The 60,948-nt window shown below is 34.4% G+C and overlaps 1 protein-coding gene and 2 long non-coding RNA genes across 3 annotated transcripts; 1 reads left to right on the top strand and 2 right to left on the bottom strand.

Annotated features, from left to right (window-relative positions):
* Positions 1–12,341: 12,341 nt before the first annotated feature.
* On the bottom strand, positions 12,342–12,664 carry LOC126887792 (uncharacterized). Its single transcript, XR_007699204.1, has 2 exons — positions 12,585–12,664; positions 12,342–12,486 (listed from the first exon to the last, which is right to left on the bottom strand). It is a non-coding gene; the product is annotated as an uncharacterized LOC126887792 (long non-coding RNA).
* A 2,362-nt stretch (positions 12,665–15,026) lies between these two features.
* On the bottom strand, positions 15,027–15,403 carry LOC126887791 (uncharacterized). Its single transcript, XR_007699203.1, has 2 exons — positions 15,264–15,403; positions 15,027–15,165 (listed from the first exon to the last, which is right to left on the bottom strand). It is a non-coding gene; the product is annotated as an uncharacterized LOC126887791 (long non-coding RNA).
* Positions 15,404–19,410: 4,007 nt separating this feature from the next.
* On the top strand, positions 19,411–38,601 carry LOC114335462 (gastrula zinc finger protein XlCGF57.1-like). The gene is made up of 2 exons (XM_028285705.2): positions 19,411–19,726; positions 32,307–38,601. The coding sequence occupies exons 1-2, from the start codon at positions 19,504–19,506 to the stop codon at positions 33,638–33,640; spliced, it is 1,557 nt and encodes a 518-aa protein (XP_028141506.2). The 5' UTR covers positions 19,411–19,503; the 3' UTR covers positions 33,641–38,601.
* Positions 38,602–60,948: the final 22,347 nt, after the last annotated feature.

Raw genomic sequence — 60,948 nt, 5'->3', positions numbered from 1 at the left:
TACTCAGGATTTAACGTGGAAGAATGACGACGCAAAAATGTAAATCGTCGTATTCTGTTCTGATTTGCTAAACATTGTGTCATGCAAAACCACAGGGCTTAGCATTGGTTAATATTTGTCATCTGAAATCACGGTATCTCATTTTTGATTGGCTGGACTAACGTTTTGTGATATTTTGGGAGAAATGGTGCTTTTCAGGGTTGTTCTTGTTTCTGTAATTGGTTGCGTGATTCGTCAATTATTTCGTCATGCAAAGGACAATATTTGCTTGATTGGTTGGTCGGATCATGGTGTGTGAGCTGAAGGAAAGGTGGTATGTTTTCTAGGGTAGGAGCGATGAGGAGGTAGCTAAGATGAACATTATCGATTAGCTAACGGGTGAGAGAGGTCGAACTTCTGATGATGTAGTGTCCAGCGATGTCTTCAAAAAACACTGGGAGAGTTTGCATTTAGGTGCAAATATGGAGATTGTGAATTTGGCTGCAGAGTTTGATGTCGGCAGTCAACGACCTTTATTTTCGTCTAGAGGACACCCCCTGTTCCTTTTGGAACACATTTCATATTAATCATTTAAGCAGTTCTTATTAATAACCATGGTGAATGAAGTCGTGTATTTACGTCACAACAAGTTACTTAAGTTATTAAAACCAGTAAAGCATTGCTGAACTTTTCAAACTAAATACTTTTGTAAATTCGAAAATGTACCACATCAGTATTGTATTTTTGGTGGTAGTAAAGTGAAAAGTGCTACGACCGTATACCTGGACTTTGCGTTGGAAGCTGCAGGACATTAAAGCGGAGACACAAAGGTACCTAATTAATGTTGTATTTATTTGTATTTGTGGACAATACCTCTTAAATGTAAAACCAGAAAGAGGTCAACTTTAACTTCTTTTTTTATAATTTTTTGTTTAATAAATGGTATTAATTTTAAATAATGTTGGCTTGTAAATAATTATCCATCCCCCTTCTCTCTGGTCAAGTGAGTAAGAAACAACCAGGTAGGTTTTATGTATCTTTTTTCTTTATATACTTTATATTTATCTTGAAAAGATTATTTTTATTTAGTTGCCTTTTAATTTGTTGTTTGTTTTATCTAAAGAGTTTTTCTTTGTCTTCCCTTTTAAAACTAAAAGATCAAAGTGGCGCCCTTTTGGCTTAATATTGATTCATTGTTTATTTAATCCTTTTGTCCATTGTGTACTAATTTAGCTCTAGTAGCTATTTTCCTTTTTTTAATTTTTTTTGTCTATTATTCATATATTTCCCAGCTAATAAGAAACTATAAAGAACCACCCCACACCTCTAACCGATTCTGAGCAACGGAGCCTTCGTTCATCCCATATGTGTTGACAACTTCTTCTCCTTTCCATTTTATTGCCACATAATCACAAACAAAGCGAAGGTTGATTAGAGTTTGTTTGGGTAACCTCGCAAGTAAGTAACGATACTCACGTACCGTTTACTTTCAAAGTCCAAAATAAAGAAAGTAAAATAGAGAATTATTAAGATTACTATTATAGTAGCAGTCGTGCGAGATAAGTGTCTGAACGACTACCCCGCGAAACAACATCTTCTTAACCTTACGTTTATGGATGTTGTAAACTTTAAATAACAGTATAGTTTAGGTTTAGAGTCAGTGTTTTCCTAAGTTCCGATAGTTGGCTCCTTTTCTGTCCCTTAAGGACCCAACACGACACTAACAGAAAAGTTTAGTTCATCATCGGCCTCCACGTCATATTGAATTTTTCTTTTTCTCTTTCTTATTTCTTTATATGTTTTATTTGGGCACAATTTTTTGGCTTCCTTGCGGTAAAGTAATAGGTCTGGATCCCGCGTATGAAAAAATAGTTGATTAATAGCAAGCTGAAAATTTGTTAATAGCTTAAGAGTGTCTAGTCGGACAAACTTTGATATATGGGAACACTGGAACAGGGGAAGTTTTAATTGTGGAACAGGTTAAAAATTTGGAACGGTCAGACCACGAAAACGGCACATGTATTTTGTCCGACAGAACAGACTTAAACTCTTCGAACAGAGATTAAACTCTTATGCAAAAATCCAACTGCTGTTTATCACCAAATGGGCGTTTTAATGAGTGGAACATGTAGAATATGTCAACTGCCAGGAATTATGACAGGTGATAAATAGCAGTCTGATTTTTGCATGAGAGTTTAATCTCTGTTCGAAGAGTTTAAGTCTGTTCTGTCGGACAAAATAAATGTGTCGTTTTCGTGGTGTGACCGTTCCAAATTTTTAACCTGTTCCACAATTAAAACTGCCCCTGTTCCAGTGTCCCCATATATCAAAGTTTATCCGACTAGAGACCCTTAAGCTATTAACAAATTTTCAGCTTGCTATTACTCAACTTTTTTTTTCATACGCGGGATCCAGACCTATAATTTGAAAGAGCTTCATACTCTTTAATGACAGAACCCAGATCCATAATTTTTATATACAAATATTTTTTGTACAGTATTCTTGCCGCTCTCTCAAAATGTGCCGCCCTAGGCAACTGCCTATATTGCCTAATGGATAAAGCTGCCCTGAGTGGTGCTATCAATCTGACAACGACGGAAACTTGTTATCGGTCGTCATTTTAACATTCTCAATTCGTTTTACCTCGATTCCACTATTTGATGAAAAGTTGTTGTGTTTAGAATTGTTTGACTCTATTTTTTTTGATACTTTGTACTTTTAAGTGCGTTTTTTTCTACATTATACTGCCTATATATATAAAAATATAATTCCGGTGACTATTACATTTAATTAGGCAGTCATTAACGAATATTCTCATGTGTAGACTACCTAATTTGACTTTCACATTTAGGCAGCAGCCATTTTTGTTTTGAAAAAGGTCTGAGTTTGACAAAACGGGACACTTATAAGTTGGATAAAATGGGATACAGTTTCTTATGTCCCGTTTTATCTACCTATTTATTTTTTGGCCTATTAATTTTTTAAATAGAGATATGTAGCGTTTTCTCATACCGCAGAGAAGAATAACATATTTTTATGTGACTTTTGTTCTGATATACGTACCTAGTCCTAAATAAAAGGTCTTATTTCCCATTTTCCCATAAAACATAAAAAACGCCTATTTTTAAGTTTCTGACTACTGAAGATATTATTTTTCAAAAGTAAATTTTAGTATACAGTTTAATGTCTACTTAATTTAGACGTAAATTAAGTTTTAGATAATTTTATACAAAAAATTTAATATTATAAACCTATCCCGTTTTATTCAACCGTTGTTGGATAAAACGGGATGTGTAGGACTTTAATAAATATTTTTTTACTATTTTCCAGTTATTAAAAATAGCTAAAGATATGTTTTTTGTGTGCTGCAATAAATGTTTTACATATAAAAATAATATTATGATAATTTCTTTAACATATTTTCCGCAGTAAAAGTAAACAAGAATGGTATCCCGTTTTGTCCAACTCTCCCCTAAGTAGCTCTAACATTTCTGAAGACAACGGTACCTGTTTCAAGTTTTATTCTAATCCTGATAAAAATTATAAACTGTTCAAAGGAAAAGGTGCGGATTTGTGCATTGCAAAGTTTAATCGCAAAAGTTGTGTGACGAACTTTAAAATTTAGCTTCCTAATCACGTTTATGTTAAAGTAGAGAGTACTACAATAGAAGTTTTGTGGTAAGTTTTAGATCAAAATGTTTTATAGAAAAAAAATAGTGCAACTTTTAATGTCGACATTAGAAATCCCCAACGTGATTAATAAGATAAATTATAAATTTTGCCTATCAACTTTTGCGATTAAACTTTGCAATTCACGAATCTGCACCTTGTACTTTAAAAAATTCATAACTTTTACTAAAATAAGACTAAAATCTTAAAACAGACACCGTTTTCTTCAAAAAAGTGAGCAACATATAGTGTACAAACCTTAGAAAAAAATATTAAAATCGACCAGAGTTGTAGCTAGTTAAACGCAAAAAAACGTGATTTCACTTTTTATTTTTATGGTAAAATTGCGATTTCGACAATATTCCCCCACCTAAAATTTAAAATAAATTTCATTTTCGTTTTCAACACCATCAGAAACATAATCTAAGACCAAAATTAGCTATTCACCACCCATGGTCAGTATCTCGAAAAATACCCGTTATATTGGGGATTTTTAATGGCGATAATAAAAGTTGCACTATTTTTTTTTCTATAAAACATTTCGATCTAAAACTTTTCAAAAAATTTCTTTGTACTCTATACTTTAACATACTTCGTCGCTCAACTTTTGCGATTGAACTTTGCAATTCAGAAATCTGCACGTTTCACTTAAAAAAATTCATAACTTTTAGTAGAATAAGACTGAAAACTTGAGGTAAATACCATTCTCTTAAGAAAGGTGATAAATATATACTGTAAAAATTTCAGAACAAAATATTAAAAGGGAACAGAGTTGTACCGAGGTAAACGTAAAAAAACGTGATTTTTTTTATTTTTAGGTTAAAATTGCGATTTTGACAATGTTCCCCCACATAAAATTCAAAATAAACTTCATTTTCGTTTTCAGCATCCTCGAAAATATAAAGTATGAATAAAATTAGCCCTTCGGCCCTCCGTGGTCAGTACCTGGTGATTTTAGGGGTACCTATCTCCCGCTCGCCTATAATGGGGGTCTTTAAATTTTTAAATTCGGTTCAGTAAGTACTTTATTTAATTTATTAAAAAACAATACATTTTAAATTTTTTATTTTTATCTAGTTACTTATCTTCCTTCCACATTCCGAAGCAATTGCGGAGTGATTTGTATGCATTCGTTTACGTAAATCTTCTAAAGATACGGGTAGCGTTCTATAGATTTTACTTTTTAGGTGTCCCCACAAAAAATCCAGGGGATACAAATCTGGTGACCGAGGAGACCATGCGACGCTACCTCTCCTCCCAATCCAATTCCGTGGAAAATGTTGGTCTAAATATTGACGAACAAGTAAAGCATAATGCGGAGGAATACCAACCTGTAGAGAATCCAAATGATTTTCATCATATTGTTCATCACATTATCTTCGTATATTATTTGTAAATACATTTCAGCAGTCAAATTGCCAGGTATAAAAGGCCGCCGGTGTGCCTGAAAGCAGTGGCGCACCTAGAATTTTCCTTTGGGAGGGGGTAGGGTTTGGCTTGGGTACAGAAATTTTTTTGCATAGTTGTTTGAAGACAAGTTACATTTTCCTACTATCCTTTATATGCCCTGCGGAGGGGTTTTAACCCCAAAACCCCCCTGGGTGCGCCACTGCTTGAAAGTGATTTTAGGTGGCGAATTGTGCGTAATAAGACATTAACGCATTAGGTAACCCCTGTTGAGCTGCCCCCACTTGCAAAAATTAAAAAACAAATAGCGCTGATTTATGAGCTTTATTCATATTCCGCAAATTAAAATTTTTTAACTCGTTACACTGGGCAGGAATTTAATATTTTAGAGGGGGGTTGAGTCAGCCCCCCCACTACTTAAAAATAGGGATATTGAATCGATCTTTGCGGCAGAATTACGAGCTATTTATGAGCTTTCGAAGTGATATAGTTTCGATTTTTGAGCTCATCCCCTTCACTCTCAAACAACCCTTTAATTGATTCAACTTGAGACAAAAATGCTGAGAAAAATTAAAACATATCGTATCGCGGATATAATTCGTATAGCGTATATATTCTAAGAATAAACTCTTAAATCACGTGCATTTCGATTATTGAGCTACCTACAACCCCTTCGCAAGAAAACCACCCCATCTTCCCGGCTTAAGAGAGAGTTTAATTTAAAATGAATTAAATTAATAATTTGGCGACTACATATCGTTTAACAATTTATGAGCTCGCAAAATACGCGCATTTATATCATTCAATTGCAATTTTCATTTGTATAGTGCAGTCACTGAAGGTAAAAATCAACTACTATAGGTACCTTCGATTTCGGTGAACCTCCATCGATTTTCACGAAAATTGGTGAGTGGTTAGAAGATACCTCAAGTAACAAAGGTAACATAGTGCCACCTTGCGTTTTTACCCTGAGGGTGGATACCACCCCCTCTCGGGGATGAAAATTATTTTATTAAAAATAACTCGACAAATCGATAGAGGGACAAATTATAAGCAAAATATGTTATATAAAGGTATTGAAATAAATCAACACTTTTTGAGTTATTATCTAAAGATCAAAGATTTTAATTTTTCGTGAAAAAATGCATGTTTTAAAGCGGTTTCTCGTAAATAGTTCAAAAACTGCATGGTAAAGGACTAAGGAGGGTAAGAGAACAGTACGCACTTAGTTTATTTTGGGTTGTAACTTGGGGGAAGAAAGAGATAATAAACAATACCATATTTGTTGAATATCGATCTTTATTTATTACGTAACAATAAAATCATATTTTATTATGTTAAACAAAAAAACATCCCCGTAAAAAATATTTTGAAAAAGTGTCATTTGCGTACTCTTGAGCTCTAGGGAGGCTGAAAGTACGAATGAGTTAAGGTAAAAGTACGTACTAGCTAAGAGTCTTACAATGGTCGCAAACGAAAGGTCCGCTTCCTTCATACGCTGAACAGGCCTCATGCCACCATTCTGCACATATTCAACTTTGAATCCAATTGTCATTAAATGACTGTCCACATCTTGGGCACTTAACAGTCTCTTCTGATTCTCGGTTTGAGCTGGTAGACAGTGGCGTAGCTGAAGATTGTGGGCCCCCCGCGACAATTTTTGTGGGCACCCGTATTCATGGGCGCCCACCATGGGGCAGGGGGGCCTAGATTTTCGGGTGCTGTAAACTATATATGGTTATCCAAAGTATACAAAATATAATGTGCAACATTTTCACGTCCGGTCCCCCCTGAAAATTTTTATATGGGCGCCCGTGCCCGTATTATAAACATAACGACAACTAATAACAGTATAACTACTAAAATGTGTGTAAATGACAATAGTCGGAGAGATAGAAGCGGATTTTGTGCGTGATAGGTAATATGGAAAAACTATACGGGAATATGTTGAATTAGTTTGTACATGACTTTCACCAACGGCCGGAAACTAGAGTTGGGGCCGAGGGTAGTTTTAAGGGGTCAAAGTCACGGATTTTATTATTTTTTTTATGACGCTCATGATCGAGATAGTGCACCAAAATTTGGGAATAAGTAGGTCATGACGTAACTAAGTAAAATCTCTAGGGGCGGAGCGCTGCGTGGCCGACAAAGGGGTGGGGTAGGGGTGAATATAAAAAATATAAAGGGCTTTTTGCGACGTTCGTGATTGAGATAGTGGACCAAAATTTGGGAATAAGTAGATCATGCCATTGCTAAGTAAAATCCCCAGAGCCGGAAACCAGAGTTGGGAATGAGGGTAGTTATAAGAGGTTAAAGTCGCCGTTTTTATTATTTTTTTTTTGTGACGCTCATGATCGAGAGTGTGCACCAAAATTTGGGAATAAGTAGGTCATGACGTAACTAAGTAAAATCTCCAGGGGTGGCACGCTGCGTGGCCGACAAAGGGGTGGGGCAGGGGTGAATACAAAAAATATAAGGGGTTTTTTGCGACGTTCGTGATTGAGAGAGTGCACCAAAATTTAGGAATAAGTAGAACATGATATAACTAAATAAAATCCTCAGAGCCGGAAACCAGAGTTGGGCATGAGGGTAGTTATAAGGGGTCAAAATCGCCGTTTTTATTATTTTTTTTGTGACGCTTATGATCGAGATAGTGCACCAAAATTTGGGAATAAGTAGGTCATGAGGTAACTAAGTACAATCTCCAGGGGTGGAACTCTGAGTGGCCGATAAAAGGGTGGGGGTAGGTGTGAATATAAAAAATATAAGGGGTTTTTTGCAACGTGCTAGATTGAGATAGTGCACCAAAATTTGGGAATAAGTAGACTATGACTTAGCTAAGTAAAATCCCCAGAGCCGGAAACCAGAGTTGGGGCTGAGGGTAGTTTTAAGGGGTCAAAGTCGCAGTGTGTATTATTATTTTTGTGACCCGGCACATTTGTCCCCCCCGCAGCGTTCCGCCCCTGTAGATATTACTTAGTAATGTCATGGTCTACTTATTCGTCACAACTTATTCGGTAGTTACGTCATAACCTACTTACTCCCAAATTTTGGTGCACTATCTCAATCACGAACGTCGCAAAAAACCCCTTACATTTTTTTATATTCACCCCTGCCCCACCCCTTTGTCGGCCACGCAGCGTTCCACTCCTGGAGATTTTACTTAGTTACGTCATGACCTATTTATTCCCAAATTTTGGCGCGTTATCTCGATCATGAGCGTCACAAAAAAAATAATAATAAAAAACGGAACTTTGACCCCTTATAACTACCTTCGTTCCCGACTCTGGTTTCCGGCTCTGGGGATTTTAATTATGTATGTGGTGGTCTACTTATACCCAAATTTTGGTGCACTATCTCAATCACGAACGTCGCAAAAAACCCCTTATATTTTTTATATTCACCCCTACCCCCACCCCTTTGTCGGCCACGCAACGTTGAGCCCCTAGAGATTCTACTTAGGTACGTCATGACCTACTTATTCCCAAATTTTGGTGAACTATCTCGATCATGAGCGTCATTAAAAAAATAATAAATTCCGCGACTTTGACCCCTTATAACTACCCTCGGCCCCAACTCTGGTTTCCGGCCGTTGGTGAAAGTCATGTACACAACTAATTCAACATATCCCCGTATAGTTTTTCCATATTACTTAACACGCACACAATCCGCTCCCAACTCTTAGACTACAATGTTTGGCCTTTATTTAATAAGTCTTCATCAGTTATAGTATAGTATAGTTGATCCAAAAGATGGCATAACCCAGACATCCAAAGTGAAAGTTATCCTTTAACACCAAATTGTTCTATATGGTCCACACAATGTCCAGAAAAAAGTCACACCATTTTGAGCGTCGGGTGTGGGGGGGAGAGGGGGAGAAATCGGTAAATTCGTAGTTTTTTAAGTTTTTCGCCAATATTTCTAAAACTCTGCGGTTTAGCATGAACAACCTTGTATACAAAATTGTTCTACATTAAATTTGAAATAAAAAAGGCCCTATGCCCTATGCATAGTCTTTCTAAAATGAATGGTTAAAAAGTTACGGAGGTAGTATAGTATAACTGGTCCAAAAAAAGGCCTAACCCAAACATCCAAAGTAAAAGTTTTCCTCCAACACCAAAATGTTCTATATGGTCCACATATTGTTCAGTAAAAAGTTACACCATTTTGAGCGTCCGGTTTGGGAGGGAGATGGGAGAGAAGCCGGTAAATTAGTAGTTTTTTTAAGTTTTTCGTCAATATTTCTAAAACTATGCTTTAGCGTAAACAATGTTATATATGAAAATGTTCTACATGAAATTTAAAACAAAAAATGTTATACAGTGCTAGTCAAAAGTCCGTACCCCCCCTCTTATCTTTTGAACGGTTTTACCTATAATAGTAAAATTTGGATGGAGGAAATTAACTGACGTAAGCTTCTTAACTAGTTATGACAGGTGACGTAATAGTGACAGATGACGTTACAGAGCCACTGTGACCGATAATTTTAAATGGGACCTTATGGCAAGTGATACCTCGTTTGAAAGGTATTCAAAATACCTACTCAGCCATACTAATTTTTTTGTGTTTTAGTTGATTTTGATTTTGGTAAATAAATTAAATAAATATAATATTGTAGCTTCGCATTTAATTAATAAAAATTCAAATGTACGCCTATGGTTTTTTTGTCAAAAAAGTTGACGTTTTTCGATTCTCTAGTAGTTTTTACGTCAACGTCAACCTTTTTGACAAGTAATCATAGGCGGAATTTTGAATTTTGAATTAATTAAATGAAACTACAATTTTATATTTATTTCATTAATTCGTCAAAATTAGCTTAAACTTAAACAATATTAGTATGACTGAATAGGTATTTTCAATACCTTTCAAACGAGGTGTCACTTGCCATAAGGTCCCATTTAAAATTATCTGTCACAGTGGCGCTGTAGTCATCTGTCACTATTACGTCACCTGTCATGACTAGTTAAGAAGCTTACGTCAGTTTATTTCCTATCTCCAAATTTCACTATTATAGGTATAACCGTTCAAAAGATACGAGGGGGGGTACGGACTTTTGACTAGCACTGTATACATAATTGTTATAAAATCTACCGTTCCAGAGTTACGGAGGGTGAAAAGTCGAGGTTTTCGACACTTTTTATATTTTTTGGGCAATATTTATGATATAACTATATCAAAAACCCAGACATCCAAAGTGAAAGTTATCCTCCAACACCAAATTGTTCTATATGGTCCACATAATGTTCAGAAAAAGTCACACCATTTTGAGCGTCGGGTTTGGGGGGGAGAGGGGAGAGAAATCGGTAAGAATAAAAAGTATCGAAAATTTCCACTTTTCACCCTCCGTAACTCTAGAACCGTTGATTTTATAACAGTTATGTATAGAACCTTTTTTGTTTTAAATTTTATGTCCAACATTTTTCTATAGAACATTCCTTACGGTAAAGCATCGTTTTAAAAATATTGACGAAAAACGTAAAAAAACTACTAATTTACCGATTTCTCCCCCATCTCCCCCCCAAACCGGATCAAAATGGTGTAACTTTTTACTGAACAATATGTGCACCATATAGAACAATTTGGTGTTGAAGAAAAACTTTTACTTTGGATGTCTGGGTTAGGCCTTTTTTTGGACCAATTATACTATACTACCTCCGTAACTTTGGAACCGTTCACTTTAGAAGGATTATGCATAGGGCCTTTTTTATTTCAAATTTAATGTTGAACAATTTTGTGTAGAAGGGTGTTCATGCTAAACCGCTTAGTTTTGGAAATATTGACGAAAAACGTAAAAAACTACGAATTTGCAGATTTCTCCCCCCTCTCCCCCAAACCCGACGCTCAAAAAGGTGTGACTTTTTTCTGAACATTATGTGGACCATATAGAACAATTTGGTGTTGGAGGATAACTTTCACTTTGGATGTCTGGGTTTGGGTCTAACCAGGGTCGCGCCAAGGCTTTCAAGCGCCCTGGGGCAAGTAATTTTAGGCGCCCCTTTCCTCCTTCCTTTGTAAGTAGTTTTTTGTAGCTTAGTGAATCGTTATACGGTATACCTACAAACTAATTTTTATGTGTTAGGAAAGTATCATCATCATCATCTAACCGTTATCGTCCACTGCTGAACATAGGCCTCCTCTAAGTTTCTCCATGTCTCCCAATCTTGAGCTACCAGCTATCCAGTTCCCGGCAGTTCTCTTTACATCGTCACCCCAGCGCGTTGGTGGTCGATCTCTGCTTCGTTTATCCGTTTGTTCTCCGGCGGTCGCTATTCCAATAATCTTCTAGTCTAGCTGTTGTTCGGTGTTCTTGCCACATGACCTGCACATCTCCATTAATTTCTTCTTTGCTACATGTTCTAATACGTCTTTGGATTTTTGTCCTTTGCCTGATATTATTTGGGTGATTCTTAGCATGGCCCTCTGGGTAACCCTTATTTTCTGCTCTTAGATTTTAACAGCAGTAAAGTAATATTATACTGATGTTATTATGAATACTATAAATATTTACAAAAAACAACGATTACATTATCAGAGAACAAATAAATATATAATTATTATTATTATAAAAAACCAATACAGAAGTAAAAACTTCGAGATGTATTCTGGTATAAAATCGTTTATTTAAAACTATAAAATGTCATGGATTGCAAAACGTTTTCGTTCTAAACAGAACATCTTCAGTGCCTAGAATGAAGTATTTCCACGTTAGTTTAAAGCAAAAGGTTAAAACTGTGACTGTTAAAATGAAAAATGTGGGAATACTTACATCCTGCCGAGTATTTTGAAACTAGCACACTGTAAATAGTGTTAACATCATCGTATATGGTTTACATAATGTAATATATTAAAATGTTATGACTACAAGTCGATGTTGATAGATAAAGTGGAACACATGCTAAAAGGGTGCCATGGTTCCCTGCTCGAAGATGCTAGGTACTTGCCAATTCAATGGGCACAGACCAACTCATAGAAAAAAGTGTTGTGCATAGAAAAAAGTGTTGTGTGATTTGGTAGAATGCGATCTTACTCTTTAAAAAACATGTCACGTATTTCAGCGCCATCTCAGCATCTGGTTAAATGGAAGGATACTACAAATCTGGCCTCCACATAAGTGGTCTGTAGCTTCGACATGATAGGTGTGAAATTTTAAACGCTCTTGTTGTTGATTGGATAGGAAGCATGCCATAATTTAGCCTCCATGCTAGGTACATAGCCTAGCCTCCATACGGTACTTCCAATATTTAATATTTTATTCAATTGGACAATAAAGGTAAAACACAAACAACTTTTGTTTCTTACTTATTTATTTATAAAATAATGTGACATTTTACATAGAAATATGAGTATTTAATTTGGATTAAATATATGTTTACTTGTTGAACTTTTCCACCGTCTGCACCTGCACACAACAGCTGATCGGAGCCATTAGACCTAACAACAAAACGCGAAATAAAGTGTGTATTTTAAAACTGTTGGATAAACAGTACCTACAATCAGAAAATCTCTACCTTACAATCAGAAAAACTTACCTTTAAAAAGGTACTCGATTACAAAATATCAAAAAAACACGACTGAATATCAGCTTTTCATGGTGACACAAACCACCACAATACATTTGTACTGTGCAAACCACAAACACATCACATAACCGACCATATAAAATAACAACGACAACGAACGAACGAACACGAACACAGATTCACAGATAGCGCAAGATTTGTCAAAAGTCATGTTCCACCAATCACAATGCCGACATCAGCGCCTCTGACAAAATGGAAGGAAAATAAATACGATTACATGTTTTTTATTAGAGGTCGCGGGGCATGGTGTTGTGTGATTTGGTAATAGAATGCGATCTTACTCTTTAAAAAACATGTCACGTCTGGTTAAATGGAAGGATACTACAAATCAGCAGCGGGATTACGAACACTTGATGCGAGATCGCAAAACGAACCGTAGGCAAACTCGATGCGAATACGCATCGAAGCCAAAAAGTGATTACGAACTGGGTTCGAGTAGACTGTCAGAAAATCATCGGCAATTTTCGTATTTTTGAACCTACGGGATAATATTTCGAACAAATGGAATGATGTGCACGTTATATGTCATGCCCCGGAATCTCATATGGAAAAATTGGGGAATTTCCCCCACCACTTCCACACCGCTCAGCTAAATAAAGAGAAACGACAGCCTTTCTCGCTCACGAAGACTTTAACCAATCATTTATGTTAAAACACCATACCTGAATGTCACAAATAAAATAATCAAACGAGGCTTAACTCGATTGTCAATTCTTCAAAAGTAATGACAGCTAGAGTTAGTGCAAGTACAAATAATTTTCTATTAGTTTACAGTTTTTATTGTATTATCTGTAACGATTTATTCTTAGTAATTTCAATTTCAGTTGGTTCCTTATCCTTCGTTTATAAAGTGTAGTGTGTAGTTTTGTTTTAGTTGCGAAAGAACTTTGGTGTTGTGTTAATAAAAAAAATAAACATGATTTATTATTGTTGTGTACAAATCATAAAAAAGTTAGAAAATGCATAGGTAAATGGTAAATAGTAATTAGTTTATAACTGTTTTATCTGAAACAACGAATAAATACACGTACATATATTTAGAAAAAAATTGTCTAACTTTTTTATATCCCTTTTCCTTACTAAATTTGACAGCAAAAATAACATATTTTGCAACTTGAGAATTCCGAATAATTTATGAGTATTACTTAGATATTATTTAAATAAAATACTTTAACAAGCTTAGTAAGTTTTGGTATTTTATTTTAATAATATAGGTGAGATTATTTCTTGTAAAATATAAAGATATTTTAATTAGTAACGAAATTGCCCGCAAGAGGCGCTAAACGGATAAAATTAATGCTTGTCCATTTGAATTTCCCGCCAAATGGTGATTAGTTAACACATCGCTCGCAAATGGCGTAAGGAACCAAATTTTTACAGTGAGTTGCCTATCTATCTGGTAATACTATATTATTTATCTATGGTTATATGTCAAGGAATTTCTCTCATTAACCTCAATCATTATTACAATAGAATATAAAATAAAGTTTTTATTACATATTTAATTGTTATAAACGTTTATTTTATATTCTAAGGATGATACAGTGAACGTGTACCTAGATATATAAATATATAATTTTCGAACTTGAGTAGAATTTGAGATTAATTATGATTTTTTACCGTTAAAGATTAAATGGCCAGGGAAAGATGGGAGACGTTATATAAAAATATTACTAAAGGTCGTAATGGTCACTGCTAACTACCTATTCACTTCATCGAATTCTGTCTCAGAGCTTTCCTTCGCATATTTTTAAAATAGGAATAAGTATTAAGTATTAGAGAACTTCTGTCCGTGTAATGAGTGTAATAACACCTCACTGGGAGATTTAAACAATATATTTTTTTAATGTTAAAAACATGAGAATTATTATCAAAACCGTGTATAATCTAAATATCGTTTGATTAACGATTTACATTATTTTTCAATTGAAAAAATCAAAGTATGAAGTAAGTATGTTATGTAATTATGTATTCACTTTTCTTAATTTTTATACTTGGACCGGCAAGAGAGAAAGCGTTATAGGAGATCAGCGATCTATCAGAGAGAGATAGATAGTTCGAGTTGGCAACTCGACAGGGTCGTAGGTATCGAGCAGTGCCTTCGAGTTGACTCGCATCGACAACGTAGGGAAAGAGGTTTTGTAATCACTCCCTACGGTAAACATGGCGGATACGATGCGTATCGAGTGTACGTAATCCGGGCCCACTGGCCTCCACATAAGTGGTCTGTAGCTTCAACATGATAGGTGTGAAATTTTAAACGTTCTTGTTGTTGATTGGATAGGAAGGGTGCCATAATCTAGCCTCCATGCTAGGTACATAGCCTCCATACGGCACTTCCAATATTTAATATTTTATTCAAGTGGACAATAAAGGTAAAACAAAAACAACTTTTGTTTCTTACTTATTTATTTATAAAATAATGTGACATTTTACATAGAAATATGAGTATTTAATTTGGATTAAATAAATGTTTACTTGTTGAACTTTTCCACCGTCTGCACACAACAGCTGAACGGAGCCATTAGACCTAACAACAAAACGCGAAATAAAGTGTGTATTTTAAAACTGTTGGATGGACAGTACCTACAGTCAGAAAATCTCTACCTTACAATCAGAAAAACTTACCTTTAAAAAGGTACTCGATTACAAAATATCAAAAAACACGACTGAATATCAGCTTTTTATGGTGACACAAACACATCACATCACATAACCGACCATATAAAACATAGAAAAAAAGTGTTGTGTGATTTGGTAGAATGCGATCTTACCCTTCAAAAAATATGTCACGTATTTCAGCACCTGGAAAATTGGAAGGATACTACAAATCTGGCCTCCACATAAGTGGTCTGTAGCTTCGACATGATAGGTGTGAAATTTTAAACGTTCTTGCTGTTGATTGGATAGGAAGGGTAGCGTTATCTAGCCTAGCCTCCACGCTAGGTACACCATAGTCTCCATACGGTACTTCCAATATTTAATATTATTTTATTTAAGTGGACAATAAAGGTAAAACACAAACAACTTTTGTTTCTTAATTATTTATTTATACAATAATGTGACATTTTACATAGAAATATGAGTATTTAATTTCGATTAAATATATGTTTACTTGTTGAATTTATCGGCTGCACACAACAGCTGATCGGCCATTAGACCCAACAACAAAACGCGAAATAAAATGTGTATTTTAAAACTGTTGGATAAACAGTACCTACAATCAGAAAAACTTACCTTTAAAAAGGTACTCGGAAATAACAAAAATATCAAACAACACGACTGAATATCAGCTTTTTATGGTGACACAAACACCAAACACATCACATATCCGACCATATAAAATAAGTGAACGACAACGAACGAACGAACACGAACACAGATTACAGCTTCACAGAGAGCGCAGGATTTGTCAAAAGTCATGTTCCACCAATCACAATGCCGACATCAGCGCCTCTGACTAAACGGAAGGAAAATAAATACGATTACATGTTTTTTATTAGAGTTAGCGGGGCATGATATAAAATAACTGAACGACAACGAACGAACGAACACGAACATTGAACACAGATTCACAGATAGCGCAGGATTTGTCAAAAGTCATGTTCCACCAATCATAATGCCGACATCAGCGCCTCTGACAAAATGGAAGGAAAATAAATACGATTACATGTTTTTTATTAGAGTGCGCGGGGCATGGACCCACGGTTCTTAGACATTAGTAATAATAATAAAGTCTAATAACCGTGGCATGGACCAACTGAGAAATTTGGAAGTGGATATACAATTTGACAAGGGTGACATGACATGACAAGATAAAGCCAATTTTTGGTTAAAGTTTCATTTGATTTTGGATTTTTTAATAAAATGCAAAGGTTTGTCTGCAAAAATAATTTAAATTATTTGAATAATAAAATCTACTGTAAAGTTTAAATTAGCAACTCTCTATTCCAGAATAACTTATAGATTCATTAAATTTAATGCAGATATATTTCATGGTTTAAGTTGTGACGTCATCGGATGTGAAATGACGAGATGAAAGTTGAGTTTTGTTGAAACAAGGAAATACACTACATAATAAAAGATAATTAGACTTGCGTGTAAAAACAAAGCTAAACAAACCAAAAAAACCAGAATTTAAGAGTATTTTTATGTGATGTACTGTTGGTTGCCTAACAAGGCAAGCAGGCAACAGGTTGAAGGTAAACGGTAGAATATTGCGAGAAAACAGTATATGTATATACAAAAGGTGGCTATTTATTGTGTTAAATTTATTATTATACTATTGCAATGAATAATTATGTCTGTTAAAAGTTGGAAAATAATTGTTAACAAAATTAAATAACTAAAGATTACTGTTAGTGAGGTAGATATATGTGTGAAGGATATGATTGTATATAATATTGTGGAATGAATAAAAGTATGTAATAATATAATAAAATTAAACTATGTGACATAAAGTCTAATTCATCTTTATGTAGTTTTGGAAGGACTGAATGAATTGGAAGTAATGTATCTTGATAGTCTACCAACGTAGATTAGTGAATAAAATAATTAGAATGAGAGCTACCAATATAGGTCAAATTGTGGGTTGGTGTCAGTATGTAAAGAAGAATCTAAATTGAATAAGTATATGAAATACAGAAGTATGAGATTGATTTCTATTGGTGATAGTGGAGTGAACAGACTGAACTAAATGAAATATATTTAAGTGCAGAACTTTATGAACGTATGTGATTGCCACTGAAATCAAACAAATGTAAAATGTGAAAAAATTATTTTAAATTGGGATAAATGGATATTGGAAGTTGCCTGATATGAATGGAAATGAAAAGATAGATGAAAAAAAGAGAATAGTGAATGCATTAAAACTTAAATGTTGTAGTCTGAAAGAAGTTTGACTGAATGGGTCGTAATGGATGTAGGTGTGCAGTATCCTATTGTTAAGTAAAGTCTAAGAATCTAAAAAGAAAGAAGTGACAGAATGTTACTAAGTAAGGAAAGTGATATATATGACAGACCAGAGTGATTGGCTGTATGGTGTTTTTTATTGTAAACGGAGATGAGAGAAAATGAGTAAGTAACATAACAGGCAACAGGATAAAATGAGTGTAAAGAACATTCCAAAGAGACAATAAACCAGACAGATTTAAGGATTAATAATAATAAGAGCCATTTAAATAAATTATGAAAGAAATGGTGAGATGAGATATAGAGGACCTGAAAAAGACAGAGACACGGGGTCAAACCAGAAATGACTAGGAATGGAGAAATGCGTTTTCTATGCTGTGGCTAGGATCTGCAATCAACTTGTGCGTTCGGTGTTCATAATCCTTGGAGCTGTGCGGAAATATATTGGCTTGATTACACGTAACGAGTAACGAGTACAGTGGCGAGACAGCAAACTGTTTACTATTTAGGCCGAGAGAGTGGTGAGGGCGAGAGTTGGTTTATACGTATTTGGCCATTTTTGAATTTGGAGGCGAGTCAGTTCAGTTTCGATTCACAAAAACAAGGAGTAGTGTAGGTACTTATGGATCGTAAAGGCCGCGTCTCACCATCAAATAATTTGATCAAACAGTTTGAGCAAACTTGACGTACTTGAGGAAGTACGTCAAAGTGACGTCACAATTGCAGTTTTTTTGAAATTCTAAAAATCTGTGCTCTCACTATCAGTCTAGTTTGATCAAATTTTTTGTATTGAGTTGTCTAACTTGTTTGTACTTTATTGAAAATTAAAATTTTTCATTATTATCCACAATGAACACTCAGGATGTGACGTCACTAACTGTCACTTTCAGTTTGCTCAAACCAATTTGATCAAATTATTTGATGGTGGGACGCGGTCTTAAAGCTAACATGAAAAATATATCAAGCGACTTGACTTATACCACTACTTATACAAGAATTGACGGATATATCATGAGAAGGAGATAAGCTTCTTTGGACTATAGACTAGAGACAATGGATTTTAAGAAGACCAAATCTCGCTGCTCCCGGTTTCTTCGATTCATTGATTTTTTATTTCTTGTCTATATGTCGAATTTAAATTTTTTATTTTATTTGACTTCTTGAGTTTTAAAACCAACAATATTTATTTCTTCTACAATCGATACATATGCTGCATCACGTTTTTGTTTATTTATACTCCAAAGATTTGAAATTTCATAAGCACGGGTGTGACTTATCAATACAATTGAACTAAACTTTATTGTCCTATCTGAGTTCCATTTGTTAGCTATTTTTGAGCATCTTCAAATCACATTGATTAACACAAGTCGTCTCCTCTGATGAAGTGGTAAGCACAGTTACACAGCGAGTGTTGTTTACACATACCGAGTGGATTGGCGAGTATACGATTGAAGGTGGGAGGTCGAGGTACTCGGCCGAGAACTCTGTCTCGCTACAATACTCGTTACTCGTTAAGCCTGGCTCAAACGACTCTTGTACTTGGCGAATAATCGTTACTTGCGTTACCTACTATGTCTTTTGGGAGGGTTACTAGAACAATTCTTTGTCAATTAATAGTAGTATTAACATTATTATTATTAGTGTTTGACAAATAGTACAATAATTGTACTAGTAACCCACTCACACAGCATTGCCAGTATACGTAAGTGACGATTATTCGCCAAGTACACGAGTCGATTGAGTCCGGCTTTACGTGTAATCAAGGTTTAAATGTCCAAGTAATAAAGCGATAAGACAAATGACAATGACAATGACAAACAAGTTATGTGGCCTTGTGCTTTTCTTTTGTGTTTTGTGATTGTGATTGATTGTGCTTCTTGTTTGTGAAATTGTTGTCAGCAAACTTAAAATAAATATATTAATTTCTGCTTCTGCAATACAATACCAATCAAATCAAATGGAAGTTAAACAAGAAGTTATGGAGGAGACGTGTAAAATAGAAGTAGATCATAATGAGTTGAATGATGTTCTTCTGGATACCTTTAAATCTGAGATTAAGGAAGAGCCTCAAAGTGAAACTACACACCATTCATTTGATTATTTAAACTCGGAGGAATATCCCTTGAAGACAGACGTAAAACAGGATGAAGATAAACTGTGTCCCCTTGAAGTTAAACAAAGTAAGTAAATACATAATATCTAATCTTTAACCTAAACCTTAGATTAATGAAAACACCTTAAATCTATGACCTAAACGCATCATAATAATATCAAATTATAACATTGGGGAAGTCCTGGAGAGTTGAACCGCTTTTTGATTAAAGTATTGTATTTTCTTATAAATGAGACTAATTGATTCAATTATAATAATAAACAGTACTTTATTTATTTAGGTTTACTTATGCATAGTGTGATTAACTCCAATTTAGTCGAATTCCGGACAAGACTGAAAAAACTACCTAAAATCCGGGACTTTTCAATGAAAATCGGGCCATTTTGTTTTAATATAAAACTTTAATATCATCATTTTATTGATTATTTAACATTTTTATGTTGACAAAAATTTTTTTCATGGAATGGGTTGTAATGATAATTACATTTTTGTTTTTTGACTTTTTTTGTTTTTGACGTTTCGACTTTCAAGCCGGAAATCGTTCTCAAAAAACGAAAAATTAGAAAATCAACTAATGTTGGATTTCCATGTAAATTGAACATGAACATTGGGTTAAAATGTAATTATTATCATTATTTGATATTCATGTTTGTAAATCGTCTTTTCAGAAGACGATAATTAAAATACAGAATCCGGAAAAAGTCCAGCGTTAGAGTTTTTGTAGAACTATAATACGACGATATAAAATGCATGCGTTTTGGATGTGGTATTAGTTTAACAGTCTAGAAATTGTCGACTTTTTTTCGTCCCACCAATTCAATTTGATGTGAATTCTTAGAAGAATGTTGCATTAAAAATTTCAATATGGAATTTTACCAAAACTTTGAAAATTCGGATGGCCCGGAAGCCTTGTCCTGGACGCTGGGACACGACTTCGTAATTTGGGCCATGTCCCGGATTTTTCGGGCTAGTTGGTCACACTACTTATGCATAATTACGTATTCCATATTATACCACTAAAATATATCGTCGGCTTACTGCCAAAACCAACTAACTCCACTTTTTGTCGATTCTGAGTTAAGTACGCCTTTGTACTTAATAATTATCAAAGAATGTACTGATGAAACCAGACACTTCAAACCAGATTTTAAGTGTGGGAAACAGAAGGGTCTCAAAACAACTAATTCCAATGATGACACTTTTATTCAGCCAAAAAGAGATATGTGCAGTTGTCTGCACATCTCTGTTTAAATAAAATAGTATTTTATCATTTACAATATTCTAGTTCTGCCAAAACAAGACAAGTGCCTGATATGGAGGACAGTGATGTTCAAAGTTACCTAGAAGTTGACTAACTTTGTACAGCCAAAACCTGACAAGTGCCGAAAAAAATGTTTTTTGTACTTTTTTTAACTTTCACTTCATTTTAATAATTTTTTAACAAAATGTTTCGTTTATAATGTTATTTACTTTAATATTTTTCAGTCATTAAATCATTTTTAAATTCAAACGATTTTTCATTTCAAATTAAAGTTTAAAACGTTGATTCCTCAAAACTTTAAAAAGTGGAGTTAGTTGGTTTTGGCAGTAAGCTGACGATATAAGTACTCACCGACACAAAATTCCGCCACCCAAAATTTTTGATTAAGTTTGACAATTATTTATAAATTTATTATTTTTGTGGTCCGATTTTCAAGATTCTTGCACCATTTTGTAGATATATGTAATGATATCATTTGGTATTATTCCGGTAACAACAAAATTTTGCTTGCATGGCATTATACAGGGGTGAATGAAAGCGTTGTATTTTCTCCGAACTTTAAAACATTCTGTGGAAAAATGGAAGAGCTGATTTTGTTTCATAGTCCTGCCATATTATCCCGAGGCATCACTAAAATTTTGTTTTTTGAATTATCCGAATATCTCTTTTCTTGTAAGAGCTGTACCAGTGTTTTTAAATAAAACACTTATTGACTTATTAGTACCTTCTTTAAAGTAAAAATATCGTTGTTGCGCGAGCAAAATCTGCTATGTGTAAAAAATTAAATTTTACAGGGGAGACATAAAACTGTGATTTTACCTCACCTGAACACATAGCAGATTTTAACCAAATGTTTATAACTTGGTTAATTCTATTCATAGCCTATAGCAGGTTATACGAATGTGTTAAGAATTAAATTTTGAGAATTTCTGTGCTCATAACTCAATTTCACCAAAAAATGAAAAGTCTACATAGCAGATTTTACCCGCACAACGATGATATTGCAAAACCTCTAAATTTTAAAGAACCACTTGGATTTACATGAAATTTGGCATACACATAGCTAACAAGTCAAAGAAAAAAAGTGATATTGTGCTGATGTGTGCTTTTGCCCTAGAGGTGTTTGACCCCCTTTTGGGGGTGAAAAATATATGTTCGAAATAAGTCCGGAATTGGATAAACTGATTAATTCTAAGCAACTTTTGTTCTATAAAGTTTTTTCACCAAGTTAATAGTTTTTGAGTTATTTGCGAGTCAATATGTTAATTTTTCTACAAAATAACCACGTTTTCAGATGGTTTTCCGCAAATTTCTCAAAAAGTAAGTATTTGGTCGAAAAAAATAAATTCTATCAAAAATATAGCACGTAAAAAAGTGAAAAACATGGTGTATATATAGGTCACTATACCTAGCAGAAGCAGCGTTGTAGCTAATGAAAAATAGGTTCATATTCATCAAATTCCAAATCGAATATTTTAACATGCCATAACCAAAAAACGAAGCACTTTTTTGGGGAAAACTCATTTTAACTTTTTTGAAGTGTTTAAACAATGCTTATTTTTGTTTTTTAAAAAAAATTTTAAGCATCAAAAGTAAACAAGTTATGCTCAAAATAAAGTTGGTCCCTTTTTTGGTAAGAAATTGGGAAAATCACTCCCTAATTAGCATTTCAAATGAACTTAATTGTTACCCCTTTACCATATGTATTGATCATATTATGATCTGTAAGTTTCATCGGTTCAAAGTCCTTATTTTTGAAAGAGCTGTAGTTAAAAGGGCTTGAACGAGTCACTTATCACGAGTATATGCAAATTTAGAAACACTGAATCTTAACCAATTTTTGTCTTACAGAAAAACAAAAAAATACAAAGTATTCAGAAAAGTAAAGCCGACTTTTTATTGTTTAAGATTTTTGGTATCTCTAACAATTTTTAAGTTATTTTGAAAAAAAGCATTTTTTTCAAAATTAAAATTTTTAAAAATTTCACTTTAAAACGAAATTTTTTCAAAAATAAGCATTTTGAATCGATGAAACTTACAGATCATATAAACACAACATAAGTAAAGTAACTTGTGAAGCGGTAAAGGTTAATTTTATTTAAGTTGCTAATTGGGGGGTGATCTTCCTGATTCTTTTTTGCCAAAACAAAAGGGACCAACTTTATTTTGAGCGTAACTTGCTTACATTTTATGCTAGAATTTTTTTTATAAAAACCGAAATAAATTTTTTTAAACACTAAAAAAGTTGTAATGTGTTTTCCCTAAGAATGCTTCATTATTTGGTTATTTCACATTGAATTACAGTAGACTCGCGATTATCCGAGTCTCGGTCATCCGAGTTCCTCGGTTAACCGAGGCAAAAGTCATAACATGTGAGTTACAATTTTCAACCTTGGCGCAATATCGCCGCCTCAAAATCAAAAAGAGGAATAAAGCTTATATAAAATCAAAGACTTTTTAAACAGTAATATTGATAAGGTAAACGTTTTTATCTTTTATAGCCAATAATGTATTAATTTTGTCATTAAAATATCCACAGTTATGATTATTTATGTGTTTTTCTATCAATATAACCAATCTAAGTGTTAACCGAGTTTTTCCGTATCCGAGGTAGTCACGGTCCCAGTTACCTCGGATAATCGCGAGTCCACTGTATTCTATTTGGAATTTTTCGAATATGAACCTATTTTTCATTAGCTATAACTCTGCTTTTGCTAAGTACTCTGCTTTTCATGTAGAAAAACATTTTTTAGTAAACAATAAAACAAACTTGATCATGTGTCAGGTAAATGTAATCAGGATCCTCATCTCTATCATCTACATCTTCTGAGTCAGTTGAATTACCTAAACCCTTGAAAATACTGGACAGTGCATTCTGCAGTATATTCCGCTGTGGATTGTAGATGCAGCTGTTGCTACAAGTCTATGATAGTGTGGCATTGGCGAGATATCTCAGTATCGCTGTGACATTGAAAATAATTTGAAGTTATGATGTCGTTCAACACTGAGATATCTCACTGTGTATGAACTTTAAAAGGAATACACAGTGGTTTCATCATTGCACAGCCAAATTTTGTGTAGTTATACATATCTCAATGTTACCAATACAGAGTGTAAGAAATGGACAGCCTAAGTCTGACGTCACAAATGTCACAAAATTGGGAGGAGCTTATATTGGCTCCAAACAATTTTGTTTGTAAAGTTAAATGGTCATAAGGAATTTTTCACTTATGTGCTTTGTGTGGCAAAATAAGACTTCATTTAGGTATTTCGTTAAAGAAACGTGTTAATTAAGAGATTTTTATTCGTTTTTGCTCAGGTGCTTTTTATTCCTTAGTGATTGAAAATAAACATAACCTCAAAACTGTTTACGTTCTAATCATTGCATTAAATTTACTCACCTGGGCAAAAACGAATAAAAATCTCTTAATTGGCACGTTTCTTTAACTAAATAACTAAATGAAAAGTCTTATTTTGTCACACAAACCACGTAAACAATAAATTAAAAATTCCTTATGAGTGTTTAACATTATCAACAAAATTGTTTGGAGCCAAATATAAGCTCCTCCCAATTTTGTGACGTCAAGACTTGAGATGTCCATTAAATAGCATATTGCCTATTTAAAAAAACATTGAAATTTTGGACTTATCTCTCAAGAAGAAATAGGAAAAAAGAAAAAATGGGATATAGGTCAACTCTCCATACCCACAGGTAGACTTGAACCAAGGTCTGGGGAGAGTGGAACTTTGCAAAACTATATAGTTTTGTTGTATTTTTATCTGTATATCTATTCGTTGTATTTTTATAATTATTTTTGTTTTGTAATTTCATATACCTTAGTATTTTAATAGACAATATTATATACTGCTATTTTGTACTTGACCTGTTGTAAATGCTATATGCATTTGATTTGAGATATTTTTGAAAAACTTCTGGTCACAACTTTTTAACCGGATGAGATTTTAAGTAAAACCTGAACCTTATATTTGAACTCGTCTTTTCAATACTTGTTCATAGATATATCATATAATAATAATAATAATAATAGCGTTTATTGTCCAACAGAATCCATTTACAGGACAAAATATTACACAAAAAAAAATCATCACATATATCCCATTTAAACAATAAATATGTCACTTCCGGTTGTAATTTTAGAACCAGAAGTCTCAACTGAAATTATTTACCCTTACTGTCTTACACTATTTAACTACTGATATTTAACACCTTATCTCTTTGTTTATCTTCTATAATAACGGACGAGATGTGATTATGGACGGACGGACATGGGTAATTCAATGTTTTCACCATTTTTTAATGATGTAGCAAGGGTGAAAACAATATGGTTTTGAAAGCCTTATGTTACTTTATATGTACTTGGTTTACATGCAAGACGTTTAATGTATAAAATAGTATATTGTGCAACAAGTGCAGAAAGATACTAATTTCTCACGAGTTTGAAAAGTTGCGGTACGAGCGCAAGCGAGTGCCGCAATTCAAACGAGTGAGAAATTATCTTTCTGCACGTGTTTCACACTATACTTTTTCTACAAGCACAATTTTTCCTAAAAATAAAAATCACAATTTCCAAACGACGATTAATTATAATAGGTACCTATGTGATAAATTTTAAACTGTAAGTATTTAATTAATACCTACTAATCAATTTAACTTCCTTATACCCAAATAAATTACACAGAAATCAGTTAAAAAATTAATGCACTGCCTTAATTTGTTTAAATTTAAACAATTATTACACATTATTGACATTATATTTATGCAGTCACGGATTTACACAAAACCTACTTCATTCGACGTCTCTTGCACAGGTTGCTAAATCCTTATTGGTTATTTGATAATTATAAAATGTTTAATAAGAAAATTGTAAAATAAAACAGTTGTAACATCCATAATTTAGTTTCTATGCTACAGTTAAATATAATAATTGTCTTATAGGTTATATATTTGTCTAAAGTTTAACCACGGATGTAAACAGAATATAACGTTACTCAGAATGCGGTAGTCCACGGATGTAAACAGAATATAACGTTACTCAGAATGAGGTAGTCAACTGTGCAGAAAAGAACTTAGCGGCACAGAAAAGTCACTTTGCGGCACAGAAACGTCACTTTTCTGCACACTAATGTCAAATATCTTACACTGTGAGAAAATATCAAGTTTGCTAACATAAAACCGTGCAGAAAAGTGCACTTTGAATAGTGGTTGTAGAAAAAATATATTTTTTAATTCTTTTGAAAGTTTGTCGATGTTAAAATTTTGAAAAAATTGAGTGGAGTAACTGTAGATATAGACTAGGATCCCGCGTACCAAAAAGAAATTGAATAATATCAAGCTGAAAATTTGTTAATAGCTTAATGAACAAACTTTGATGTATGGGAACACTGGAACAGGTTAAAAACTTAGAACGTCAGACTACGAAAACGTGCCATTTATTTTGTCAGACAGAACTTCCAATTGATTTGTTATATATAACAGCCCTACAGGCCTTAGAGGCCCTTGGCTTCGATAGTCTTGACTAATTTCTTCCACTTTTTGCGGTCCTGTACTTGTCCTCTCCAGTCTCTTGTACCCATTTCTTCTAGGTCAGTCCGGACGGCATCAAACCACTTCCTTCGTGGTCTCCCTCTTCTTTTCTTCCCTTGTTCTCCTGCTGATAAAACTCTTAGGACGTTTCTTTCTTGTGGCATTCGTAAAACATGGCCCAACCATCTAACTCTCTGTGCCTTGATTTTCTGAGTTATTTTAGGTTTCTTATACATCTACATTAGCTCCTGGTTTGTTCTTCTGCGCCATTCCCCGTTATCCTCCTTTATACCACCAAAAACTTTTCTCAATATTTTTTTCTCCCAAATCTCTAGCTTCTTTTCTACTTTCTGGTTCATTGTCCAAGTTTCACATGCATACAGCACCGTTGGTCTCACTATTGCTTCATACGCTCGGATCTTGGCTGCCCTGGACACGTTTTTTGCCTTCAACAGTGCGTTTAATGAACCTACTGCTTTGCTACCTTTTAACAACCGTTTATCTATCTCTCTCTCTTCGTCTCCTCTATTTGTAACTGTGACTCCAAGGTACTCAAATTCAGTTACCTTCTCAAATTTATAATCTTTGTCATTTGTCCTTAGAGTAATCCACTTATTTTCTTCAGCATTTTCTCCTCTCATTTCCATATACTTGGTTTTTCCTTGGTTTATAGTCAGGCCATATTTTTTTGCTTCTTCTTCAAATTGCTTGAACATTTTTTGAAGTTCTATTCTTGAACGTGTCAGAAACACCAAGTCATCTGCAAAACCTATACACTGTTGTCTTCTGTTAAGAATCGTGCCGCTTGTCTGGATATTGGCTCCTCTAATTATATTTTCTAGTACTAGATTGAACAAGTCTGTTGACAGGGGGTCCCCTTGTTTTAATCCTCTGTTGACGTTAAACTGGTTTGAAAAACTGCCTTCTATCATGACTTTATTGACTGTGTTGGTTAACGTCATTTTAACTAATCGTATCAGTTTCTCTGATATTCCTAGTGCTCTCATTGCTTCGTATAGCCCGTTTCGTGAGATTGAGTCGTAAGCCTTTTTAAAATCGATAAAGAGCATATGTAAGCCTAGATTTTGTTCATAACTATTGTTTTGTAATAACTTTAGCAAAAAAATTTGATCGGTTGTTCCTCTTTCCTGTCTGAAACCAGCCTGGTATTCTCCTATTATCTCTGATTCATAAGCTTTCAATCTAGTTCTTATAATTTTTGCTAATACCTTATACACCACTTCTAACAGTGCGATTCCTCTGTAATTTTCACATATGGTCTTATCACCTTTCTTGTGAATTGGGCAGATGAGTGCTGTGTTCCATTGCTCCGGCATTTTTTCTTTGTCCCATATTTTCTTTATAAGTCCAGCTATTTTTTGCTGCAGTATATTTCCTCCTACCTTTAATATCTCTGCTGGAACTCCGCTTTCTCCGGCACTTTTATTATTTTTTAGGTCCTTTATTACTGCTGTGTTCCATTGCTCCGGCATTTTTTCGTTGTCCCATATTTTCTTTATAAGTCCAGCTATTTTTTGCTGCAGTATATTTCCTCCTACCTTTAATATCTCTGCTGGAACTCCGCTTTCTCCGGCACTTTTATTATTTTTTAGGTCCTTTATTACTGTGATTATCTCCCTTTCTGTCGGTGCTTGTGTTTGTTGTGGTTCCGCTTCTTGTATTTGTTGTTTTTCGATTTCTTGCCCTCGCTGTTGCATTTCTGTTTCTGTTTGGACTTTATCGTTTAATAATTCTCCGAAGTATTCTGCCCATCTATTCAATTTTTCTGTCTTGTCTCCCAGCAACATACCATCTTTATTTCTGCAAAACATTGTGCATTTATTTTGAGTCCCTCGTGTTTTTTTACTCCTTGATAAAAATTTTTAACTTCTTTTTGGACATAGTTTTCTTCTATTATTTCTAGTTGCTTTTCCAGTGATTTTCTCTTCTTTTGCTTACATAATCGCTTAGCTTCTCTTCTCTTTTCTTTATAATACTCGTTACTTTTTTCTGTGTTGTTTCTAATATTTTCCATTTTTGCGTTGTTTCTCTGCTCTAGAATTCTTTTGCAGTCCTCATCAAACCATTGTTCTCTATTTTCTTTTTCTGCTTTCCCAATGCTAAGGTCTGCCGCTTCTATCACAGCTGCTTGTATTTGTTCCCATTCCTCTTCTAGGTTCCCGGTCGTGATTCTTTCCAATCTCTTGTTTATCTCTTTCTCTGTTCTTTTTGCTACCTCTTTATCTTGGAGTCGCTCTAATTGGTATTTTTTCCGTTGTGTTCCTTTTCTTGTTAGCTTGGGAATTTCTTGCTTAAGTTTGACTATTGTCAATATATGATCGCTATCCGCGTCTGCTCCTCTGTAACTTCTACAATCAGTCACAGATTTGTTGTGTTTTCTTTCAATGAGGACATGGTCTATTTGGTTTCTCGTTTTTCCATCAGGAGAGATCCAGGTTATTTTGTGTATATCTTTATGATTAATAGCAAACTGAAAATTTGTTAATAGTTGTTTTGAAAACGTCACATATATTTTGTCCGACAGAACTTCCAATTGATTTGTTACCCTTTCACTAAACTGTCATGCAAAAATCATACTGGTATTTATCACCAATTGGCATTTTAATAAGTCCGACACGTAGAACATATCAAATGACAGAAATTATAACAGGTGATAAATAGCAGTCTGATTTTTGCATGAGAGTTTAATGAAAGGGTACCAAATCAATTGGAAGTTCTGTGCGACAAAATACATGGGACGTTTTCATAGTCTGATGCTCCAAATTTTGAACCTGTACGAAAATTAAAACTTCCCCAGTTCCAGTGTTCCCGTAGATCAAAGTTTGTGCGACTAGACACCATTAAGCTATTAACAAATTTTCAGTTTGCTATTAATCAACTTTTTTGGTACGCGGGATCCAGGCCTAATAGTGTCGGGCAAAATCGCTAGGTTATAATAATATAAATAGACCATTCCAACATGCTGTCAAGATTATGTCAATATGGCGACTGGGAGGGAAACATAAATGTTATTCTATCAGTTCTATGTGTTTTAGATCATTTTAGTTGCGTTTATTTGTAATTTTGTTTTGTACAAGGATTAATTTAACATTTTTACTGAAATAATCGATAATATGCTTAATTTCTGTTGTGTTTTGAAGTGTGGAATGTGAAGTAATCCTGATAAAGTTCAGTTTTATCCGTTACCATCAGTGCTTTATTTTAAGCATAAAACCAACTGAACTAAATAAGTTATGATCTGAGAAACATAAACAATGGTCAAATATAACAATAAAGCTATAAAATTCACTATAAAAATGCTAAATAACTAACTAGTGTACCTACAAGCAACATCTGTAGGTATTGTCTGCCAACAACTTTCGAAAATATTCACCCATCTTTATTTATTCACTGCTTAAAAGTAAATAAAGTCATTTAAGTACATACTTCTACAAATAAAAACTACACAAAATCAACAACAAAATGTTCGCAAAATACAACTAAAAAACTATTAAAAGGGTAAAAAATTTAAGAAACACAATGTCCAAAAATATTCACAAATAATAGTATATTATCAACGAGCATTTAATGATGGTCATTATGAAACGAGCTGCTAGCGGCGAGTTTCGTATAGAGTACGAGCTTCATAATGATAATTAAATGCAAGTTGTATACATACACGATTTTTTCTATGATCATTCACAATAAAAAATATATTCAAATTTATTAATTTTTTAACGCAGAACAAATTAAGTAGTTTGTCAGTTTGACAGTTTGTTTACATATTGAGAACTGTCAAAGCGTGTGTATTTGACTCGCCATCTATTGGATATCGCGATTCTATTGGTTAAAAATCTGTATCTTAAGGTGATACAGTAGCGATCAACAGGTAGCCAAAACGCGTTCCAAGATTGCGGCTGTAATTTTGAATATTTTTCGAGATATTTGGCACACGTATTCGTAATATAATAAAGAATGGCGGTACAGAGCCTAATTTGAAAGATATATTAATATGTGGAAATTACTCTGTAATTAAATACAATATTAAAAAAACGAGCCTGTACCGCCATTAAGAAGGACAAAAAAATACACTTTCTTCAAATAAACTTTTTTATCCGATGCCTAGATTTTGTGTCATTTTGGAACTACTAAAATTTTTTATTTCATTAGTAGTTCCAAAATGACACAAAATCTAGGCATCGGATAAAAAAGTTTATTTGAAGAAAGTGTATTTTTTTGTTCTTCTTAATGGCGGTACAGGCTCGTTTTTTTAATTGTGTATTTAATTACAGAGTAATTTCCACATATTATTAAATTTTTCAAATTGGGCTCTGTACCGCCATTCTTTATTATATTACGAATATGTGTGCCAAATATCTCGAAAAAATATTCAAAATTACAGCCGCAATCTTAGAACGCGTTTTCGCTACCTGTTGATCGCTACTGTTTCCTCTTAATGAAAATCTGTATCATAATGAAGTTCATTATGATACAGGTAGAGACATCATAATTGATATATTATGCAGGGATGGCCAAGCTCATTGACAGTCCGAGCCATTCTTCAAAATTTGAAATTTTTCGCGAGCCGCAATTAAACAATTTTATTTAAAAAGTGTAAAAAAGTATTAAATTCTTCTCTCAGGGTTTGGATTTCACGAATTTTAAAGTGAAATAAAATGGTTCACATCGTTGTTTTAAATATGCAAATAATTCTACAAGCAGCTTTACTAATTCAGGAGACTTCGATTATTTATCATCCTTCCATCTTTTTCTGGGATCTTCTACCGTCTTTCAAAAAACACTGTCTTTAACACTCTGTTTTCCTCTGATCTTACCACATGACCTACCCATCTTATCTTAGCTTTTATTGTCTGACGATGTTTTCAGTAGAATACACTGTCACCAATTCAGCTTTACGGCGCCTTCTCCACTTTCCTGTCAATTCATCATTTGAAGGACAAATATCATTCTGAGAAGTTTCCTTTCAAAAACCAGCAGCATATTTATTTCTCGCTGATGTAGAGTCCATGTTTCACTTCCATATGTAACAATTGGGCGAATAATTTGCATGTACATTTTGCACAGTCTTAATTTAGATTGTCCTTTGAGCAGCTTAGATCTTAATATTGACCATAGCTCTATTCCACGCATCTATCCATGATCAGACCTCTTTTTATATGTGGTTATTATCTGTAATGACTGCCTCTAGATATTTAAACCCTTTTACAACTTCGAAGTTGTGGTCATTAATAGTTGTTATGTTCTGCCTAACTCTTGGTTTTGGATTTTTGGTTACTAGCAATTCTCTTCATTTATTCAAAGGCCCAGAATTTGTTGTCAGTAATTTAAGACATTTTGAAACACAAAAATTAAAAGTAATTCAGATACATTTATTGAGAGCCACAAATAACCCTTTAAAGAGCCACATGTGGCTCGCGAGCCACAGTTTGGCCACCCCTGTATTATAGTATGAGAATAGAAAAAATATGTTTATTCGCAGACCCTGACGCGGACTTTTAGTCATGGCATGCTCCACTTGTTGTCGATTAGCCCCCGATTGTTTCCACGTATACACTTATTGAGAGGTGACATAAACGTCAAAGTTTTGAAATGGTCTGTTCTTAATTCATAAATGTTAATACTCTGAGTTGAACTGGTTATTGACATCATGACATTCGTACATAAACATAAACAAACTGACATTGGGAAGTCACGGGTATTTTTATAGAAAGAAATATGTTTTGTCAACAAAGATATGTAGGGCCGTAACTCTAAATAACATTTTTTTTTGTTTTACTTTTCGTCGCTTAATACCATTTTAATGGATAACTACGATTTTAGGTTTCATATGTGAAGATACACCAACCGATGAATGCAACGAATTAAAAGATCACATAAGTAAGCAAATGACCCAATGTACAACTGCCATAAAGAAAGTGAAAGCTGTAGAAAGACGTTCTCAAGAAAAACAACTTGAATGTGAAATATCCCCCAAACAGTTTTCAACTAGTTCTTATTTGAAAGTTCATATGAAGATGCACAGTGGAGAAAACCTGTTTGAATGTGAAATATGCACCAAAAAGTTTTTAAGAAGTTCTACTTTAAAAGAACATATGAGAGTGCATACTGGTGAAAAACGTTTTGCATGTGACATATGTACCAAACAGTTTTTAAGAAGGTTTACTTTAAAAGAACATATGAGAGTGCATACTGGTGAAAAACGTTTTGCATGTGACATATGTACCAAACAGTTTTCACACAAACCTCACTTAAAAGTTCACATGATGACGCACACTGGGGAAAAACCTTTTGGATGTGTAATATGTTCCAAGCAGTTTTCACATAATTCTCATTTAAAAAGACATATGTCAACGCATTCCCAAGAAAAACAATTTGAATGTGAAATATGTTCCAAACAGTTTTTAAGCAGTTCTTATTTAAAATTGCATGTAAAATGGCACACTGGTGAAAGACCATTTAGATGTGGAATATGCACCAAACAGTTTTCATACAACTATTCTTTAAAAGCTCATATGAAGATGCACACTGGGGAAAAGCAATTTGAATGTGAAATATGTTCCAAACAGTTTTCAAACAGTTCTTATTTAAAATTACATATGAGAGTGCATACTGGGGAAAAACCTTTTGCATGTGAAATATGTTCCAAACAGTTTTCACAAAATACTCATTTAAAAGACCATATGTCAACGCATTCTCAAGAAAAACCAATTGGATGTAAGATATGCTCTAAACGGTTTTCACGCACTTCTTCCTTAAAACGACATATGGCAATTCACACTGGAAAAAACCTATTTGAATGTGAAATATGCACCAAACAGTTCTCAACTAGTTCTTATTTAAAAGTTCATATGAATAGGCATGCATATATGAGAGTGCATACTGGGGAAAAACCTTTTGCATGTGAAATATGTTCCAAACACTTTTCACAAAATACTCATTTAAAAGACCATGTGTCAACGCATTCTCAAGAAAAACCAATTGGATGTAAGATATGCTCTAAACGGTTTTCACGCACTTCTTCCTTAAAACGACATATGGCAATTCACACTGGAAAAAACCTATTTGAATGTGAAATATGCACCAAACAGTTCTCAACTAGTTCTTATTTAAAAGTTCATATGAATAGGCATGCATACAAGACAAAGTCGATTTGAATGTGAAATATGTTCCAAAAACAGCTTTCATGTAATAGTCCTGTCGCGGGGTTTGGGGGGGGGGGGGGTTACAACGGTCTCCTTTATTCAGATGGACGTACCCAAGTTTTTTTTATGTATAGTGACCCGTAGAACACGAATTTTTTGGGTAACAGTTGATCCGGATGTCGGTAAGATTTTTATAAACAAAGAAATTGAGGAATTACATAACAGCGATTTTTCGCAAAACAAAACATGTTGTATTTCTTGGGCCATTCTAAGCAAAACATGTTATTACAAATTTTTTCATAGGATTCATAGATTTCGAGATAAACGCGGTTAAACTTTCAAAAAAATAAAATAGCAATTTTGCTTACCGGATTTGAAAGTTAAAGTCAAATTCTATCTGTTTTGATTATTTATTTCCATTGCTAAAAATTAATTTTTTTATTGTTAAACAAAGCTGTAAACACATAGTGCTTGATTGATGTTTTCAATGCATTTCTCATTTAAAATCGAACGAGTAGGCGAGCCTACAAACAGGCAGTTTCTACGTAGCATGCATTAAAACGCATGCCTTGGGCACGGGAAACACTCTTTGTCTATAGCATTGTTTGGCAATAAAAAAATTAATTTTTAGCAATGCAAATAATCAAAACCGGCATAATTTGTCTTGAACATTCAAATGCGGTAAGCAGAATTGCTATTTTATTTGTTAATCAAAAGTTATTCGGGTTCAAAAATTAAAATTTTTCGATTTTTTTTAAAGTTCAACCGCGTTTATCTCAAAAACTATGCATCCTACGAAAAAACTTGTAAGAACATGTTTTGCTTAGAATGACCCAAACAATAAAAAAAAAATGTTTTTGCGAAAAATCGCTGTTATGTAATTCCTCAAGTACTTTGTTTATAACAATCTTATCTGCATCCGGATCAACTGTTATCCAAAATTTTTATGTTCTACGGGTCAAAAAAAATAAAAAACTTGGGTAAGTCCATTTGAATAAAGGAGGCCGTTGTACCCAATCCAGCGACAGGATTATAGTTCTTCTTTAAAAGTTCATCTGAAAATGCACACTGGTAAAAAACAATTTGAATGAGCAATACGCACCAGACAATTTTCATACAGTTCTTTAAAACAACATGGATGTACACAGTGAAGATAATCTTCTTCAGTGTGAAATATGGGCCAAACATTTTGTAACAAAAGAATCTAAAAGAGCATGTGAGCAACACCGCACATACGACGATTTAATGGATTTACGCAGCTGTTACGGTTTTTTTAAACCTTCACAATTCATTTATATGTGTTGGACTGAAAGATGTTTAAATGCTTTAAAACCTCCTGGTTACGCCTATGGTAGTTAGTATGAAATGGTTGGTTCGTTCGCAAAATGGGTCTGTTGAGTTGTTTTAGGAATGTCTGATAACAGAACTGTGTGTGTCTTTTTCTGGCTCACGGTCTTTGTGTAGGTTCTTGTCGCGTAACTGAGTCAACCATGGTGTACTTCGATGTTCGTTTGGGGATCGAATGACATTGAGGTAAGACGGATGACATCCGGTCTGTCCATCTTGGTTTTTGGTCTTGACGACACTGCTCAGGATTGCAGAATTAAGCTGTGTTTGCTAATCCTTTTTCCATCGGTGAGAAAATACTGCCCAAGTTGTAACGGAACGTTACTTGATGAAAATATTTTTATTAAAATCATAATTAAATTTAATCGTTGTAAAATGCTACTTTTCTATCTGGCAACATCGCCAACACCGCATATTAGTTCCACGAGTAGCCACTGTCGCTAGTACCAAGGACTGTCAAAATTTTTAAAAAGTTACTGTTAGCTTAATCTTCAAAGAAGAAAGACTTACGCCCGGTTTCCGAAAGGATGATCATCTCAAAAATTATGTAATCGACGATTAACAATAGATTAAATGCGTCAGAAACGTCAAACAAACTAGTTTTAACAACAGTCGATCACCTGACAAAAGATTAATCGTTAGTTAACAGCCGATCATGAGTGTTTTGAGTCTGCGAAAGGTCGATTAACCAGTTTCGCTTGTTAAACGGCGGTAAAAATGGACTGTTACCTAATCTGCGACTATCCGTCGATTAACGGGCTGTTAAGAGTTTTTTTAGTTTTTTAATTACTGTAATTAACAAATTCCGGGAAAAATTGTCAAATAACACATATCGATGGCTTAGTGTGAAAACCTCGTGTCTCATTTTTTTTCGAAAATGACATTTTGGTGGTTTTAGTTTGAAAACCTTGTATCTCACGATTTACAACTGTTAGAAAAAATCCAAATACACTAGACTATTTTCTACAGCCGAAAAAAGAAACCACGTATATCAATTGCTCTCTTGATTTAGTGTGAATACCACGTATATTTATAACCAAGAGTTTGGTACTTAATTTGGAGCATTTGTTTGAGAGATTCGACTTGGAGAAATGTTTTTTGTGAACAGCAAAAGGTAGTCCTGTGTACAGAAACATTTTATAAACCTTAAATTAAACGATTTGTACTGTATCAACCTAGTATTTGGAGGTGTGCAATAAGCTCTGAAAAATGAAAACCTCGTAAATAATATTAAACACAACCTCATTTAAGATGAAAAACACGTATATCAAGGTATACGAGGTTATCATAGTTACTTGGGCAAAGGCTTTATATACTGCAAGGATATTTACGTGTTTTTCATAGTTAATATTTGTATTTCCAATTTAATAGCAACATTTAACACTTTTAGCTCTAGGCCAATATCAGATATTTATCTCAATGTGCTCGAATTAAAAATATGTAGCGGTAATTTTTGTTTTTAGGTTATATTATGCAGAAAATCAGTTTTTTGCCTCTCCTGTAAAATTGTAATTTAATGAGATACGAGGTTTTCACACTAAGCCATCGATATGTAAATGATATAAATCATTTTATTCAATAAAAATAAGATTTTTTTATGGAAGAAATAATTTAAAATATTTATTTAACTTGCAGAACATGGATTATCTCGGACATTTTTTATATTTGATTATATAATTTATATTTTTTTTCTTTTAAAAATGCAAGGTAACAAGGATGCTAGACTCATGGAGCTATTTTTTGAGAAGCCAGAGCTCTAAAAAGCAGAACATAATGATTATAGCGATATAAATAAGAGGGAAAACGTGTGAGAAATTATAGCAGCCAAGTTTGAAGACAATAAAACAGCCGGTAAATAAATTAAAAATAAATATAAAAAGTAAATATATAGACCAAAAATAAAAATAAGATTATAAAATATTATAGATCATAAATAAACTGTTTTATATCTCCAACTTTCGTCACAATACCTAGCCTCATTTTTAAAATGCCCTCGTTCAATTCTTGCTCCAAACAAAAGTGACAGTACGTAAGGGAGAATGCACCTTTAGAATCTAAAGATACAAGTTTGGATTTAGAGGTTAATATAATTGAAATTTTGAAGGATAACAGCCAATTGTGACAGTATCGCTACCAAATCGTATGTCAGATGATCATGCAATTTTACAATAATTGGCGTTTGAGAAACCCATCACAGGTTAACAGTTGATCAAATCTGACAGCCGATTAGATGATCGGAGATTTGAATAACGTTTCGGAAACCGGCTGTTACATTTCCAAGTGGCCGATGGCTGTTTGAAAAAAAAAGGAAATCTGATTTTAGTTATTACTTTAATGGAAAATATATGTGAATTTAGTTGAAGGAGGAAAAAGTGTTGTTTTGGTTATTGGTTTTAAGAAGAAAAGTATATTAATTTGGTAGAATTTGGACAATCGCTGTCGGGTGAGTTATCTTAGAGTTCATTCATATAGGAAGCCATATTGATGACCGGAAAATTTATAATTTTCATAAATTCTTTTCATTTCTTCTTGTCATTATTATATATTTCGACTAACTATTTATAGATACAACTTCTAATATCATTCTCAGCTTCAAGTAGACATGTTTCTATATAAAATTCCATAAAGTTATTCAAGGTCAAGTTGTACCTAGGTTTTTGTAAACAAGAAAAACAATACTTCTTTAAATCGATCCTGACCAGTTTTTATTGGAGGTTTAACTCCCAACTTACTTCCTGTTTCCATAAGATTGATTACCCAAATTAACAATGGGTTTGTATATTTTAGCCACTTGGAAACACTTACATATTTTCATCCCAAGACCATCAGGGGATGATTAAGGGGATCTAGCAGCAGTCACTGGGTACCATAGGATGGAATCATCTTTTTGACTTCAGTCATTAGTTATCATTTTTTTTTGGACATTGGGAAAGGACGTTACGTTAGTTTGGTGTTGGACAGTGATTTAAGTATTATTTTTTTTATTATTATCAAAACATTAATTTTTAAATAGTAGGGACATTAAACATCTATTAAAAAATCAGATTAAATAAGTTTATATTATACTTCATTAAGTTTATATTTAACATAATTTCCAAACAAAAACAAAAGAAACAATTTAAATATTTTAAATTTTTTAATAATATTAATACTTCCTCTTCAAGGCTTAAAATTTTGCATATTTTCTTTAATCAATTTATTTCTTTTGTTTATTTTCTCAACTGTGAAGGCAACTATCCGGAGAAAATTTGGTAATTTTTTTATATATATCATAACTAATTAACCTTGGCTTTCGTCCCCCTCTGGGTAGATTGACCATTTAACTTGCTATTATTATTGTAACCGCACGTGAAGATAAGGAGTTCTATCTCGAGTAGCGTGTCGGTTCATTTTTGTATCATAAATTGGATTTGCCATTTCAAACCAATTTTTAGGGTTGGACTTTGTTCCTCTTGCATTTAAACTTTACTCTAGCTGGAGACTGTAGAGTGTACATACTATGTTAGTAAAATATTTTGTGGGTTAATTTTAGGGTATACGTTATTGGTATACTAATTTATTGTACCGGGTGTCCCAATAAGAATGGCTCTCGGCCATATCTCAGGAACCGTTTATAGTAGAGCTTTGAAATAAAAAAAATTATAACAAAAGTTGCCTCAGGAAAAGCCTGGAAATTATTTTCATAATTGTTGGACCACCGCTAGAGGGCGTAATTGAATATCAAAAATTAAAAAATCTAAATTTTACAAAATTTTCCTAATGAAGGGGCACTGGAAATCCGATCGTCGTATTCTTCATAAAATTCTACGCATATTTGATTTGACAAGTTTAGGTCTACCTTTGGAAATAAGAGGTGGGGGTGAGTGGGAACCTTGTTATGAAAAACTGGCTGTGAGTCCGGTTCTGCTTAATCAAATTTTGCAAACTTGGTCTTGTTGAAGACAGATCTTTTTCGTCAATGTAAAAGTTATGATTTCGAACCAACTTACTGAGTAATATGCCAGCTAGAAGGCGTTATTTTTTTTTTTAGAAATCTAGTGTTCCTTGGAAAATATTAAATACAAACATGCATTTTTAATACCATATTACAAAATTAGACAAAATTAGCAACAGAATAGCGAAAACCGCATGTTAATACCTTTTTTCTATCTCGAGATATCTTACAAAACGTGTAAATTTAAAAACATAACTGTTACTGTCACCGGTAAACGAAATTCATTAAAAGTAGTGTGCTATGGAAACAACAAAGAAACATTTTCCAGCTGTCAACGTATATTAGGTCTTTTCAACGCTTCTCATTTGTTTCGAGCCTCGTTCATATCTCGTATATTAATATTATACACGGATTATACGGCATATGACAGAGGCTCGAAACAAATGAGAAGCGTTGAAAAGCCCTATTACAAAGAAATAAAAACAACTATTTAGTGATGACATAAACGTTCAAATTTTTGCCCATCATTTTCGTTGCAAACATTTACTCTTTCAAGAGTAGATTGAACAGCAGTCTCAATTTCTGCTCTCGATATGCTTTGAATGGCGTTTAGTATTCTCTGGATAATGTATTCTAGAGTAGTGTATGATGGGCAACAATTTGAATATTTAGGTCGTCACTAAGTAGTTCTTTTTGTTCTGTGTTATATTTAATTTTAATAGTATTGTTTATCTTTATATTGTTGTTTTAATGAATTATATTTTTATACGTTGACATCTGGAAAATGTTATTTTGTTTTTTTCCACAGCACACTACTTTTCATTAACTTAGTTTACCGGTGATAGTAACAGTTATGTATAAAATTTACACGTTTCTCGAGATATCTTGAGATAGAAAAAAGGTATCGACATGCGGTTTTCGCTATTATATTTCTAATTTAATCTAATTTTATAAAGTATGATTAAAAATGCATACTTGTATTTAATATTTTCCAAAGAAAACTAGATTTCTGAAAAAAATTAAATAACGCCTCCCAGCTGGCTTATTACTTATTAGGATGGTTCAAAATTATCACGCTTACATTGAAGAAAAAGATCTGTCTTCAACAAGACCCAGTTTTCAAAATTTGATTTAGCAGAACCGGACTTACAGCCATTTTTTTATAACAAGGTTCCCACTCACTCCCACCTCTTATTTGCAAAGGTAGAGTTAAACTTGTTAAAACAAATATGCGCAGAATTTGATGAAGAATACAATAATCGGATTTCCAGTGACCCTTCATTAGGAAAATTTTGTAAAATTTAGATTTTTTTATTTTTGGTATTCGATTACGCCCTCTAGCGGTGGACCCACAATTATGAAAATAATTTCCAGGCTTTTCCTGAGGCAACTTTTGTTATAAAATTTTTTAATTTAAAGCTCTACTATAAACGGTTCCTGAGATGGCCGAGAGCCATTCTTATTGGGACACCCGGTACATATAGATAAAATTTAAATATACTATTGATTGGGTTGTATAATATTTTTTTTGGTTACCTAGTTGTTGTCATATTTTACGATATTTACTAATTTTATTCTCATAGCAACCAATTAGTACGAGTGCAGCAGTATAGGATACCTGGTAGAGCCATCGTCTACGCTCTACTGGCGCCCACAAGTTATTGTTATTCTTCTATATTTTCTAGCATCTGTTCATTTTAATATTCTCCTTATAGCCATCATCTATATTCTGCAGATTTACTGTCTTTGACGGCATGAAAATTGGCCGAAACCATCCTTGAGTATCGAAGTGCTCATTCTCTTCTATACCCTGCTAGCCTAACTACATTCAGTTTCATCCTTCTACTTCTGTTTCTGTCAATAGTTCATCAGTTGACTCTTTTCAATTCACATTCCCATACAAGTACTACTGCGAAGGTAGTATTTTGTTACATCTGCTTCCCAACATAGAAGCCCCTTCATTCTAATACATCTGCTTTCCCTTTCTTTTCCTACTTCTGTTGGAGTTTATATAAATCACCCAACTGTTACTCCAACAGAAGTTCTTCACATTTTTGTTACAAAGTTTATGAAAACTTATCGTCTGGAAGAGTTTTTGCCAGTGACGGATTTGAGGCCGTATATTTTGTAGTGCCGGTGGAAATTTTAGTTTTTTACTAGCATAACCTCAACAACCCCTCTCAGTTGGCCACATTAAACCTCAGGCCAACTTCTTGAGGACACACCTTGGGGACTAGTGGCTGTCCAACACTTCTAGTACCTAGTAGCTAGTAACCAGCATTTAGTGTAACCAGAGTCACCACCACAGGAACACCCACCACGAGACCGTAATCAAGGACAGAGAAAGTCAGTACCTTTAAATATCTTTGTTTTCATATATATACCATCTATGCTATACTGTGTCTACACCTACTACTTTGTTCAGACCTAAGTCCTTCCTGTTACCCTCGTTGTACACCGGAACATAGCTCTATACGAAGGTATTAAATTTAACAGAGTAATTACAGGATGTTATATATTAATTGTACTTATTTAATCCCACAGGTAGACTTATGTACAAGAAGTAGGTATTTCACACTTCAGGGTATAAATTGTTCAGCTCATATTTGACAATATTAATATAGTAGGGTTACGGTACATATATCTGATTCTTGCTTAATGTAGGTACATTTTACTGATCCGGGTGTATCCTATATTCATATTTTCCATATTCCTAGGTTTAAGTTGTATACAGGGTGTCCCGGAAAATAGTGCGTTCCTTTAAGGTATGGATAGAATATAGACTAAGAGCCGCTATAGGTGAAATTTCTTAATCATTTTAGGCACGAGGGGACCCTATAACTTAAATAGTAGAACCTAAAAGAAAACGTTTGAGCACTGTGCCGTCACTTTTCGGTGGCACATGCGTCTACAGTGGCGCATCAAACTTTCCACTTATGGACGGGATACATAAATTAAAAAATACCCTCCCTCATTACCAGAATTTAATTTTTTTCATTTTTTTAAGTTCTTTGTGATTAAGACATAAGATTCATCGTAATTTTATCCCACCACCCCCTTCTCCCTGCCCCCACAATCAAAAACTTTATTTTTCGATTTTATTTTTTTTGGTGGGATGCAATCAATTTTTAAATTTCAAAAAATTCACAAGCATAGTTAAGACTTTTATAAAACACGTCTATTTTTTATAGACCTGTAAGTTAAGTGTACATACCTTCAAAAAATTTTTAAAATTTTTTTTTGGAAAAAAGTATATACCTTTTTTTTAGGGATAGCTGCAGATCTAATTTTTTCTTAGTCTTGTGTATTTTATCAAACACTATATTTCTAATTTTTTTCAGATTTTTCTGTAACGCCGGTCACCTTCAAAAATCCAAAAAACTGTTTTTTTAAGGGGGTTTTGGGGGGTTTGAACGTGTTTTTCTGATTTTTAAATATTCTAAAGGACTCAGTTACTTCAAGTTACATATAACCTATAAAAATAAAATTGATTTGATATATTATGAAGTCTATAAAATAGGGAAAATCCCCCAAAACCCCCCAAAAAACAGTTTTTCGGATTTTTGAAGGTGGGGAGCCTTACGGAAAAATCTGAAAAAAATTAAAAATATAGTGTTTGATAAAACACACAAGATTAAGGAAAAATTAGACCTGCAGCTATTCCTCAAAAAAGTTATACGCTTTTTTGAAAAAAAAAATTTCTTTTAATTTTTTGAGGTTATGTACACTCTAGCTATGGGTCTATAAAAAATAGGCATGTTTTATAAAAGCCTCAGCTATGCGTGTCAATTTTTTGATATTTTAAATTTGATTGCATCCCAACAAAAAAAAAAAATAAAAACGAAAAATGAACATTTTGATGGAGGGGGCAGGGGGAAAGGGGTGGTGGGTTAAAATTACGCTGAATCCTATGTGTTAATCACATAGAACTTAAAAAAATAAAAAAAATGTAATTCTGTTAGTAAGGGAGGGTAACTTTTAATTTATTTATCCCGTCCATAAGTGGAAAGTTTGATGCGCCACTGTCGACGCATGTGCCACTGAAAAGTGACGGCACAGTGTTCAAACGTTTTCTTTTAGGTTCTACTATTTAAGTTATAGGGTCCCATCGTGCCTAAAATGATTAAGAAATTTCACCTATAGCGGCTCTTAGTCTAATACACAATTTAGAACAAAAAAGTCCTATACCATTTTTTTCTAAAGTTAACCGTTTCCAAAAAAAAAAGATTACATTGGTTTCTATATATGTACCTGAATTTTAATCTTCAGAAAATTAAATAATCTGGCAACATGTTACGCACTGGTGAATAAGAACTCGTTTGTGTCTTACAGTATTTACTATTTACCAACCTAATACTTACTATTTTTGTTTACTATAATTTTTTTTAAATGTAGTTGAAATATGGCATACTTTTAAACGAATTATACTTACATAATATTTTAACATGAAAACACATTTTAACTGAACCACCACTTTTGCGAACACATGAATTCATAGAGTATCATACACTCATACGACGAGAAATTCCAGCAAAACATTTTGAAAGAAATTATAGTAGGTATTATGTCTCTCCATTTTAGTGGAGTCAATGAAGGTTTTCACCTCCGATTTCGTTGAACCTCCATCGATTTTCATGAAAATTGGTAAGTATGTAGAGGATACCTCAAGAAACAAAGGTGACATGGTGCCAACTTGCGCTTTTACCCTGGGGGGGGGGGGATGCCACCCCTTGTCGGGGGTGGAAATTATTTTATTAAAAATAATACCACTAATCGATAGAGGGACTAATTATAAGTAAAATTTGTTATATAAAGTTATTTCAATAAATCAATAGTTTTTGAGTTATTAAAGATCAAAAGTTTTGATTTTTCCTGAAAAAATCCATGTTTTAAAGCAGTTTTTCATAAATAATTCAAAAACCATAAGTTTCTTCAAAAAAGTTGTTATTACCAAAATCGAAGATAGTATAAAAATAAATAAGCTCCTTATTCGAAAAATCCTTTATTACATATACAAAGTGAGTTATATGCAATTGAATGTATATTTTTTTTCCGCGAGTACTCAAATCTTAGTATTCAAGCTTAAATAACAGGAAAACGATGCACTTTGTTAAATATAGATATTAAACATTTTAATAAAGTACTTAAAGGTAACTATCAAAAAGCTATATAAGAAGTCGATAGCATCAAAATTAAGCAAGTTATGATGGAAATAAGAGGACCCTTTCAGATTTTTTAGGGAAGAATGAAAAATGAAATATACGTCATTTCCACAAAAATTAAAATTTATAGTAACCCATTTAAAACTTTATTTATTTTAACATGAGCAATAACTTCAACAATTTTGACCGGTTTAGAATGCATATTTTTGAAAAAAAAATACGATTAAAAAAAATTAGAACTTTTCAAATTTTCGTGAATTTCATTTTCTTTTGATAATAACTCCAAAAATACTCGATATACTTAAAAAATGGTAGAGGACAAAATTTTAGTTTTAACTTTATTTAAGCTTTTTCTTTTTTTAATATTTTTTTACGACAAAAAATACCGAGATAGAAACATTTAAAACCTAAATTTTACTGCGAGAACCATGTAACCGGGGCCCTTTCACCTTGTATTTAAAAAAAATAAAGGATTTAGAAAATTATGTTTAATACAGTGTTATAGAACTTTTACTTAGCTTTGTAATGGTTTTTGGATAAATCTCATATTTCAAAATTTAACGGAGTTATTTTAAAAAAACCAATAACATTTTCTTTGAAAAAATTTTATAGCGGAGATTTTGTATGTATACAGGTTGTGGGAAGTCCAATTAGTCGTTTGTTGTAGGAGATACGAAAAAAGTTTATTTAGGTGAGATTGGGGCATAGATAATATCAGAATTTAAATACATTTCCAAATATACAGGGCCACCCATATTGACAGGGTGAAACAAAATTATCTTTTGTTTAATGGAACACCCTGTATATTTTTACATTTTTGGATTCTCCTCTATGTTTTATTTCTTAAAATATCAGGTTTTGTGATGTTATACGAAGTAGTTTAAAAGATAATTACGTTTTTATTTTCAAATTTCATAGCAATATTCACCCCCTGTATAATTGTAGTGATTTGACATCAGAAAATCAATTTATGTTCAAGTGATTTTTAATATAATCTATTATTGTTAAAAATTATTAATCTAGCAAAACGTTTAATTTTAGCTAATACAGGGTTGGTCGAAACTGAATGAGTGTTTTCTCAAAGTTTGAGAGAATGAGTTTTCTCAAACGGAGCAGCCTGTAATGTCTGTAATGAGCATTGTAATGAAATGCTATTGTATGGCACTTTATTATTTCCCACCCTGCCAGTGAGAACTGAATTTATTTTTGAAATCCCTAACTTTATGTCTTTAATTATTTTAAATATTGTAAACGATTAAAAAACAATCAAATTAAATTGAAATGAATAACCAGTGTATATCTTCCACATTTACTTCATATTTAACGTAGCCTGTACCATAACATTGCACAGATTATTATCCCTGTATAGCAACGATATACCATGAATGTGAATTCATACTTGAGAAATGTCCTATATCCAGTCTCACAAAAAAAAAGGGATTCCTCAAACATAATATATATGCAGACAAAATCAGCCAAAGTGATTTGCGATATTTACTTAAAGGCCCTACCAAGTTGGTTTTGTTGAATATAGCATGGAAGCACGACGATACTTTAGTGATAAGCGTATTTTTCGTAGTTGCTATAGTATGTTGTTTTATATTATGTATTACCTATATTAAATTAGTTTTAGTATGTTTCGTTTATCTAAAAAAATGTAAAACAAACAAAAATTCTGTTTTTCTTGTAGTTGTTTTTTCGTATAGATATTGTTTTATATTGTAGTAAATTGAATTTAGTTTTAGTATGTTCCGTTTGTTTGTAGAATTATATTTAATTAGATTTGCTTTAATTACTAAAATAAATAAATTTTCAATTATATTTTATGTATTTGTGGAAAAGGAAACCTAGCATTAGCGGCCACATTTCTATAACGGCCAATTGTTTTCTATTTTTAGTGGCCGTTATTGTCAGGTTTTACTGTACCAATAATATTTTATTAAATTATGAAATATTATTTAAATAAAAAATTTATAAACTTGATAAAAGAAAGTTTGCTTAGAATTTTCTCCTCTATCTAATTATGGGGTTATTTTTAATAAAATAGTGTTTACCCATGAGAAGGGGTAACATCCACCCCCAGGATAAAAGCGCAAGTTGGTACCACATCATTTTTGTTTCTTGAGGTACCCTCTAACTACTTACCAATTTTCATGAAAATTGATGGAGGTTCAACGAAATCAGGGGTGAAAACCTTCAGTGACTGCCTTTTTGGAAATATAAAAGATTAATTTTTTTCGTGATTGTCGATTTGCTAATTTTCTGATTTTTGCTATAAGGTTTAAAAAATTAATAAAAATTATAAATCATGCACATAAATGTAAAAAAATATTTATTTTACTTAATTAAACGAGATTGCTTGAGCCAGAATGCTGAAATCTGCATTTTTATCATTAAAAAAAAAAGGTGGATTTCACCCCTAAAATGCAGAAAGCGCAACTTGGTGCCATATCACTTTTGTTTTTTGAAGTATCCTCTAACTAATCAACAATTTTCATGAAAATCGATGAAGGTTCAAAGAAATCGTGAGTGAAAACATTCAGTGACTACACTTTCAGAAATATAGAAGAATAAGGTTTTCGTGATTTTCGACTTGTTAATTTTCGAATTTTTGGTTGCTATAAGGTTTGAAAAATTAAAAAAAAATGTAATTCATGCACATAAATATAAAAAAAATATTTATTTTTCTTAATTAAACGAGATTACTTGCGCCATAATGCGGAAATCTGCATTTTTTACAATTTAAAAAGTAGGGGTGTATTACACCCCTAAAATGCAAAAGCGCAAGTTGATGCTATATATCTTTTATTGCTTGAGGTATCCTCTAACTACTTACCGATTTTCATGAAAATCGATGAAGGTTCAACAAAATAGAAAGTGAAAACTTACAGTGACTGCACTTTCAGAAATCTAAAAAATAATTTTTAAAAAAGGGGTGTATCTCACCCCTAAAATGCAAAAAGCGCAAGTTGGCACTATGTCACCTTTGTTCCTTGAGGTATCCTTTAACCACTCACCAATTTTTATGAAAATCGATGGAGGTTCAACGAAATCTGAGGTAATAACTCATATCCACCTTCATTGACTCCACTATTTATTGATCTGCCATAAATAATTAACATATAATATTACTCATGAACACACGATTCAAAAACATTTTCGGCGTTGACACTAAACAGGATTCTTCCAAATTATCTGTTTACTAAACATGGGACTATTTACGTTTAGATTTTTGTACTTCACAGAGTTGCCAGATTTGAATTTGCATTCCAAAATGTTTTATAGTTTTTTGGTCAAAAGGTTGAATTTAGAAAAAAATGTTATAAGAGTTTTTTGTTCTACATGGTGCCTTTTACCTATACCTTTAAGGAACGCACTATTTTCCGGGACACCCTGTATACATATATGTGATAAGTTAGGTCTCTTAAGCCTTAACAGTACTTTATATTTATTTTATAGTTAATAGTTTCAATAGTCATTAAACATTTTCTTATATTTTGTTGCAATTCCCCTATTTTCTGTTTTTCATTTTATGTTCAATAAATAATTGTACAGTAGAACCTCGATTATCCGTCAGGGCACCGGACCAAGGGTATGACGCATAATCGAAAAGACGGTTAACAGAACATTAAAAAAAGTTAAAATTGATAATACAACTCTCAAATTTTATTTGTTTGTTATGTTTGATAATACAATAAGAGGAATTTGTGTTCGTGTTAATATTGTCGAATTTGGTTTAAAATATTCTGAAATCTTTGTTTGTTTTACTGATGCTTCACATTTTGCAAGGGCTGAATTTTTTAATCGGCGTAAAATCATGCAATCTACTTTATTGGATTCTTCTTGTCGAGAATACCACTTGATGAATGGTTGCATGTGTGATGCAGCTTCTCTAGCTTTTTAGACAAATCTTTGTCAGTTGCAAAGCATCATCGACATCGCCACTGTCAAATTCCAAGTTTTTGTCAGCTTCTGAAGCTGTTTCGTCAGCCTCTGTTTTGCCATTTCAACTATTCCATCATCTGTCAGTATCGATAGCCATTTGCGTCCTCATCACAAATTAACCATTCCTTTAAGTCATTTTTAGGCAACGAAAACAAAACAGTTGATTCAGCCATAACTTCATTTGTTACCGCATTGTACATTTCAGTGAATTTCGTTTGGCTTATCGCAATGCTAAAAAAATTAATTGATGACTCAAATTTTTTCTTATGTACTCAATACAACTTATGTACGGACCCTGACGGTTAACAGAGGTGACGGTTAATGGAGAGACGGATAATCGAGGTTCCACTGTAGTTATAGGTTGTTTTAATGCTCATGAATAACTGGATCACCTTTTACTAACCCATAATAAATCCCTGAGATGAGATAGAGATATTAACTGAATTTTTTGCATTTTATATTCATTATATTTATTCAGTATCATCTCGATATTTATTTTTCTGTAACAAAATTATTTTATTGAACAAAATTATTTTACAACATATTTCTACTAAAAATCATATAAATCAAAGGAAAACATTGTTTTTTAATATTTGCATGTACATATTTTTGATGAAAAAAATTTAATTCAATATTTAAAATATAGTCGGTTCGCTAAACTCAGACACAACTGGCTAGTGATTTTAGTTGATAATTTTTTTGTTTTTGGCCAATTTTGCCAAAATTGTCAAAATTAGTAACTATTTAGTAATTCAAAAATGAATAATTTTCAATTTCGTTGCAAAACGAAAACACAGCCGCATCATATTCTAGTTCTACTAGTACACTAGTAGTATTTAGTAATTATTTTTTCGCCAGTTTTACCAAATTGGCAAAACTATTTACTAAAATCACTAGCCAGTTGTGTCCGTGTTTATCGCCGACTATATATAGCTTTTTATTTATACCTCTCACATCGGTGTCTGACATATCAGACTCAGTAATCGGACTTCTGATTATTTACCCCGCCATTCGTAGTTCCACAAGATTTTTCTTTCGAAAAAAGGGTCGGCTGCTCTCATGATTTCAGCTCCTGTCGCAAATGCGGACAATAAAGCCCGATTCTCATTAGACGTGCAAGGAACCGGCAAGGCACGTGCTCGGCAAAGATTTTTTCGAAAAGAACGTCGCATGTCTGGCACGCATAGTGTGAATTACATCCCGTGCAGTGCATAAGATTTTATGTAAAATGTATCTTGCCTAGCCGATGCCTTGCCCATGCCGAGCACTTGCCTTGCGTTATAATGAGAATCAGCCTTAACAGTGCAAACGGAATCTCTCGTGAATTAAAATTAGTTTTAATATGAGGAGGTTGATACATGAGGAGTTCAACATCACGAATGCATGGTCCCACGAATGGAACGCATGGCAAAATAACATGCCCTGCATTACCCACAAGCCACCAGGTTTTGATCTTCCACGTAAAACATGGTCCACTCTAAATAGGATCCGAACCAGACATGGCAGATATGCATACATGCTACATAAATGGGGAAAGAACCCGTCTCCTCAATGTGACTGTGGGGAGAACCAAACCATTGACCACATTATTGAAGAGTGTCCCTCAAGATCCTACAATGGTAGGAAGACTTCCTGTTTGCAACTTCAGAGTCAATTGATTATATTAATACACTTGATGTTTGTTTGTAACTACTTAAAGTTTGTCATATACACCTATATTACTAGTGTTTGTAATTTTGTTCTAAATGTGTTGTAGTTGTAATTGCCATACGATAAATAAAATAAATAGTTTTAATATAAAGATATTGCCAGTATTATTATCAACCCTTTCACTACCACACGGTAGACCTCTCAAATATTATGTAAATAATGTTTTCCATGGATGCTATACAATGTGCCACTTCTCTCACTACTTACATAAGTCAAACTAAAACATTTCTCACGCAGTGAGAAAAGTCGGCCATTGCCGTTTTTCCATACACATGATCGCCGTTTCCATGGAAACATGCACAATACAAACACAATTATTACTGTTGTCAAACAAAATGTGTTGAAGCACAACTTACCAAGAATTACCGTTTAAAACTGTTCATATATAACTGTAAATTTGAATAAATAAAGTATATAAATATTAAGAATATTAAATACCTACATATATGTGTATACAGACTGGGTCTTTTCTTATCGTTGGTTTGCGCATTTAATAAGAGCAACAAAGAGACATGCATTTATTATACATTTAAAACGGGTTAGAAGATATGGGACGGCCGAACTAGGAAGAGTCACGAAAAAAATTCGCGTCGAAGGTATGGCTTTGTCAGACAGCGTTGCCAAAGTTCGAAATTATCAAAAGAAAATATTAAAGTAGAAAAGTAATATATTTAACTTTTTGTAAACAGATATAATAAACAAATTATTTAAAAATAACAAAATATTGTTTTCACCCATTTTAAAAAAGTGTGAAAACGTTGAATTACAACATTTATTTTTTTACTTATATCTTTCTTTTAAATAATTTGTTTAGTAGATGTAGATACTTATTTGTTTACAAAAAATTAATATACAGTATTGAGTGCGCTAAGAACCAGCAAGATAGCGCAAAAGATGGAAAACCTAATACGTTGTGAATTAAAAAGAGATGAAACTAGTAGAGATGTAAAATTATCGATAGGGACGAGGAACCTATAAATTTACATTACGTTACATAGTTTCCCACCTTTAGACGTATCTGAGGAGTACCTATAACAACTCTAACTGTGACAGGAGAATTTTATTAAATACTCCTGTCACATACGTCTAAAGGAGGGAAACTATGTACCTAATGTAATGTAAATTTATAGATTCCTATCGATAATTTTACACCTCTACTAGTTTCATCTCTTTATTTCACAACGTATTATGTTTTCCATCTTTTGCGTTATTTTGCCGGTTATTCGCGCGCTCATCACTATTATTTTTTTTCTATTTTGATGGATAATTACACATGTCTCTATCTCTCAGAGACTCTGTAAACATAACTTTTCCGTCATTAGATAAGACAGGACCATTGAGCTGTCTAATCAGAGCTCATGACCCAAGGAGTTTATTAAGGTGAGAAATTTGACCTTGCACTTCCAGTTTTAAGAGTTGAAACTTGAAGTACTATTTTAAAGTCGCTCAAATATTATAAGCGACTTAGTATTGGACGCGCTTTAGCAAGACGAAAACCATTATATTCTTCCGGCTTTATGCAAGTCTGTCCGTCCGCCTGTCTGTCCGCGAATATAACTCCTACGTTATTAAAACACTCAACTCCGGTGGCGATATAATATAGCAGGAGACCTGAAAGCTACGGGCGTGGAGAACTGGATTGCCCAAGACAGAGAAGAGTGAAGGCATGCTGTCGAGTCGGCTAAAACCCACGAAGGGTTGTAACGCCACGGAGTAAGTATGAGGTGTCGAATTAAGGATGTTATTGAAGCTGAGAAGTTGGACCTCACACTTCCGGTTGCAGAGTTGAAACTGGAAGTAGTGTTTGAAAGTCGCCGAAATAGTACAAGCGACATATTATTCGATGCGCTTTAGCAAGACGAAGACAAGATCTCAAATTAGAGCTTTTAACTCAAAGATGCTATCAGAGTTGCAACCAAAAGTACTGTTTTAAAATCACCGCAATAGTACAATACATTTGTTTTCGTCTTGCTAAAGCGTGTTAAATAATACATTGCTTGTATTATTTCGGCGCCTTTTAAACCGTACTTCCGGTTGTACTCTATAAACGGAAGTCCGAGGTCAAATTTCTTACTTTCAATACCATCTTTGGGTTATACGCTCTCATTCGACAGATAATTTGTCATTCTATACTGTAACGTGATTAGTGTAATTACTTCTAATTACAATAAAACTAGCGGTTCGTAATTTATATACGACTTTATTTAAGTTACAGACGAATTTATCTTATACACTAAACTTATTCACAAAATATGCCCGTATTTATACCCAGTTGTTATTCTGGAACAATCGACTCCCATCTCGAGCTATCGGCTTGTTCCGCCTACGTGACGTACCTTCCAGAATTCTCCGGCGAGGCCTAGCACATCCGATTACGTCATTCTCGAGGTGTTTACTGTTATACGGGGATCGGCCAAGATTTCTCTTCCGCTACACTGCTCCCCTCTTAAGATCTGAGCGTCTCGATCAGCAACTCTAAATGAAGGCCCAGGATGGCGGAATCTACACGACTCTCCAGCTCTGCATACACCCTTCAAGAAGAAATAACAGTCTACTGTCTTTGAAGGGTACGACATCTTCGGGTTCATGCAACACACAGTGATTTGTACACCAGTTCCTCTGAAGACCACTTCAAGCATGCTTCTCACAATCTTCCAATCCAGATTTTCTACTGCATGGCCTATTTTTGGTAAAGCCAAATTTTTGATGTCATAATTACACACGATTTTCTTCAAATTAGTTAGAGCACGCCATATGTTCTCGTAGCTTGGCGTGTCCGTATAAGACTTTCTGGTCACCATATACAGCAAAGATCGAGGACCATCTTCCAATCGCAGTACTCTTCCAATTTTAGGCTGCTGATTTCTTAACTCGTCCAGGCGGCCGAACTTTCTATTGAATACGGACGATATTCCTTTAGTCATCTCGAGGTCTTGGGCAACACAGTGGGCCAGAGAGACGTTTTCTGGAACACCAAACAGATCTTGCTGAACTTCTGTGGTCACGCCGAATCTAGCACTCTTTCTCGCTGCGTAATTTGACATCTTCTTCTTCTTAAGGTGCCTATCCGTTCCGGATGTTGGCGACCAGCATGGCTATCCTAACTTTGCTTGCTGCTATTCTGAATAGTCCGGTTGTCGATGTATTAAACCACTTTCTCAGGTTTTGAAGCCAAGATATTCTTCTTCTCCCTGGTCCTCTCTTTCCAAATACCTTGCCTTGAAGAATGAGTTGCAACAAGCCATATCTCTGTTCATTCCTCATAACATGGCCAAGATATTCTAGTTTGCGCTCTTTGATTATGTTAATAATCTCGCATTCCTTGCCTATTCTACGTAGAACCTCAATATTAGTCACACGATCCACCCACGAAATTCTCAAAATGCGCCTGTAACACCACATCTCAAATGCCTCGAGTTTTCTCAAAGAAGCCTCGGAAAGTGTCCAGGCCTCTACTCCGTATAATAACGTAGAAAATACATAGCATCTGATGATAGAGATTTTGGTAGCAAGAGGTAAATCGTGGCTTCTGAAAAGAGACTTCATCATTATGAACGCTGATCTCGCTTTTCCTATGCGTTGTTTTATTTCACTTGAGTGGTCCCACTGGCTGTTTATGTTGGTACCAAGGTATGCGTAGCTGTCGACCCTGTCAATTAGTTGTTGGTTAACCAAAAGCTGTGTATTTAATATTTCGCGCTTACTGACTACCATATACTTTGTTTTTTTCGTATTGAGATCAAGTCCGTATTCTCTACTTATATCTGATATGCGCGACATTATTCTTTGCAAACCATCTAGACTGTCTGCAAAAACTACAGCGTCGTCGGCATATCTAATGTTGTTCAGACGCACTCCGTTGACTAATACGCCTTCCTGTAGTTCTCCCAGCGCTTGCTCGAAGATACATTCAGAGTATATATTAAACAGCACCGGGGACAGGATGCATCCTTGCCTCACTCCTCTATCTATGGAGACTGCCTCTGTTAATTGGTCTTCCACTTTAATATTGGCAGTTTGGTTGTAATACAAATTATATATGATTCTCAAGTCTCTATCATCTACTCCCGCTTCTTTCAAGATGTTTATGAGTTTATCATGTTTTACTCTATCAAACGCCTTTTTGTAGTCGATAAAACAAATATACACTTCACAGTCAACATCCCTGCATCTTTGCATAAGCACTTGGACAGCGAATAGAGCCTCTCGGGTGCCTAAGGCATCGCGGAATCCAAACTGCGTCCATGATATCTGTTGTTCGCATTTTTTATATATTCTGCCATGTATCACCTTCAGAAACGTTTTGAGTAAGTGGCTCATTAGGCTAATTGTTCTGTAGTCTTCACATGTTTTGGCATTTACTTTTTTGGGTAAAGTTACGAAGGTCGACTTTAACCAGCTTTGGGGTATTTTTCCAGTTACGTATATTTTGTTGAATACGGTTGTTATCCATTTTATTCCTTGTTCATCCATAAGTTTTAGGAATTCTACATAAAACTGGTCAGGCCCTACAGCTTTACCATCTTTAGTTGTTTTAATAGCTGACGTGACTTCTTCAATGGTAATCGGGGGTCCTGTTTGGCATTCAATGTCTTCAATGGTATTCTGCCTTTCATCTGCAAAAGTTACTTCCACATATTTCTTCCACGTGTCTAGTTTTTCTTCCACACTTAACAGTGGTTTGCCTTGGTTATCTGCCAAACACCCAACTCTTCTAGGTTTGTATAAGCCTGCAGCTTCTTTAACTTTTTTGTGCATATTGAATGAATCGTGTTTATGTTGCAATTGCTGGATTTCCGCACACTGTTCTCTTAGTCGTGTATCCTTAGCTATTCTAATTGCTTTTTTGATATCTTTATCTATTCTTTTGTATAATGACATGTCCTGATCTTTGGACTTTCGCCTCTCTTCCATCATATCTAAAATCTCGTTTGTCATCCACGATTTCTTCTTTATTTTTGGTGGTTTGAGGAATTTCTCACTTTGAGGAATAATTTGACATAAATTGATTAAAACTTGGCTGTGCGACATCTTTCATCTCCTGTTGGAGGACTCGTGCTTCTTCTGTTTCATTTGAGCCAGCATATGGTGCAAGACGATTTATGTGAATAACTTTTGGTTTACCGTTTGGCAACTTCTTAATTCTATATATTACGTCATTTATTTTCTTCTTAACTTCATACGGACCTTCCCATTGTCTTTGCAGTTTAGGACACAAGCCTCGACGACGTTGCGGATTATAAAGCCAGACAAGATCACCTACTTCGAAGCTTTCATTCTTGCATCGAGAATCATATTGATCTTTCATTCTGTCACTGGCTATCTGGATGTGTTGTCGGGCAAGTTCATGAATGTTGTTCATTCGTAATTTCAGGCGGTCAACGTAGTCTTCGCCTGCAACATGTTCCTCGGAAGGTCCGCAGCCAAACTCTAGGTCGCAGGGCAACCGAACTTCACGACCCAACATCAGGCAGGTTGGTGTTTGACCTGTAGTTTCATTTACGGCCGAGCGGTAGGCCATCAGGAATAAATGAATGTGTTGGTCCCAATCTCGCTGATGTTCAGATACAACTTTGGACAAGTGTTTACCCATCGTTCGGTTCATCCTCTCGACCATCCCATCTGATTGAGGATGCAGGGGTGTTGTTCTGGTCTTATTGGCACCAATCAATTTACAAACGTTTTGGAAAAGAGCTGACTCAAAGTTTCGCCCTTGGTCGGAGTGGATCTCCAAGGGAACACCAAATCGGCTAAAGAATTCTTTAACAAGTACCTCTGCAACGGTAGCAGCTTCTTGATTTGGTAATGCATAGGCCTCAGTCCATTTTGTAAAATAATCCATGGCTACCAGGATGTATTTATTTCCAGCATCGGTTTCTGGAAATGGACCTGCAATGTCGATAGCTACTCTTTCCATAGGACTTCCAACATTGTACTGTCTCATGGGTGCTCTCTTTTTACCAACCGGACCATTACCGGATGCACACGGTTCACATTTTCGGCACCATCTTCTTACATCATCTTTACAGTTCACCCAATAGAACCGTTCTCGAACCTTTTGCAGAGTCTTCGTAATACCAAAGTGTCCACCTGATGTACCGTCATGCAACTGACGCAATACTTCTGACACTTTACTTTTAGGTACAATTAACTGAAGCTTAGATTCTGTACCATCATCGTTCTCAAAGGTTCTGTACAGAAGATCATCTTTTAGTACCAGGCAATTCCATTGGCTCCAGTAGGCCTTGACTTCTGGACTACATGCACTAATGTTCTGCCAACTAGGTCTCTCACCTTGCCGCATCCAATCCAATACTCTTTTTATACATGGATCATCTTCTTGGGCGTCTTGTAACTGTTGGGGCTGCCATTGCTCATTAATTACGGTGGTTCGTCTCACGGGGCAAAATCGTTCCTCTAATTTGGCACAGTGATTACAATTCGCACTGCATGGTCGTCTCGAAAGGGCATCAGCATTTGAGTGAACTCTTCCGGCCCTGTGTTCTATCTCGTAATCATATTCTTGTAATCGTTCTAACCATCTTGCCATCTGGCCCTCTGGATTACGGAATTGTATGAGCCATTTTAGAGCAGCGTGATCGGTGCGAAGAAGGAACTTTCTGCCATACAAGTATTTATGGAAATGTTCGCAAGCCTTCACTACACCCAGCAGTTCTCTTCTGGTAACGCAATAGTTTCTTTCCGGTTTCGACAGGACTTTGCTGAAATAAGCGATGACTTTTTCCTGTCCGTCCTGGATTTGGGAGAGAACAGCTCCTATAGCACTGTTGCTAGCATCGGTATCCAAAACAAATTTTCCTGCCTGTCCCGGGTAGCTTAATATCGGTGCACTGATCAGAGCCATTTGTAGTTGTTCGAAAGCTTTTTGGCACTCTTCACTCCATGTATATTCTTTGCCCTCCTCCGTCAACTTTGTTAGGGGCTTGGAGATATTGGCAAATCCTTTGACAAATCGTCGGTAATATGTACATAGGCCAAGGAAACTTCTAATTTCATGTTTATCTTTTGGTACTGGCCAATCTTTAATTGCTTCAATCTTTTCAGGATCAGCTGTTACACCATTACTCGATACAATATGTCCCAAATACTTAACTTCTCGTCGAAACATGTGACATTTCTTCGGACTTAACTTCAAGTTCGCTGCCCTCAATCGTTGAAAGACTTCTATTAGATTCTTGGCATGTTCATCAAAGGACCTTCCAACCACAATTACATCATCCAAGTAAACCAGGCATGTTTTCCATGTTAGACCTCTTAAAACTGCCTCCATTAATCTTTCAAATGTGGCAGGGGCATTACATAAACCAAACGGCATAGCCGTAAACTGCCAAAGCCCTGATCCTATCGAAAATGCGGTTTTCTCCCGATCGGCTGGCTCCATGTCTACTTGCCAATATCCACTTTTTAAATCGAGTGTGGAAAACCAACGAGAACCGGAGAGAGTATCCAATGTATCGTCTATTCTGGGCAAAGGATAACTATCTTTTTTTGTTACCGCATTGAGCTGGCGGTAGTCGATACAAAAACGCGTTGAACCATCTTTCTTCTTTACCAGAACTACTGGTGATGTCCATGGACTGTTCGATGGTTCAATTACCCCTTGTTTGTCCATATCCTTGATAATCTCTTCGGCTTCATCTCTTTTCGCAAATTGAAGTCGTCTAGGCCGTTGTCTGATTGGCTGAGCGTCTCCGGTATTTATTTTATGCGTTACTATGCTTGTTTTTCCCTTATCCTTCGTGTCAATAGCAAAAACATCTTGATACTCTATCAGCATAGATGTCACTTTTTCCGTTCGTTCATGATCAAGATCTTGGCATCTTTCAATGATCATCTCAACAAGCTCCTTTGGATACTTCGCCTTCGATGATTTCTCATTGGTATTCACAGAGCAAATTGAAGCCACGGGAACACACTGCCCGATCAAAGCTCCTCTACTTAACTTGATAGCAGTTTCCCTTAAATTCATAACTCTTACAGGGATCACATCTCGAACTTTTACCAAAGTTTTCGCCGTTAGGAACTCGACATTATCCACATCTTCGACCATCCTTAAACTTCCCTCTCGGCAGTGTCCATCAAGCATGGTCATCAGAATTTTCTCACTATTACCGGGTATGGTTACGTCGCATGTAGTAAGTAAGCGGATGACATCTTCTTTGTCGTCGTGAAAGGGCAACTCTTCACCATTGATCTTGAGAACTCCATTTTGAACATCCAATATTGCCCCCACTTTCCTTAGTACGTCCATCCCCAATATGAATTCGTCGGAGATCTCGGCAATTAATACTTGATGTTCAACTGTGGTCTGGCCAATGGATACTGACATATTAGCCTCGCCATATGTATTAATTAGCTCACCAGTCGCTGTTCTAAGCTTTACTGTTGCAGGTGATAATTTATTATGGTCTCGTACTACATCTGGACGTGCGATAGTTCTCGTTGCACCTGTATCCACCAAAAATAATCTACATCTATTACTGATACGACCTTCGATGTATAAGTTGTGGATTCCACCGGAGGACGTAAGGTTGACAGTTACTATGGGGGCTCTAGTTCTCGAGGTCGGCAGTTGCCCCTTGGTGTCGACCCGCTCTAGTTTTCCGACGGCTGTACGATCTTCTTACAATTACGACGAATGTGGCCTACGTCTCCACAATTCCAACATCTAGGCTCGCGTCTCTTTGGCATCTGATTACTTAATACTCTCCGTATCATTTCCTCCAGACGTTCATCGTTGTGTTCGTCACTTTCTTCAATGGTTCTTACTCTATGGCCTCGTGAAGTTTGACTAGCCGTTTCGTGTTCCAATGCAATAGCAAGTGCTTCATCTAAAACTTTCGGTCTTGCTAGTCGTAAAGCTTTCTGTAGTTCATTATCTTTCAGCCCATTGACGAAGGTATCTACTGCAATTTCTTCTAAAACGCTGTCTGGCACCTCTGGATAAGCCAACCGCACCACACGAGCCACATCTGCTTCAAATTCTTGCAGATTCTCACTTGCTCGTTGACTTCTACTTCGCAGTTGTGCTTTGTATACTTGTTGTAGATGGGCATCTCCATAGCGTTTTTCTAGACGAGTGAACAAGGTCTGGTAACAATTTTCTTGACCCTTGGGAATTGACCTTAATATATCTGCAGCATCACCTCGTAAAGCAGCAGTCAAGGAAACAGCCTTTTCTTGTTCGGTCCAATGATTGGCGGTCGCAATAGCTTCAAACTGTCTAAGATATATGGACCAAGAGGACTTTCCATCAAATGGTGGTAATTTGAATCTCATATTATGCGACGTTTCGTCTCTCGGTAGTTCATCTTTCACTAAAGGATCTAACGCTGCTGCATTAACTGATGGTTGTACTTTTGTATCGGTTATCCTGCTCTCTAGCTGTTTGATCTTTTCTTCTACGGTCTCTACACTTTTCTGCATCTTATCGAATGTTCTAGAAACTTCTTCAAATTTCTCATTGTTCTGTTTACAAACTTCTTCTAGTTTTTCGTTGTTTTGCCTACAGACCTCTTTAATTATTTGAGAAGTCTCATCGAATCTTTTAGCAACATTTTCGAATTTCTCGTCGCTTTTTCTACTAACTTCTTCAAGTTTCTCGTTGTTCTGTCTAGAAGTTTCATCGATCTTTTGAGAAACACTTTCAAATTTCTCGTTGCTTATCTTAGAAGTATCATCAATCGTTTCAGAAACAGTTTTTAATTTCGATAAGATTGCTTGTTCTGCTGACTGGAAGTGGAACGTCTCTGGATCATCTCCGTTCTTCGTTAGGACTTCCTCGAGTCGTTCTTGTAGGACTATCTTGAGCCCACTGCTGTCCAGATCCCGTTCCTCTAGCTGTTCACGGAGCTGTTTTACTGTAAGTTCTCGTAGCAACATCTTTGGTCGGCACACACGTACTTTCCAAAATGTCTTTTAAAAGTCTTTCCGAATACCGAACAATCAACGCACTTTAACTATTCCCGACGAATAAAGTCCAAAAGTCTTTTAAAGTCTTTCCGAATACCGAACAATTAACGCACTCCGGTTATTCCCGACGAATAAAGTTCAAAAGTCTTTTAAAGTCTCTCTGTAATTCACTTATTTATATCGCACTAAGTTTACCGAACACCGACACCAACTGTAGCGTGATTAGTGTAATTACTTCTAATTACAATAAAACTAGCGGTTCGTAATTTATATACGACTTTATTTATATAAGTTACAGACGAATTTATCTTATACACTAAACTTATTCACAAAATATGCCCGTATTTATACCCAGTTGTTATTCTGGAACAATCGACTCCCATCTCGAGCTATCGGCTTGTTCCGCCTACGTGACGTACCTTCCAGAATTCTCCGGCGAGGCCTAGCACATCCGATTACGTCATTCTCGAGGTGTTTACTGTTATACGGGGTTCGGCCAAGATTTCTCTTCCGCTACAATACCTTTTAATAAAGTAAGAATTATATTCGCGAACGGACCGACTTGCATGAAACCGGAAGCGAAGCATCTTGTTAAGGCGCGTCGAATAATATGTCGCTTGTACTATTTCGGCGATTTTAAAATAGTACTTTCAATTTTAACTCTAAAACCAGAAGTGCGATCAAATTTCTCTCCTTAATAACATCCTTGGGTTGAGAGCTTTCACTCTTACACCTCATTTGTCCTTCTGTCTGATCTAATGCCGGAAAAGTTGTGTTTACAAAGTCTCTGGGGAAGATAAAACTTGCATAATTAGCCATTAAAGTAGAAAAAATATTATATTAATTTTTTTTAACAAATAGTGTACTAACCTAAATATTTAAAAGAAAAAACTGGTAAAAAAAAATAAACGTTGAATGATAATTCAACGTTTTCACATTTTTTAAAATTGGTGAAAACAATATTTTTTACTTAAGTTTTTTTCTTTTAAATAATTTGTTTATTACAGTTGAGTCCACGAGTCTTTACCAGTGTGTCATCATTTAAAGCATACGAAATAAGTCGATGATAAGTCGGAAATTCAAATTTACTAAATGCAACAGCAAGTGACAGTAAGTAGCTACTGCTCCTATTACGGGTTAAAATTTGAGTTATCAAATATGTGTTTATCTCGCCAGGTATTAATGACGCAGGATAAAGACTCGTGGACTCAACTGTATATCTGTTTACAAAAAGTTAAATTTATTATTTTGTCTATTTTAATATTTTTTTTTGATAATTTCCAACTTTG

The sequence above is a fragment of the Diabrotica virgifera genome, chromosome 7 (assembly GCF_917563875.1).
Source record: "Diabrotica virgifera virgifera chromosome 7, PGI_DIABVI_V3a".
Classification (NCBI taxonomy): domain Eukaryota; kingdom Metazoa; phylum Arthropoda; class Insecta; order Coleoptera; family Chrysomelidae; genus Diabrotica; species Diabrotica virgifera.
The sequence above is the reverse complement of the archived record's forward strand: the minus strand, read 5'-3'. Positions and strand labels throughout refer to the sequence as shown.

Coding starts and splice junctions, on each gene's coding strand:
- LOC114335462 (XM_028285705.2), top strand. CDS start 19,504: ATGGAAGTTAAACAAGAAGTTATGGAGGAGACGTGTAAAATAGAAGTA. Junction 19,727..32,306: donor TCCCCTTGAAGTTAAACAAA/GTAAGTAAATAC, acceptor CTACGATTTTAG/GTTTCATATGTGAAGATACA.